General features: G+C 53.5%; 1 protein-coding gene across 1 annotated transcript; it reads left to right on the top strand.

Annotated features, from left to right (window-relative positions):
- The first annotated feature begins 6,660 nt into the window (after window positions 1-6,660).
- Window positions 6,661-52,559, top strand: GOLGA3 (golgin A3). The gene is given in 25 exon segments (XM_030336057.2): window positions 6,661-7,122; window positions 12,121-12,409; window positions 15,747-16,025; window positions 18,533-18,645; window positions 23,329-23,664; window positions 23,666-23,988; window positions 24,369-24,480; window positions 26,114-26,420; window positions 28,300-28,502; window positions 31,324-31,461; window positions 32,817-32,978; window positions 33,240-33,608; window positions 34,605-34,682; window positions 35,436-35,699; window positions 36,765-36,859; window positions 37,532-37,748; window positions 40,517-40,660; window positions 41,251-41,448; window positions 42,295-42,411; window positions 44,717-44,856; window positions 45,407-45,539; window positions 45,829-45,951; window positions 46,720-46,884; window positions 47,704-47,867; window positions 48,773-52,559. Coding segments are annotated over 24 exon segments (4,509 nt in total). The 5' UTR covers window positions 6,661-7,122; window positions 12,121-12,300; the 3' UTR covers window positions 48,993-52,559.
- The last annotated feature ends 2,054 nt before the right edge of the window (window positions 52,560-54,613 follow it).

Here is a 54,613-nt window from a genome sequence, read left to right as displayed (position 1 = left end):
CCTGGTGCCCCCGTCAGAAGAGGGGCCAGCTCTGCCCATATCCCCATCTGTGGTGCACCCTCCAAGGGGCAGCCTGTCCTGGCCTGCGGGTCCGAGTTGTGAGGGGAGGAGTTGGTCCTGTGGAGGCCTTACTGGGTGCAGCCAAGAGTCCAGCAGAGCTGACGGGGTCAGAGTCACGGGCCCAGATGTGACAGCAGCAGAGGGATGTCGGCAGATTGCACCCCGGGAAGCGACCAAACCAAAGAGGAGGTGGACAGGGTTGGCATGCAGCCCGCAGAGAGGAGGCCCCGAGAAGCCCAGCTCTGAACCCAGACGGCCGTGAGGGACACCAGCAGCAGGAAGCCAGCCTCCAGGCTGGAGGGAGAAAATGAATTGGGGGCTGACCGGATTTAGAAAGCCCAGCATAGATCTGGCTTCAGTGTGGCTGGATGCAGGAAACAGAACGCCACGCGGGAACCCTCGTCTCCCTCTGTTTATGGCAGCAGCTCAGACCTCAGCCTCCAGCAAGCAGAAGCGGGTGAACTTCCCCACTGGTTCAAATGGAAACCCACCCCTGACCTAATCACTGTGGGCCAGACCAGAGCCTCTCGCCCACCTGGCAGTCAGCACTCATAGGCAGGTGGGGTGGCCTCAGGCAAGAGGAAGGGGAGCATCGAGGCTTGTCACCAGGAAGGACTGGATGCTGGACAGCAGCTCTGGGGCTTAGACCCAGCAGGCCAGACCTCAGCCTGCCCAGGCCTGTCCCTAATGGGAATCGGGCTGGGTGGGTCTCAGTTACTCCCCCTGGAGATGCCAGCTTGTTGGCGGGGGGGGGGGGGGGGGGCACATGGAGGAGCCCAGGCACACTCGTGCTGATATTCACGGCTCCCTACAGAATTAATTCCAAGGTCCCTGATGCACTAGAGTCTAGCCCAGTCGGGCCTGTGTCGCTCTGTCCTCTCAGGGCGTTAGCAAAAGCACAGCACAGCTAAGCCATGTGCATTCCCTTCCTGCTGTCAGCCACTGTCCCAGCTATTGAGAGGAGGATGAGGGGGACTCCATTCTGAGGGGCGGCCAGCCACACCACGAGCCACAGTGACCTACAGAAGAGCTGCCTCGCCAGCTCCCAGGAGATAATTGTTCTGGCCTCAGCAGTGTCGTGAGCTAGTAACCTAAACACAGCCATTTAAAAATCATACAAGTTTGGAATTCATAAGATATGTTAGAAACAAAGGTAATGAGCACTCAGGACTCCCCCCTTCCCAGTGGATTTCCTCTGCCTGACCATCGTGTCTCTTGTGGGTGTTTGCATCGGTGTATCTGCATGGCGTAGGTTCTCTGCAATGGTGCACATCCCTGCCCGCCTGCCCATTTGTGGACCTCATTTTGGTAGCTGGAAATTTGCCCTGTTGGGAGAGGATTCACACCGTGGAAACTGGTAAATGCTACAAATCAAGGTCATGTCATTTTTGTTAGAACACCAGCACACCGCTGCACCCAACCAGTATAACTGTGAGAACTAATATAGTTGTTTAAAGCCACTATGTTTTGGGGTGGCTTGTTACATAGCAAAGAATAACAATCTCGTGGCCCAGGAAGGCCTGGCACTGGGTGGCCCCGCCCCACCCCCAGAAAATCTCCCCTTCTGTCCACCCCACCTACAGGGCCTTCCTATACCCGGACCCTCTAAGAGGGACCCTGGCTGCAGAGCACAGACGGTGACCTCTTCCCATCCCTCAGTTCAGACGCACTTCTCAGAGGGTGCTCCCTCTGGCCGGCCGTTCTGGTGTTAGCCTGCTGGGTGTCCTTCCTGGTGCCTGCATTACCGAAAAGTAAACGTTTGCTTACTGTCTGTCTCCCCCTCCGAGAGTCCAGGGCAGGGATCTTCCCGTCTTTTTCACTGTTGTATGCTTGGCCAAAACATGTGACGTGGGCAAGCATCTCATGGCTGCCGGCTGCCTGGTAGACCGGTGGTTGAGTGCACGGACAGAGACAAAGACGTCACTTTACTGGGCATCTTCCCTGCGGCACGGGGGACGCTCCTTACTGTCTCTCTGTTAAGCCTTGTGTGTGCACTTCTCATTTTTTCTCATGTGTTTGTCTTCTTCTGAAGACGGTGAGCTTGAAACCCACCAGTGTCTTCCCACTTCTCTGGCAGACCCTTTGCAGCTTGCTCCCTCAGCCCCATCACAGACCCCCTCCCACTCTGGATGCGCTGATTCCTCTCCGGGGAAAGCTCTTCTCCAGACCCTTCCATGCCTGCCTCCTTGTCATGCAAGTTCAGCTCAACTATGACTTCCTCAAAGAAACCTTGGAACATGCGGCTCTCCTTGCTGTTCCCTCGCCTGAAATACTTCCCACGGTGACCTGCGTGTCTCCTTACTTCATTCATGTGTTTGCTCAAACTCATCTGGGGGCCTTCCTAAACCATCCGTCTAGAAATAGCATGCCTCCACACTGTTCCTTCACCTTGCCCTTTTCTGAACTCCTCACTTCCTGTCTTGTATTTCTGTTGTCCGGTTCTCTGATAGGACGTAAGTGCCTGTGAGAGCGGGGATTGTGTACAGTGTCTAGAATAGCGCTTGGAATACAGTAGGCCACTTATTAAGTGAATGAATGAATGAATGACGTGATTAAATGGCAGCCCCTCCCACTGACACACACCGTTTCCTTTACAGGAATTATGCTCTGAAGGGCTGGTCCTCCCCACACAAATAAAGCTGGGCTGGAGCAGGGATCCTGTCTCTCCTCCCCAGCTAATCCCCACACTTAGAACATTGACCAGCACACCCAAGGCACTAGACTGTATCCATCGGCGGCTGGATAACAAAATATGGTATACCCAGACAGTCCAATAGTATTCATCCGTAAAAAGGAGCAAAGCTCTGATACATGCTGAAACATGAATGAACAAACCTTATGCTAAGTAAAAGAGAAGGCAGTCACAAAAGTCCCATATCGTGCGATTCTTTTTATCTCAAATGCTCAGAATAGGCCAATCCATAGAGACAGAAAGTAGTTAGTGGTTGTCAGGGAAAGGAGGATTGGGGGGGAGGGGACTGCATGTATATGGACTAGCGGGATCTTGTGGGGGTTATGGAAATGTTTTATAACTGCACTGCAGTAAATTCAGTTTTATTTAAAATTTAATAGGGGCACCGGGGTGGCTCAGTCGGTTGAGCGTGCAGCTTTGGCTCAGGTCATGATCTCATGGTTTGTGAGTTCGAGCCCTGCATCGGGCTCTGTGCTGACAGCTCAGAGCCTGGAGCCTGTTTCAGATTCCGTGTCTCCCTCTCTCTCTGCTCCTCCCCTGCTTGTGCGCTCTCTCTCTCTCTCTCTCTCTCTCTCTCTCTCTCAAAAATAAATAAACATTAAAATAAAATAAAATTTAGTAAATGTAACTGTAAACTTAAAAATTGAATTGTATACATAAAATGGGTAAATTACATTGTAAGTAAATAGTACCTTAATAAAACTTAAAATTTTTTACTTAGATTAGCATTTTTTTCCCCTGTGCAGATATGCCAGCTATATATAGGCTCATTTGTATTTACATTTCGTGTCGTTACATGTTACTTGCTGATTTGTTTCTCCAGTTTCCCCCATTGGCTGCACCTTGCATAGCTGTAGTATAATCTCAAAACCAGGAAACATGTTAGCCCAAAGTTTGTACGCCTCAGGATGCAGAACTGCTCTCACCACAAAGACCTCTCCCCTGCCTCGCTTTAGCTACCCCCACCCCCACCATTCCTTGGCAACCACTAATCTGCTTTCCATCTCTATAATCATTATCATTTCACAAATGTTATGGATGCGAAAGCATGTAATAAAGTATACTTATTTTGAGATTTTTTTTCCACTCAGCATGATGCCTTGGTGATTCATCTAAGTGGTTGCAATGTATCAGTCAGTAGTCCTTTTTTATTGAGGAAGAGGCCCCATGATTGGATGCACCACAGTTTAACCATTTATCCATTGTAGGATTGGTTGAATTTTGGTTGTTTCCAGTTTGAGCTTTGATTACAAATAAAACTGTGGTGAACAATAGTGTCCAGGTTTTTGTGTGGACTTAAGTTTCCTTTGTCTGAGCTAAATATCCAGGAGTGCAGTTGCTGGGTCACACAATTAAGTTATAAGGAAAATTGCCAAGCTGTATTACAGAGTGTCTGTACCATTTTATAGTCCCACCAGCAATGTATAGTGTATAGTGTGTAGTTTCTCCACATCATTGCCAGCATTTGGTACTGCTACTATTTGTTTTAGCCACTTTGATAGATGTGTGTAGTCTTGAGGCGGTCTTAATTTGCATTTTATAATGGCTAGTGATGTTGAACATCTTTCACAAGTTTATTTACCATCTATATATCCTTGTTGGTGAAATGCCGCTTCATATATTGGCCTACCTTCTAACTGCATTTTTTTTTAAGTTTTGGGAATTCTAATATATTCTAGGTATCAGTCCTTTATCAAATACATGGTTTGCAAATATTTTTAATTATCTGTAGTTTGTTTTTTCATCCTTTTAGTGGAATTTTTCTCAACACAAATGTTTTTAATTTGGGTGAAATTCAATTTATTCTTTTTGTTCTTTTGTGGATTGTGCTTTCATGGTATCATGTCTAAGAACTCTTCACCAAGCCCTTAGTCCTGAAGTTTTTCTTGTTTTCTTATAAAAGTTTTATAGTTTCACACATTTCTGCACGTAAGTCCATGATCATTTTGAGTTAAATTTTGCATTTGCAGATGACATGATGGTCTATGTAGAAGATTCCAAGGAATTTATAGAAAAAAAAAAAAAACAAAAACAAAACCTCCTAGAACTAAAAAGTGAGTTCAGCAAGTTCTCAGGATACAAGATCAACACACACAGAATTTAATCACATTCTATACACTAACAATGTGCATGTGGAAACTAAACTTTAAAGCAATACCATTTACAATTACTACAAAGAAAATTAAGCACTTCGGCATAAATTTAACAAAACACATACAGGAGCTGTATGCTGAAAATTACAAAATGTTGATGGAAGATATCAGAAAAGACCTAAAAAGACAGAGAGATATACCATGTTCATGGATTGAAAGCCTCAACATAGTTCCACAGCTGGGGAACCTGGCTGGCTCAGTGGGTAGAGTGTGTGACTCTTAATCTCAGGGTTGTGATTTCAAGCCCCACATTGGGTGTGAAGCCTACTTAAAGAAGAAACATAGCAAAGATGTCAATTCTCCCCAAATTGATCTATAATTTCAATGCATTTCCTATCAAAATCCCAAGATGGATTTTTATAGACATAGACAAGTTTATACTAAAATTTATGTGGAAGGGTATGATTTCCCAAGTACCTAGAACAAACCATGAAAAAGAGCAAATCAGGAGGATTCCCCTACCCAGTATCAGGGCTTGCTGTAAGACTACTGGTGGAGACCGTCATGTAGGCAGAGGGATCAACAGAGATCAACGGAAAAGAGCAGAGAACCCAGAAACACCCACAAAAGCAGCTAATTGATTTTTGACAAGTGTGCAAAAGCAAGTTTTTAAAAAAATATTTTTGAGAGAGAGACAGAGTGCAAGCAGTGGAGGGGCAGAGAGAGAGGGAGACACAGAATCTGAAACAGGCTCCAGGCTCTAAGCTGTCCCACAGAACTGGATGCAGGGCTCAAACCCATGAACCATGAGATCATGACCTGAGCGGAAGCCTGACACTTAACGGACTGAGCCACCCAGGCATCCCTGCAAAAGCAAGTTAATGGAAGAGAGAGATTTTTTTTTTTCTTCAACAAACGATGCTGAAACAAAGTTTTGGGTTTTTTTTTCAATAAACGGTGCTGAAACAATTTTCCCAGAGGCAAAATGAATGAATGAATGAATGAATGAATGAATGAATGAATAGGAGAAAACCTTCATTTATACACCAACGATGTTTGTTTTTGAACGGGTAAGACGTTGCTATGGCTCCAAAGCAGGAGTCACTTGCATTGGCACCTGAAAGACAAATGAGTACTTGCGCGTGGGAGGTGGGGGTTCGCCCTTCGTGGGCTCTGCGGAGAGCAGCCTCAGCGCCCACCCCTCCTGGCGGCTGGGCCCTTTGCTCCCTTGGGCCTCCTAGCCACGCCCCCAGCGGGGCCGGGGCGGGGTGAGGGTGACCACGCCCTCAGCCTGACAGATTGGGCGGGACAGGGCGGGGACCGGAGTCTTGGCCACGCCACTTCCGTCGGAAGTTCGTTTGTCTAGCTTCCGGTCGGAGGTTGTCTTGCAAATCCCGAACGTGTGTTTCCACAAGGGAGACAGCCCCAAACTCACTTTCTGAAACCTGCCTCGCGTCGGATGTGAGTGGGCTCGAGTCCGACACTGCGGTCGGGGCAGCCCGGCCCGAGGGCAGCTGTTGGCAAGTACGGGACGGTCTGTCTTCCGGAACGGAGGCGGCGCGCACAGGCTGTTTCCGGAGGGTCCTAGCCCGTCGCTGCGCCGCGCCCCGCCCCTCGCGCGGCCACGTCTCCGTCGGAGCAGTCCGGCCAGCGGCCGCCTAGGCTTCCGCAGCGCCGGGTGAGGGTCGCGGGGAGGCGCCCGGCCCGGGAGCCCGGCCCGGGAAGGGCGCAGGAGCGCCGGGGGGCCGCGGCACGGTCGGGCGGAGGCCAGGCGGCGGGCGAGGGGTGACGGGGCCTGGGCGGCCGCGGAGGGTGACCGTGGCTCCACCTGGAGCGGCTCCGCCCCGCGTGGGTCCTGCAACTCACCGTTGGTAGCCTCGGGGCCTGGAAGCCGGCCTGTGCAGCTGTTAGCGGTACTGGCTTCGGAGATGGGCGCACAGCAAGCCGTTCGGAAGCGCTGTCTGCGCGTAACGGGGCGTGATCTAGTGGAGCTACCCACAGCTGCCCAGCAGCTGCACCAGAGTGACAGCCTCTGGCCTTTTGCAGAAGTTCTGCCAGGATGACACACGTGACACGGGGTCGGGACATTCGTGCGGAGTTGGGTTTAGAGTCCGCGTAGCTGCTTGCCTCTTCTTCGGCCTCGATTCCATTTAGCTTCTGGGTGCCTAGAGGGGCTTCACCCTTGCAGTGATATTTCCTAGAAGAGCCGGGCCAGGCACGGTCACTAGTGTGGAGCAGGTGAACAGCTCGGCCTCATCCAACAGATAGTTGCTGAGTGTGAGTCGTGTGACAGGCACTGTTGATTGTGGGTCCTGGGACACGTGGGTGGAGTTGTGCGGGATCCCTGCCCTCCCTGAACTCACATTCTAGTGGAGCGATGGGGACAGTGAATGAAGAAGTAGTATGGGGTGTTGCTTGGCGTGGGTCTGTGGGAAGGCCCGTGGGGAGGCCAAGGCCTCTATGACCAGCAGCCAGTCATGGAAAACTGTGGGATGAGAGTGTTTCAGGCAGAGTGAGCAGCAGTGTGATGACCCTGAGGGACGACGAGTGACTTTGGTAAAGAAGTAGTGTGTCAAGGGCGTAACGAAAAAAGGAGGAAAGTGGCGGGGTGGAGGATGCAGTGTAGGGAGGAGCCAGATGGTATGCGGCTTCCTGGTTCAGGGTAAGAGGTTTGGGTTCTTGACAGTGTGATTGAAAACTACTGAGACCTAGTAAACCATGTACAGGTGACTCATGCATTTAATTTTTTTTTAATTGTTCCTTTATTGCCAGCATAACCCTTTCCTGGAGAAGTAGCTTTCAGTTAACATACCTCGAATGGCAAGAAAAGAAAAGAAAACTCATCTGACATTACTCAGATTCAAAAGTAGCTTTTTTTTTTCCTTTTCTTTCTTTCTTTTTTTTTTTTTTGCCAGTTGCCTTTAGCAGTGTGCATTCCTAAGTGAGAATATCTTCTAATTGACTTTACTATCAATTTTGACGAGCAACAACTGAAGGGAAAATAACACATAATTACAGCTACCATTTATTGAGGGCATGGGACAGACCCTGTGCCTTGTTGCATTTAATCCTGGCAAAACTTTGTATTCTGTTTCTCATCATGTTCCTGATGAGGAAACTGGCTAAGAGTGGTTATGAAACATGCCCATGACCTTACAGCCGGGGGTGGAGGAGTCAGGACTGATGCTGGAGCCTGCGCTTTACGTGGCATTGCTGTACAGGGACAGAGGCCTGCCGGCTTTTCACTTTGTGTGTCAGTCCCTGTTTACTTGTGTACTTGTGGTTACTAGCGTGGCCTCAACTAGGTGCTGTCTTCTTACGGAAATCCTGTTTTATCTTTGGCCTTGCCGTTTGTTTCCAATTGCCAGTAGAAAAAATAAGGGGGGGTAGATGGAGCTGTTCGCGTGTGTATCGAAATCATGGGAAGTTGAAGTCCTATATGTGCCTGAGACGATTTTCTTGGCATGAAGTCCTTTGATGCAGATGGCGTGAATTTAGAGTTATGAGCATTTTGTGAAGTTGTGATAACTGTCTCTTCCCTCCAGGAAACACGGCAGAATGCAGGTAGTCAAAAATGGTAATGTGATAAAACTGATATTAAAAAAATTTTTTTTAGTCACGAATTAGGGGGCACCTGGGTGGCTCAGTCGGTTAAGCATCCAGCTCTTAAAATGTATGTGTATGTATGTATATATATGTGAAAAAAATTTTTAATGTTTATTTTTTAATGCTTTTTTATTTATTTTTTGAAGGAGAGAGAGAGAGAGAGAGAGAGACAGAGCTTGAGCGGGGGAGGAGCAGAGAGAGAAGGAGACAGAATCCGAAGCAGACTCCAGGCTCTGAGCTGTCAGCACAGAGCCCGATGCGGGGCTCAAACTCAACGAACTGTGAGATTAGACCTGAGCCTAAGTCAGACGCTTAACCAACTGAGCCACCCAGGCACCCCCCTATATACGTATTTTAATGTTTGTTTATTTTTGAGAGGGAGACAGAGAGCAAGCAGGGAAGGGGCAGAGAGAGAGGGAGACACAGAATCCAAAGCAGACTCCAGGCTCCGAGCTGTCGGCACAGAGCCTGACGTGGGGCTCGAGGTCACCACCCTTGAGATAACGACCTGAGCTGAAGTAGCATCCGACTGCTGATCTCAGCTTAGGTCTTGACCCTGAGGTCATGCGTTTGATCCCCATGTTGGGCTCCACACTGGGCGTGAAGCCTACTTAAAAAAAAAAAATCACGAATTGGAATTCATGTTCCTAATAACCGCTTCCTTGGGATGTGCCCCTAGAAGTCTGACCCTTCTCTCTGCCCTGTTTTTGTGAGCACTGAGGTAGTGAGACCCTGACCGACTGAGTGCTGCTAAGTAAAGTATACTGGAGCCTGAGGACAGACACAGAATGCCAGCTTATTACCTACAGGGAGATGTCACTTCAGCGGAGGCTGCTCTGGGCCTTCAGTGAGTTGTGTTGTCCGGCTCCAGGAGGAGCTGCGTGTGCATGGGAGCCGTGTTTATGAGTCGCCAGAACGTGTCACAGTCCCAGGGTCTCATGCTGTGGAGGGCTGCATCGTCCACCTCTGGAGCGGCGTAGGACCTCTTGGGACTCAGCAGGGTTTTTTGTTTAGCAAGAAGTTCACATAAAGGGCATTAAGTGAGTGGAGTACGTGATGGCACTGGGCTCAGACAGCCTGGCGCGTTCGTCTCCGTGTTTGCTTCATCAGTGGAACGAGCATCTCAGCGGACCTCCTCTTGCCTGGGTCCGGCATCGTCACGGCCTCAGGCCATTCTCCTCAGCAGCTGCTTGGCTGCCCCTGTGCCTTCCCTGCTCTGCTGGGCCGTGTTATGTGTCCAGCAGATGAAGGAAGTCCGGCTAGCTGCCTGCTTGGGTTCTTACCCAGGGGACATTGCTTATCTGGGGTGTGGCCACTACCTGCTGCTCTCCCAGGGGCATTCTTTGTCTCATTGGAACGGTAGCTTCCGAGGGGTTTTAGTTGGAATAGTCAGAGTTGTTCTGTATTTGAAAAGGCAGTGTTGATGCTCAGGATGCAAACACTGTATTGTTCTGGAACCACTAGCTTGGTTGCTAAGGGGTGGAACTTGGTAGGGCCAAAGATTGAAGTTACTAGCCTGTGTCGAGAGCGTCACTCGGAGTGGGGGATGTTCGAGGGGGAAGGGCCGACTGGGAGCGGTCGTTTCTGCTTCCGGGCCTCTTGCTGCGTGGAGGAGAGGCACACACACCCTTCTGCAGTGAGCTTGCACACGGGGTGTCTTGGTGGCAGAAGGGAGTGGGCCGGGCACTTTACCTGAGGCCCCGCAGGACTTCGGAGCAATGTCTAATGGTGGATGTGGAAGGGCCCTTGGGGATTTGCCTGGTGGTCAAGGGGAAGGGGCCCCCACGGCAGAGGGACCAGCTTCTGCCTGAGCAGCACCCACCTGTCATTGTTGCCCTTGCAGGCACCATCGCCCCTGCCCCCACGGGGCGGGGGCAAAGACATCGCAAAGCAAAATGCAAACATTTTCTTCTGCTAAGGGACTTGCGAGGAGGGCCAGCACATACAGCGTGCCCTGCACAGTGACCTCTGATCCCACGTTCCACTGTATGTGTTGGTACCCATTCTTGAAGCGGCAAGCCTATGATGAAGGGGACGGTCTGGCTGGCCTTTTGCTGACGTGCCTCGCCTTGCTTTGTGGGCGTCTTACCTAAGGATCAGCTGTCTGCAGTAGCCAGGGGAAGGCCTGGTGGACAGTATTTGCCATGGAGCCAGGACCCTGTGGAACAGTGATTTTTGGAGGGGCCTGTAGGATGTGCAGGGACAGGTGTGGAGCCTCCAAGAGCTCGTGTGTCTATCCCCCCGCCCTGGGAAGTCTTTGAGGATGAAAGAGGGTACTGATTACTGTAGAGACAAAAACAGCATAGAGAACTCATTGCAGACAGGATCATCGGCCAGCCTCAGTAGCTCCCTTCATTTCTGTGATCCGGAATTTGGTTCAGTCTTCAAATATGTGCACAAACGAGCCACGGAGCCACACTGGCAGCCAGCGCTTTTCAGTTAGCTGGTTGGTATGCATTCTATCAGTGGTCCTTTCTAGTACAACCCTCGTGCTGGTTCTACGCGTGGCGCTAGACTGACCTTTTCATCTTCTACCGCACGATTACTCAGCCATAGCATCTTTGGCCTATAGGTGCCAGACAGCAGAGTGGAACGTGTGCATTCTTAGAGCTGCTAGCCAGACACTCGTGGGTTTACACGGGGGATGCTGCCGCCACTAGTCACTCGATGCCTGGGTGTGCCAGGCTATGTAGACCACCAGTGGGTGCTTCTTCCTGGGGGACGGCAGGAGAGGACTGTGGCAGGAGAGGCACACCTGCCTTCTGCTGTTGAGTCAGCACCAGCCCCTCCGTGTGTGGGCCACTGCTCAGGCTCTTGTCTGAGATGTCTGTGTGGGATTTGTAAGCCGCAGAGGAAAGTCATGTAACTTTTTGTCCTGAAGCTTGTGAGACACAGAACAGTATGTAGGATGACGTGAAACTTACCATATAGGGAGTAAATGCCAGCATCTCTGCAGAATGGATAGTGGCTCACACCTTCCCTGCTGACGAGGAACAGGTTATGAATATCCTCAGTACACTTCAAAAATGGTAACCAGTTGCCAAACCTGGGGCAAAGTTTTGCTCCCTTGAACTTAGCCTAGCAGGTTGGGCTAAAAGCTAATCCTGACAGAAATGAAGGACGAAACTGATCACCTGCCCCGAGATGCCTTCTCTGGACCCCGATTCCACGTCCTCGTCTCTCTGTGCTTCCCCTGACACAGCGTAGGGTTGTCATGTTCCGTGAACTTCGCCACCATGCCAGGCCTGGGAGGGGAGCTTGCCCTGTGAGTGCTCGGGCCCACGGGTCCAGGGCAGAAGTCACTGGCCACACGTGGCTATTTAACTCAGATTTCTTAAATTTAAACAAGTAGCTTAATTCCTCAGCCTCCCAAGGCCTGTCCCTGCGAGGGGCTACACGTGGGGCTCAGGTCCGGTTACAGAGTGGCTCTGCCCTGGCGGGCCGGCATTAGCCAGCTGGTTCCCTTCAGGAACGGGCCGCGGTGTGGTGGGTCAGCACTTTACCCTCAAACCTAGCATATTGTAGGTACTCAGGAGTTATCTGTTGAATGAATAAACCTGTTTATTACATGGATGTGAATCGGGAGCCAAATGTTAGTCTTGCAATTGTTACTTCAAATCTGACAAATGAGGTTTCATGATACCTTCTTTCTCTTTTCCCTCCTGTCAGGTATCATGATGTTATTGGGTTTGATTTCAAGCCACTTATGAGACTGGACGTCTTCCCAAAATGGACGGCCTAGTGCGGGTCTTCCCAGGAGCTCCGGGCTGCTGCTAATGGCCGAGACCGAACCCACCCGCAGCCCGCTTGCAGCCCCCGAGTATCGGTCCAGCCTGTGCCGTCCTGACCATGGACAGAGTGCCGGCCGGATCCAGCAGTGGCACCCCAGCTCGCCCCGAGGCCCTCCCAGAGCCCCCAGGGTCACTGGTGCCACCTGACCAGTGGGCTGACGCCCCGTGTAAGTCGCTGGTTACTCTGTGCTGCTGACACTTTGCCTTTAGACGGGAGGCGGCGGATCACCTTGCATTTTGGAACAAGGCTGTGGTGCTTCAGACCGTAATGAACTTTTCGTTCAGAGTTTGTTTTTACTAATCCTGTGAGCGCTTTTTCTTAGTTGATGCCAACTTTAAATCACGTGCCGGGCTTGTCAGACCGATAGCTGCCCCGCTCTCTGCTCCGGCAGACACGGCAGCACCGGTCTCCGTAAGGGTTCTGTGGTGTTACCTGCCTGGCATCTACCTTTCGGATACACAAATGGTCCGGGAGTGATCCAAGGTTATTGGATCACATTGACAGGTTAGCTCATGGGTTCTTCATTCATCAGAAGTACAGGGTGAATAATTTACTCGGTTGTGAGGCCCCTTCCTGTTTAGGGGGGTCAGTGCAATGTGTCAGTGCAAAGTTGTAGGTATTGGTGTACTCATTCGCTAGGAGAAATTGCATTTTCCTCTTGCAAAATGATGTTCGGGCACCCGCTCCTTCAATAGCAGGCAAGGCTGCTAACAGCAGGGGCCCAAGACCAAGGATCCAACGGTGGGACAGACAGGAAGCTGGCTCTTAGATCCGTCACTGAGACAGTGAACCCTCGAGCAGGGCCTTATTCGATCTCGTTTCACTTTCTTCTTGTGTAAGTGGAAGATTACTGGTGCCTGCACCCTTGGGTGGTCACGAGGGCTGAAAGAAATGGTACACAGGTCCTCAGACACAGTAGGAAGTGCTAGTGGCCCTTGTTTGTTATTGTTTCATCATCTTTGTTATTTATCTGCAGTTTGGCTTGTGTTTGGGAACAATGGTCTTTTTTTGGCCTTTTAGGTTTTTCTTTTTTTTTTTTTTATTTTTTTTATTTATTTATTTTTTTTATTTTTTTGGGACAGAGAGAGACAGAGCATGAACGGGGGAGGGGCAGAGAGAGAGGGAGACACAGAATCAGAAACAGGCTCCAGGCTCTGAGCCATCAGCCCAGAGCGTGACGCGGGGCTCGAACTCACGGACTGCGAGATCATGACCTGGCTGAAGTCGGACGCTTAACCGACTGCGCCACCCAGGCGCCCCTAGGTTTTTCTTTTTTAATGTTTGTTTATTTATTTTTTTTTTATTTTTTATTTTTTTAAATTTTTTTTTCAACGTTTATTTATTTTTGGGACAGAGAGAGACAGAGCATGAACGGTCGAGGGGCAGAGAGAGAGGGAGACACAGAATCGGAAACAGGCTCCAGGCTCTGAGCCATCAGCCCAGAGCCCGACGCGGGGCTCGAACTCACGGACCGCGAGATCGTGACCTGAGCTGAAGTCGGACGCTTAACCGACTGTGCCACCCAGGCGCCCCTAATGTTTGTTTATTTTTGAGAGAGAGAAAGAGAACATGGGAGAGGGGCAGAGAGGGGGCACGGAGGATCCAAAGTGGGCTCTGCACTGACAGCAGAGAGCCCAACAAGGGGCTTGAACTCACAAACCAAAAGATCGTGACCTGAGCTGAAGTCGGATGCTTAACCGACTGAACCCTCCAGGTGCCCGTCTGTTAGATTTTCTTAAAAGTGCAATATAGGGGCGCCTGGGTGGCTCGGTCGGTAGGTGTCCAACCGCATCTCCGGTCATGATCTCGCAGTTCGTGAGTTCGAGCCCCGCGTCGGGCTCTGTGCTGACAGCTCAGAGCCTGGAGCCTGCTTCAGATTCTGTCTCTCCCTTGCTCTCTGCCCCTCCCCTGCTCACACTCTGTCTCTCTCTCTCAAAAATAAACATTAAAAAAAATTAAAAAATAAATAAATAAAAGTGCAATATAATGCTTAAAAAACTATTTTGTCATATAAACAGGAAGATGTAGAGACTCTTCCAGGTCTGTAAGCCCCTCAGAATGATAATCTAGTATCTGAGATGCAGGCTCCCCTTCCCCCTCACCCAGCATGGAGCCAAAGGGTTGTTTGAGTAAGAATTGAGGTCAGGTCAGGATTGTGGTCCGGTCTCCTTACTGTTGCTTTGAGCCTGTGGTGCCCCACTTGTATTCTGTTTTTCCTCTTGGGGAGGCATGACAGTGAGTAGCTGTATTGGTTGGGCCTCACATTTCAAGTATCAGAAACCCATTTTGAATTTGCTTGGGTAAAGGGGAGTTCCCTGGATTCATACTGGGTACATTGTGGGATCCAAGTGATGTGGATCCCCATAGGAGGCTGGGGCCTTGCTGCACTTAGGTACCTTTGGAACCACACCCTGGGACCCCTGGATCCTCCTTCCCTCCCTCCAGGCGCCATCTTGGTTCTTGACTGCCGACCGGCTCCCCCACCAGGGTGAGGGGGCAAGGAAGGTAAAAATCATTTAATTGTAAGAAGCCTTTTTTTTTTTTTTCTTTTGACAAGGAAATAGATTTTAGTTAGTGTATGACAAATCCACATGTAATAATGTTAGCGGTGAAACTGAGCTTGCTATGTGTTTGTATGGTCATCACTGGTTAAACTTGGGTGTTTATCTAACAACTGTTGATCAAACAGTAGCACAGTCTCTTTGTCCTCAGATTCTGACTCTGTGCTCAGCTTTGCCATAAGTGTTCTGATCAGTTAATCTACGTCTTTACCTTAGATTTCTCGTTTTGGAGGATACACTTATGCTTTGAAATGACTTTGGAATTATTCCTTTGTAAATGTGAGGCGTGACTGATCAGCCCTGTGTCACCAGCATCTGTTAGAAACATTATCGGCTGTGTTTTCAGCATTTATTTTCCTTTGCTGTTTTTTAAAAGCAGACTTCCATAAGATTTCTTATTGGTCTTGTTTAAAAAAATTTTTTTCAAGTTTATTTATTTATTTGGAGAGAGAGAGAGAGAGAGAACGAGTGGGTAGGGGAGGGGCAGAGAAAGAGGGGGAGACACAGAATCCGAAGCAGGCTCCAGGCTCCAGGCTCCGAGCTGTCAGCACAGAGCCCGACACGGGGCTCAAACCCACAAACCGTGAGATCGTAACCTGAGCCAAAGTCGGATGGTTAACCGACTGAGCCCCCCAGGCGTCCCTCATTGTTTAAATGAGAAGGAAGATTACTACTTAAATTCCGCAAGCGCTGGGCGGAGGGTGAGGGTGGTCCACGGATGAGGGTGTCTGGCCCTGGCAGGCGAGCAGCTGTCCGATCCCCACACCCACGTGAGGAGAGCCCGGCCTGCTCTGCCGCCAGAGCGAACAGTCTCCTAGGACATTGGAGATGGCTCGTGCTCGCACGTCTAGAGTCTCTCCTGTCCTGTCTTCTCCGCACGTCTGAAATGCAGCCGCCTCTCGTGGTTGACACTGTGATGGCTCAGCACGCTCTCTCTTGCAGGTGCCAGTGTCGAGGCCCATAGAGCTGCAGACGGAGGGCGAGGCCTGGATGGACCTGGCAAGGGGGACACCTGTCAGAACGGGCCGACGCCACTCTTCCCAGACCCTGCATCGCCTCTTGGTCCCGCCACGAGCCCACTGGGTCCCGAGGCCTCTGCAGGTGTGGCTGATTTCCATGACAACCTAAGGAAGTCTCAGGGGACTGGTGCTGAGGGCAGTGTTAGAAAAGAAGCTTTGCAGTCCCTCAGACTCAGTCTTCCTATGCAAGAAACACAACTGTGTAAGCATCCGTTCCCGCCGGCTCCTCCCCGCCCTCCCCTGCCTCCTGCGGCGCCCCCATCGCTCCCCACCCTCCAGACACGCTCGCTGCTCGTCCCCCTGTCTTCACCGGTCTGTCGCTGTGGTGGGTTGTGCGTGTTGCGTGCAGCTCCACTTTGGAGAGAAGCAGCGTTCCCCCGTGGTCACGCTGAGGGTGCGGCTCGGGGTCTGGGCTCGAGGGACTGTGCGCGGCGTGTCTTGCGCTGGACGGTGAGCAGGCAGTCAGTGGGGAATTAAACTTCAAAATCTTTCTTCTAGGAATCATTTTAATGAGCACTTACCCCTGGGGACCCAGGGGCAAACGGGTCACAAACTGGCAGACTGTGAACCCTAGAAACGTCCAGGCCTCTTTCCAACGCGTTTTTCCTCCACGGACATACATAATTTTACATAAAGGGATCGTACCACACACGCTGTTTTTCCTCTCCTTGCCCTTCAGTACCTCGTTCCCTCCCCTCCAAGTAAGCCACATTCTCACATGACCCTCCACGGACGGGCCTCTAAACAGCCAGGTTTCGGGTGTTTTCGGTCATCGTTTTTTTACAAAGGGAGTCAATTGTAGCAAGCATCCTGTGTTTTCCGTAGTGCTATGTGGAGGTCGCCCCAGGTTGTCTGATGCAACTCCACGTTCTTGCTTTTGAGGCTGGTCGGGGCCCCGTGCGTGGCCGGGTGGGTGTCCACTTCTGTTCGTCGGCCGGAACCCCCGGCGCTGGCGAGAGCACCCTGGCGCCCGTGGGCACGGTGTCGCCGCTTTAGTGTCTGTAGGCTCTGTCCCAGGAGTGCAATTCCCGGTCAGAGGTGGGGGCGTCTTTACCTCCGTCATGCGGAGGCCCGTGGCCGCTGACGACCGTGAGATGACATGGCCCCCCCCCCTGCACGCACAGGCCCTACTGTCACTCTCGCCACCGGCTGGGCGGCTGTGCCCGGAGGCGCTGTGCTCCTTACGCTTCCCTGATCACTCGGGCACTCTTCACCTGCTGGCCATTCGGTCGTTTCTCTGAATTGTCTGCTGATTTGTTTGGCCCATTTTTCTTTTGGATTGTTTGCCCTTTTCTCCACAGGCGTTATTCTGCTAGGGCTGCGGCGTCTTTATAAAAATTCTGTACATTTAGGGCAGGCGCCTGGCTGACTCGGTCTGCAAAGTGTGCAGCTCTTGATCTTGGGGTTGTGAGTTCCAGCCCCACGTTGGGCATAGAGCTTACTTAAAATAAAATAAATTTTAACTGTCAGCACTAAAGTCCAGAGATGCCATATACAGTGTGCATTCTTGACCGTAGGGATTTGTGAGCCCTAATGCCAGGTGCTCACTTGGTGAGTGTGTACCCGACCCTCAGTCTGCTGACTTGGGGGCTCCCTGCTTGAGGCCATAGACACCTAGGGTTTTCCCACATGGACCCCTGAGCCTTGTGAAAACTACCAGATCTTTTCGGTGATAAGCACACACATTAGTGGTAACTCGATGAGTTCCTAGCGATGTTCTTGGCCTGTGCTCAGGTCTGAGGGATTATGTAAGACAACGGCTGCTGATCTCCTCAGGGTCCGCATCTGAAGATGATGCGGTCTATAAAGTGGTTAAATCGTGACATTTTCCTGCTCTCATCAGCGCGGCAGCCGACCCTGCCTGTGCGCGTGGCAGCGTGCTGTGTACACGTCTACACGTCTGCTGTGTGTGAAAGAACCCTGGGGCCGTTGTGCCTTTTGCTTGCTAGTCAGCCCTTTTATTACCCAAAATAAAAGATTGGGGTTTTGAGATATCTTAAAATCTGTTGTTGGCCCCAAAAGTTGTCATTTCCCCTTCTGTCCTCGAGCATGGCCCCTGCCCTGGAGCCGCCTCTGTCGGGAAACTGAGGTAACCAGCCCCAGGCCTCGCGGGGACACCTGCGTGGCCTTCACTTTCAGGTGAGTCCCGAATGCGTCCCTGTGACGCAATCTGTGGGTCAGATTGTGTCCCTAGATGTAACCATGTGAAGAAGGCACGTCTGGTGACCGTGGCCACATGCCAGGGTGGCTCATGTCCCCCGTCCCTGGGCCCCGCTCCATCGGCACTGCTCTCCGTGCGCGCCTATGTGAAGTCACAAGCGTGGTTGGAGCCAAGTGGGAGCTGAGGGTCCCTGAACCTCAGAACATAGGCTCTGGCACCGACTTCAGATTTACTTATCTTGTTACTACAAGTCCACGGGTGACCTGTGTCTTATTTTCCCAAGCTCGACGCCTCTAGGGAACTGTGAGCACAGACCCTGTGCTCGACCGGTGAGTCTTTGACCGGGCACGTCTGGTCTGTGGTCGGTGTCTGAAGCTCACAATTGTCTCCATCTGGAAATAGCTCTTTCAAACTGGACGGCTGTGTGTTGTTTGGAGCTAAATCATATTTAATTGGTAGTTGAATGGGAACAGCCAAGCCACTGTTCCGGTTTGTCCTCTGTGCCCTCATGCGTCACGAGTCACTAAGTGGTCATTCCTCCACGGCAGGTTCAACAGAGGCTTCCCTGCCCCTGGAGAAGGAGGAGCAGGTCCGACTTCAGGCTCGGAGACGGCTCGAAGAACAGCTCAAACAGTACAGGGTGAAGCGCCAGCAGGAAAGAGTGAGTCTCCTTGTGTGTGTGTGTGTGTGTGTGTGTGTGTGTGTGTGTGAGAGAGAGAGAGAGAGAGAGAGAGAGCGAGCGAGCATGAGCGGGGGAGGAGCAGAGGGAGACAGAGAATCCTAAGCAGGCTCTGTGCCCAGCACAGAGCCCGACGCGGGGCTCTATCCCACGACCCTGGGATCATGACCTGAGCTTAAATCCAGAGTCGGATGCCCAACTGACTGAGCCACCCAGGCGCCCCAAGTCTTCCCGTCTTGAACAAGCTCATGGAAAACTTCATGTGTGAAAAACAGTAATTAGATGTAGTTTCTAGGATCTGTCATTTATTTCTCTGTGCTGGGATGGCCTTCTGTGCTTCTCTGGAAAGATCATTTCTGTCTGCAGTTCCCACCCTTAGGGGAGACTGTGGCTCCTGCCACATATGGCCCTTCCTCCCTTGGAACAAGCATATTTTTTTCCTATATCTGCCATTTGAAAAGCAGAGACCGCAAGTACTCAAGTATAATTATTCTTTCTACTTGAGCAGCCAGTCCTAGGTTTCAGCTGTGTATTTGATGAGTGACGTAGTTTCTGCTGACCTTTGGTGTTAGAAGACGTGCTGTGTCATGCGTATTCGATAAGTACATCGTATGGTACACTAAGGTCGGTTTATTCACACGTAAGACTTGTTGGTGTGCTAATGAAAGCAGTCTTTTTAGTCCTATCAAGTGACTCCAGGCAGGTGGGTTTGAATGTTCATTTCATACTTTGTCCAACTTTTCTGTGGACTTGAGAGTTTCAAATGAAAGGAATTCAAAATTAAAATGAAACTAACTTTTGTAAATGCTTTAGGTGGATGGTTTAGTGGTGACACATCCCCCTCAGGCTGTTTTCCCATGAGGGAACTGTGACCTTGTGGGTGTCACTGCTCCAGAGCCAACGTGAATGGGTTAGAGGAGCCGGCACCAGACTCTTTTGCCTGGTCAGGGGCTTCCAGAGGTCCGTCCACACGGCCCACCACAAGTTAGCGGTAAGAGTGGTTAATAATCACTATCACTACATGCCCGGCAGTGTGTACTGTTCCCTACAGAAGAGGAGCCTGAGGCTTGGATAGTAAGGAGCCGGTCAGGGGTCACTCAGTGGTGAAGAGGAGAGTCCGGGTGTAGACCAGACAACATCTGTGGGCCAGGGCCCGTCTACACTCTCCCTCCCAGGACCCCTCCACACTGTCTCCCCGGGCTTGTCTGCACTCTCTCTCCTGGGACCCAGCCACACTCTTCCTCCTGGGACCATCCACACTCTCCCTCCCAGGACCCCTCCACACTGTCTCCCCGGGCTTGTCTGCACTCTCTCTCCTGGGACCCAGCCACACTCTTCCTCCTGGGACCATCCACACTCTCCCTCCTAGGACCCATCCACACTGTCTCCCAGAGCCCATCCACACTCCCCTTCTCAAGGTCCTGTCCACACTCTATCTTCTAGAGGCCTGTGTGGTTTCATGCAACATTAGGTGATTAATATGTCAGGAGTTCAGTGTAGGATTCTAAATGTGAAATTTAGCATCACTAAAATTACTTAAAAAATTACATAATATACACATAACACGGGTGGGTTTTTTTTTGTTTTTTTTTTTTTTTAAATGTTTATTTTATTTTTTGAGACAGAGAGAGACACAGCATGAGCAGGGAAGGGGCAGAGAGAGAGGGAGACACAGAATGTGAAGCAGGATCCAGGCTCTGAGCGGTCAGCACAGAGCCCGACATGGGGCTCGAACTCACGAACTATGAGATCGTGACCTGAGCCAAAGTCGGACGCTTAACCGACTGAGCCACCCGGGCGCCCCAACACGGGTGGTTTAAAAGTTTTTTTGTTTTTTTTTTTTTTTTGAGACACACACACACACACACACACACACACACACACACACACACACGAGTGAAGGGGGAGGGGCAGAGAGGGAGAGAGAGACTCCCAAGCAGGCTCCAGGCTCTCAGCTGTCAGCACAGAGCCCGACATGCGGTTTGAGCCACAAACTGTGAGATCATGACCTGAGCCGAAACCAAGGATCAGATGGGTGAACCGGCTGAGCCACCCAGGTGCCTCATAACTGGTGGTTTAAATGGAAGGATACTTTTGGGGGCTTCTGGCTGGCTCAGTCAGAAGAGCACGTGATTCTTGATCTCAGGGTCATGAGTTTGAGTCCCATGTTGGGTGTAGAGATTACTTAAATAAGTAATAACTTTACACGGAAGGATACTTTCTTAGCCCTCGGTAACATACCCGCTCTCAAAGTGATGGAAACAGGCATTGTGTCTGTCACGTGTTGGTCTGACCAAGTTATGATCCCTGCTTGCTCAGAAGCGAGGAAGGCAGGGTGGCTGCAAGATGCTGGGGCAGGGCCAGCTGGGGCAGAATGCAGCCTGGGGAGGCTCGGTCCGGTGTGAGGACCGGAGTCTCAGTCAGTCCCCACGGCCTGGCGCCACACGGCTGTCACCGAAGCTTGGAGCTGAATGTCTGGCCGCACTGGGGTCCGCGGCCGCCCGTGTGAGTGCAGAGGCCCGTGTGTGCGGCGTGTGACGTGCTCACGACCAGTCAGCACCACCTGTCTGCGTATCCATGACTGCAGGAGAGGTGTTTTGAGGTTGGTTCAGACTGGGAGAATCTGCCAGACCTCATCATGGGTTATGGGGGTAGGTCCACGTGAAGGGGCCTGGGATCACCTCAGTAGCTGCTGAAAAGGTGTTTGTGAAAAGTCAAAATACGCAAAACAAGTGAACAAAAACTCCTGAAGGAGAAACAGAAGGGTATTTCTTTAGGAATATTTCGTTTATGTGAGGAATGTAGTTCAGACGTCATCCTCACATGGCGTAGATGATGAGAAGTTCTCCATGCTGCCTTCCTCCCTGTGTCCTCAGTGCAGAGGGGGGACCGCCTCACCCTATGCTGTAGTCTACCCGCATTTCCTTAACCAAGCTCGTGGTCAGCATTCCGGTTGTTGCTACATTTTTGAAATTGCAAACAATGCCGCAGTGAACATTTTGCATCTTGGTATATTCTTGTGGGCAAATCGTTGACTTTCACATTATTGGGAAAAGGCTTTATGTATTTGTTAGTTGGATATCAGTGTGCTCTGGATAGGCTGGACTGGTTTATACCCCCGTTAGCAGGGATGAGACTGCGAGTGTTGGCCATCCTTGGCAACGTTAAAACAACAAACACTGAGCTTTTGTCCTCCGACAGGTGAAAACAACAGTACCTCCTGTCAGGGAGCACCTTTTACGTGTTAGTTGTTTGCGTGTCTGTGTCAGTCTTTGTTCATTTTTCTTTTTTTTTTTTTTTAAAGTTTATTTATTTTTGAGAGAGTGAGAAAGCATGGGTGGGGGAGGGGTAGAGAGAGAGAGGAGTGAGAGAGAATCCCAAGCAGGCTCCACGTTGCCAGCACAGAGCCCGACACGGGCTCGAGCCCGTGAGCTGTGAGATTAAGACCTGAGCTGAGGTTGTATGCTTCACCGACTGAGCCACCAGTCACCCCGTCTTTTTTTTAGCTATTTTTGCTCACTAGTTGGTATTCTTCTTGTCACATCCCAGGATCATTTTGAGATGGTTCCCTTTCTCCTCCTTGACCCCCTGCCCTGTTGGGATAGCACTGACTTTGTGGAGTAAACCTAGGATTGGCTATGTCTCTAAGAGAAAGTCATTTTGAAATAGCATCAAGGAACACTATCTTCTGTCATCCATTGTCTCATTTAAAGCCGTTAGGGAAGTTCTAGCTGATGTAATAATGTAAGAAAAAGAAATAAGAGATATAAATATTGAAAAAGAGGAGAAATGTTATTTGCAGGTATTGATAATGCCTTGGAAAACTCTAGAGAATCAAGTGAAAAAATTATAATATATTAAATATTATAAAATAAGGGCACCTGGGTGGCTCAGTAGGTTGAGCATCTGACTTCGGCTCAGGTCATGATCTCACAGTTGGTGAGTTCGAGCCCCGTGTCGGGATCTGTGCTGACAGCGTGAAGCCCCCTTCGGATCCTCTGTCCCCCCCATCTCTCTCTCTGCCTCTCCCCTGCTTGTGTGTGCGTGCTTTCTCTCTCTCTCTCTCTCTCTCTCTCTCCCTCTCCCTCTCCCTCTCCCTCCCTCCCTCCCTCTCTCTCTCTCTCTCTCAAAAATAAAATAAACCTTAAAATGTATTTTAAATTATTAAAATAATGAGGGTTCAGAAAATCGTCAGTTTAAAATACAAGTATAAAAAATCAATAGTTAGCCTAATATGGCTAGTTATAAAATTAGTGGGAAAAGAGAATATTTACGGCAACAGCATGATAAACTATCTAAGAATTACATTAAAATGGCAATGGTTTGGAATCTCAAGCAGTCCGGCGCGAGCAGGTGTGCATAACTGGGAGCACGGCTCCTTAGCCCCTGAGTGATCGTACATCTCAGGTGGCTGTGACCCAGCAGGGCCGCTCTGGATCTGGACGTGGTTGAGCCTGTCGAGAAGAGTGCGTGCGCAGGGCTGACGGGACAGCTTTGTAAGGCCCTGACTGCCGGATACGTGGGGATGCTGCGCGGTCCTGGTCATGCGGGGCGTGTGCCCGGGGCTGGCACAGGGAGGGTGGCCGGTGCAGCCTTTCGGGCCGCGAGGTTTGAACGCTGCTGTCACTCGTAGACGTGATTTCTGTACTTTGGTTTCCTCCCCAGTGCAGTCAGCCTGCGGCCAGAGCACGACTGTCCAGCACGCTCGACCCGGAGCTCATGCTGAACCCGGAGGCCCTGCCCCGTGCCAGCCCGGTGGCTCTGACAAAGGAGTACTCCTTCCTGCGCACCAGTGTCCCCCGAGGGCCGAAGGTGGGCAGCCTGGGGCTCCTGGCGCATCCCAAGGGGAAAAGAAGTTCCAAACCAAGCAAAATCCGGTCTCTGGCTGATTACAAAACTGAAGACTCCAGTGCCGGGAGCTGTGGTGGGAACGCTCCGGCCGCAGACGCTGCTGGGGGCGCCCTGAAGCAGAGCCGGAGCAGCGTGACATCAGTAGTGTCCCGAGGTCAGCCCGTGTCCTGAGGCCGAGGACCACCTGGAGAACGTGTCCCTGACGGGCGACAACACGTCCGAGGCTGACGGGAACGAGAGCGATAGTTCCTCCCTCAGCAGCGTGTCTACCCGTGGGACGCGCGGGCTTCTGGTGGACCCCGTGGGCACTCGCGACGCTTCCTATGTGGTCAACGGCCAGGAGATCGCCGCCGCTGCCCTGGGCCAGTTCCCCTCCATCACGGATGTCCTCCAGGCTGCGGCGGCCGAGCACCAGGACCAGGGACGGGAGGTCAACGGGGAGACGCGGAGCCGGACAGACAGCATCTGCAGCAGGTGGGTGCTCCCTCCACCGCCAGAGCCGACCGGCGGTGCTGGGTTTCTCCTCGTCACGTCCTGAGTGTGTAACGTTTCTGTCTACACAACTCTGTCGTTCTGTAAGACGTGGGAGCAGGTCAGGAACCGCGTCCAGTGTTAAGGGATGCTGTTTCCAGTATTTACGTAGACTCATGTCTAAAGCTGCATGGATACTCCCCTGGGCTGACCAGCTCCCCGGAGGGTTTCTTGGGAGCGTTTGTAAGAGCGTTAGTGGTCCACTGAAACCTTCTAACTGTATTTGTAACGTGGCGGGGACTGGAGCGGCGGTGTGGGGAGCCCAGAGACTCTGGATGCGTGAGGAGAGCTGGCGCCTGATGCTCTGTGCCTTTGTCCCCCAGCGTGTCCCTGGAAAGCTCCGCTGCGGAGACCCACGACGCAGTGCTGCAGGCCCTGAAAGACAAGATGAGACTCGAGGGTCAGCTGGAGGCGTTGTCTTTAGAGGCCAGTCAGGTAACGGACGCTGGAGGCCGGGAAGGCGCCACGGCTTCGGGGCGCGTGTGCGCGGCCTGCGGGCTGGGTGCTCAGTCCTCTGTGTCCTCACCCTTTGTCCGCCTGCGTGGCTCGGTGTCTCCCTGTATGTCGGTCCTGACTCTGGGATGCGGGCCCGACGGTCCCGTCGGCGGGTCTCACCGTAAAAGACACTGGTAAAAGTGTCATCTTTGCCCCTTTAACACTTTCTGCTGCGGGTTCTGCCTTTTCTGCTGTGAGCTTTGCTGTATCTGTTCAGTCTACTCCTGAAAACCATTTCTGCCCCTTAATTTTCAGTTTTCCTTGGCAAGTGGGGTAAATCTGTTGAGTTGAATTCAGCTGTGTCCATTTGGTGTGGGGAGCAGGGGACACACAGGCACAGAGGCAGTGTCGCGGCAGCATGGGTGTCCTTCAGGAGCGCGTCCCAGCACAGGGTGTGGGGCAGCGGCTCGTGGCGGGAATAGCTTCCTCTCGAGCCCGGTGTGGTTTGTTGAATGCGTGGTCCAGGGACGCAGACCGACCCCTCTGTGCACGTAAACCTGGCGGTGGTTGCTGCGATTTCAAGGTGAATTGTGGTGGCTCATGGTTGTCACTGTCCCTGTAGAACCTCATCCAGCGCATTTCTGCTTCATTTGCACCTCCGGCCCACGAGTGATGTAGGAACCTTTGCTTGTGTTTATTTTACTTTACCTTCTTTTCCTCCTAGGATACTGACTGGCTCTTGAGTTGTGTGGATTGTGGCGGGTGTGATCCTTTCTGGCCTCCCTGTTAAAATCCAAGTTGTTATTATTGCAAAATCTCGTTGTGTTTGCTCACCTAACTGGATTTTTGGGGTATTTGTCGTCCGGTTTGCTGAATTTGATGTTCTTCTTCCTCATGTTGGTTTTCCCCTCACGCGTGTTGATGTGCATCCGTCTGCCCGTCTTTGCGCTTTGGGATTCCCGTCCACACGCCTCACAGATGGATTTTTGGGTGGGCGGGAGATGCTGGTGGCAGACAGGGCACGTGCCTTCCCGCCGTCTCTCAGACGTTCTCTGCTGCCCGGAGGCCTCTGCTCGCGGAGGCCCCACCTCCCACTCACTCCCCCTTGGTCCTACCGACCGTGTCCCTGCGGTGCCGCCACCCAGCGCCGGGCCGGGCCTCGGGCTGCCCCATGCCCAGCGGCTCCGGCTGGAGCCCCTCAGAGCCCCTCGTGCGCAGTAGCAGGGGGCCTTTCCCGGGAGGCACGGTCCCAGATCTGAATCTGACGGCACTTGTTGTGGGGCTCCCTCGGCACGCCCGGTGTTCTTTCTTGGGGGGTGTGCGTGTGCGCAGTGCTGCACTCGTTTCTTTTTTGAACAAATGTGTTTTCCAACGTCCTCCTGGGTGAGCGGGTGCTCGCACAGCCCGGGCGCTGCTGCGCAGAGCGTGAGCGGCTCCGGTCACCCCTCCTGCCCCCCGGGCCTGCGTGGAGGACCTGCCTCCTCCCGGGAGAGCGGTTGGTGCGAGAGCAGCTGCGAGCCCAGGAGACACAGTGCTTCCCTCCGAGTCTCCCCGGCTCCTCTCGGTGGCGCTCTCAACGCACGGGCGGCAGTGGCTCGTCTGAGGGTCGCTTTCCGGTTGGGGGTCTGTCCAGGCACTTAAAGAGAAGGCGGAGCTCCAGGCGCAGCTGGCCGCCCTGAGCACGAGGCTGCAGGCGCAGGTGGAGCAGAGCCACAGCAGCCAGCAGAAGCAGGACTCGCTCAGCTCGGAGGTGGACACCTTGAAGCAGTCTTGCTGGGACCTGGAGCGAGCAATGACTGACCTGCAGAACATGCTGGAAGCCAAGAACGCCAGCCTGGCATCGTCCAACAGCGACCTGCAGCTGGCCGAGGAGCAGTACCGGCGACTGGTGGCCAAGGTGGAAGAGATGCAGAGGAGCATCCTCAGCAAGGACAACACAGGTGAGCGCGGCAGCTGGGGGGCGGAGTGGACTCAGGTCTTGGAAACGAACGCCAGACCCTCGCTAGCTGGTAGTAACGTTACCACCTTGCTCTGCCTTCGAAGCCTGTCGTGCGGGGGCTGGCGCTGCTCGCTTTTTCCTCAGAATGGCAGGTTGTGCTTAAAAGATTGAAAACGACGCTGTTGACGAGTAAACCTTTGTATTTCCTACTTTAAGTGCAGCTTTTGGCGGTGGCGGATCCCTGTGGGAGTCCCCTCTGGAGGGAGAGACAAGTGGGACGCTGGCGTCGGAGGGACGTGGCGGCAGGCTGTGCACAGAGAACCTGTCGTAGCCCTGTCCTCGCGCTGCCTTCTCGTCCTGGGGCGTGTGCTGCACGCGCCGCTGGGCGCCCAGCACCGCCCGCGTGCTCGCAGCACCTCCGTGCTGGCTGACGGGAGGAGGAGGGGCAGGGCAGGGGGCAGCGGAGAGCCACGGTTGGCCCAGACCTCACAGCCTCTGGTGCGGGCCAGGCAGACGGGGTTCCTCTCGCAGAACAGAGGGGTGGCTTGAGGGGCTGCTCTGGAGGGCCACAAGGCCGTGAGACGGGGCTTCAGGTGTGATGACAGAAAACAAAGAGTGACAGACTGCTGTGGCAGAGACTTTTCTGGCACCAGAAAGAAGAAACTGCTCGGCGGAGAAACACGCCGTAGACTGTTTTCGGTCTTCGGGCATTTCCCGATACGCAGTCCCTTAAGAAAATTATAAAATCCGGGAAGTTCTGAGCACCAAGGTAATTGTTAAGTCTGGGTTGCGAGGCCTGATGACCAAAGCCCGTCGGGCAGCAGCACTGACCGCGCTCACACAGGGCCGCAGTGCGGTGTGGACGCCCTCGTGGAGCTGACGGCGTGTCTCCTGTGGTTCTCGCTGGGGTCGCCTTTCTGAGGTGCTGGCAGTCTGAACTCTGAAACACATCAGGCCCCAAGAATTTCAGACAAGAGGTCGTGGATCCTCTTAAACTGAGATGGTTTTTTTGTTTGTTTTTTAATTTTTGGGAACTGCCTTTAGAATGGTAGGTGTTTTTCTTAATATTTGGCCGCTTTGGTTTGCACTGTGATTTAGGTCATCCGTGACTTCCTGCCCCCTTTCCTCCCACTCTGCCCTCATCAGTGGCAAGAGTTGACCACGTCAGTGAACCAGGTTTTGGTGCAATTAGCACGATACCAGGTGCCGCCTGGGCGCCCACAGTGGCTTTGCGGGCACGCACTTGGCCCTCGGTACCCACAGGTCTGTAGTTATGCGTTCACGGGCGCACTCAGATTTGTCGGTAACCCTGAAGCAGGACAGTCCCTCGCAGGCAGGTGCAGCGCTGAGCACGGCTGGTGCCGCTTGACATTCACGCTTCCCGCTGAGGGGATGAGGCGGTGCTCCGCTCTCCTGTGTGAGCAGGTGCCCTTGTCCGGTCTAGTGTCAGAGCCTCTGCGTCTTTGTGCTTTGTAGGGAGGTTTTGTATTTAAAGTGAAGTCCAAGCACTATCTTGTGCTCTTAAGTGTGAGACGTCTGTGACGTGTCTCACGGAGGAAGTTCCGTGTGTTCGGTGAGCTTCCTTCGGGCGTGAATTACGGTGCTGTTGGCTGTGAGTTCAGTATTGATGGGCCAAAAGTACAGATTGAGTAAAATGCCTTTGTACACAAGCTCACGAGACAAGGTTGTCTATTGATCCGTTCACTCCTGTATTTCTCTGGGAGCCACGGTTCAGCATCCACAACTGCAGTGTGACCTCTGCAGAGACACTGAGTCTGTGTGGGGCGTCCGCGTGGAGACACCGCGTCTGCGTGGGGCGTCGGTGCGGAGCTGCGGGCTCCTGAGGAGTGGGTGCCCTGAGCTGCTGTGCTTGCCTTCAGTGCACGACCTGCGACAGCAGATGACGGGCCTGCAGAGCCAGCTACAGCAGGTGCAGCTGGAGCGGACCACACTGAGCAGCAAGTTGAAGGCGTCCCAGGCCGAGATCGCGTCTCTGCAGCACGTGCGGCAGTGGTACCAGCAGCAGCTCGCCCTGGCGCAGGAGGCCCGGGTCCGACTGCAGGGCGAGATGGCCCACATCCAGGTACGGCCCCGGACGTGTCTCGTGTGGGACCCTGGCCTTTTCCCTAAATTAAGTCCTTCTGTTTTCAGGTCTCACGGTTGCCTTTAGGGAAAGTCTGCTCGCCGCTCATTTAGCTTCTTCTCCAGCCTGCGGAGCGGCCGCTGTCCATGACCTTCTGACACGAGGGGTCTTACAGCTTCTGCTGCATCGTTTTTCGTTCTGTGATGAGCCCCCCCCTGGGGGGCGCCTGTCGTGGTTTGAACCCAGCTCTCAGACCCATGTCTGCCCGGGTCTGGGGACTCTGGCACCAGCTCTGGGCCCTGGTCGCTGCCCTCCTGGGACGTGGTTTCTGACACACAAGGGGCACAGTGTGCATCCCCTTCCTGGTTGGAGCTGGTCTCTGCTCCAGCTCCTTGACCACCAGGTCTTCGCAGCGTGAGCTCTCCCACTGCCCTCCATTTTGTTGGGGTGCAGGCGTGTCAGCCTCGGATTCTGGGGGGTAGGGAGGGCAGGTGTCTGTCCAGGCTGCAGAGGAATGCTGGTCTCTGCACTTTCCCTCAAGGCCCCTTTCTCTGGGCTCATCGTGCTCCAGAGGCGGTCAGGATGACAGGAAAGTGGCTGAAAGGCACTTTGCTCCAAGTCTTGGGGCGTTGGACTAATTAGGTTGATTAGGAGGGTGCTGAGTGGTGCTTTGGTCAGCCTCTGTCTTCTTCTTGAATGCAGACATGGGTTTTGCTCTCTCTCCCTTTGGTTTTCTTTGTTCGGATGAAATATTATAGACTAACTAAAACTTTAATTCTCAGGTAGAAGATATAAAATACTGACTCCACTAAATGCTCTTTTAAAAAATAAAATCTAGGGGCGCTGGGTGGTTCAGTTGGTTGAGCGTCCGACTTTGGCTCAGGTCATGATCTCACGGTCCATGAGTTTGAGCCCCGTGTCAGGCTCTGTGCTGACAGCTCGGAGCCTGGAGCCTGCTTTGGATTCTGTGTCTTCCTCTCTCTCTGTCCCTCCCCTGCTTCGCTATCTCAAAACAAATAAATAAACATAAAAAACAAAATCTAGGGGCACCTGGGTGGCTCAGTGGTTGAGCGTACAACTTCAGCTCTGGTCATGATGTCATGGTCTTTGAGTTTGAGCCCTGCATCAGGCTCCACGCTGACCTGACCATGCAGAGCCTGCTTCGGATTCTCTCTCTCTCTCTCTCTCTCTCTCTCTCTCTCTTTCTTTCTGTCTGCCCCTCCCCAACTTGCACACTCTCTCTCCTTCTCAAAATGAGTAAATAAACTTAAAAAAATCTACGGGGGGCCACCTGGGTGGCTCAGTCATTTGAACGTCCGACTTCGGCTTAGGTCATGATCTCGTGGTTTGTGGGTTTGAGCCCCACGTTGGGCTTTGTGCTGACAGCTTGGAGTCTGGAGCCTGCTTTAGATTCTGTGTCTCCCTCTCTGCCCGCCCCCCCCCCACATTCTGTCTCTCTCCTTCAAAAATGAATAAACATTAAAAAAAATCTACAGTCTGCAAATATATGAAATAGAAATGTTCTTAAATTTGTTACGTATGTTTCAAGCTAAAGGACCCCGCAGGGTACATATTTGTTCTACTTCCAACATACTTGGAAATAAATCACCATGCACGTTAACGCAAGCTTGCAGTGATGGTGCCTTTACATGAGACACGAAACAGTTAAGGAAGCTACATTTGTGTGTCTCGCCCCGAGTCAGAAATGAAGTTGGAGGGCAGAGTGGAGGAGGGGCTCTGGGGAGGAGAGTCAGCTGTACCTGACTTTCTCAGGCACCTCCAGATTCCGGGATCCGCCTTCCTGATTAGGTGAGGACGTTTTCTCCCTCTTTCCCTGGTAACACAGAAGTATTGCCAGGCACATTCAGGAGGCAGCACAGAGCAGAGTGGCTTTTATTCTTTCATTGCCTTAAAACACAAGTCCCAGCAGGGGCACCCGACCAGCTCGGCTGGAAGAGCACGCGACTGTTGATTTTGGAGTTATGTGTTGAGCCCCACGTGTGGTGTAGGGATGCCTTGAAATAAGGAAACTTACAAAACAAAACAAAACACAGTCCCAGCAAATGGTACCTTCTCCTGTTCTGAGTAGCTTTCATTGAGACCCCAGAATTCACAACTTGTCACATGTGGCATCTCACAGTGTCGACGAGTGTTCACCTTGTATCTGGAAGTAACGTGCTCGAAGGTCCAGTCACAGAGCCGTGTCCCCTGGCTTCTCTTTACCGAGCCCCCTCTTGGGGCTGGCACGCTGTGCTGTAAAGCTGGGCACCTTCTCTGTATGAGGTGGTGGGTCAAAGGAGGTCTAATAGTCTGTGACAGCCAGTGTCTGACCCCAGGCTGGATTGCTTCCTGGGAATGGCCAGGGTCAGCCTGGCGAGTATCTCGGACAGTTAGGCACTGAGAGGTCAAGGCGTGAGATGTGGCCGGTCATAGTTGGACAGGTCATTTTTGGGGCAAATTCCAGCCGCTGCTGTCCCTGCCATCCAGGTGAGAGCCCTCACCTTGAGGGTCCTCAGATAATACCTTCAGCAGGAACTTTTGTGTAGGTTTTGCTACAAAGTGCGTATGTAGCCTAGGGGGTATTGACCACTGGCCTCCGGGCTGCCAGCCTGCCCCTCTTCGGCACACACAGACAGCCCCAGTGTCAGGATGGGTGACAGGCGGGTGGGCAGTGAGCCCTGTGTAGCAGGGTCCTGGGGAACAGTTTCCCCTGCGGTTGTCACTGGATGGGACCCTCACTTTCATGGCCTCTGGGGTGGGCCGGGCTGTGCTTGTGTCTGGAATCTAGCCACTTTCTACCTTGTGGAATTTTTCTCTGAAGGTTGGACAGATGACCCAGGCAGGCCTCCTGGAGCACCTGAAACTTGAGAACGTGTCCCTGTCCCACCAGCTGACGGAAACCCAGCACAGATCCATCAAGGAGAAGGAGCGCATTGCCATCCAGCTCCAGGGCATCGAGGTGAGGGCCAGGCAGCTCTGGGGCTTGCTCTTTTCACGCTGCGGCACTCGTCAAGGTTGAGAAAACTTAACAGATGTGTGTGTGCGTAAACACTAATACTCTATCCATTCAGATGTCTATTAAACTAACCTTTTGGACAAGTGACAGTGGTTCAGGGTTTGGCAGTTCTGTTCCTCACGTCACTGGAAACTCATCCGTCTGTCTGATCTGAGTTGCCGGCGGTGACTTATCTTCCACTAACTGTGTGGGCCTGGAGCCCTGCACTCGGCCCCGCGGTTGGAAAGGTGCTGGCTAGCAGGTGGGCAGGAGGAGGGTAGTGTGTGTGTCTCTGAGATGCCGTGTCTCTGACAGCCTCGCGGTGGTAAGCATTTCCTGTCTCTGAGCACTCAGCTTGTGTTTCTGTTGGCCCCCCAGCAAGCACACGAGCGACTTAGGATGTGGCCAGTTGCACCTGCAGATTGTTTCCAGGGCAGTGGGGGCAGTAGCTCTGACCTGTTCTCCTTAGCTGTGAGACCCTGTACCATTTCTTACCCTCTCTGAGCCTTGTTCCCTTGATTTATGAGATGAGGACGGTGACACCTGCTCAGTAGGCTTGTTGGGAAGAAGGAAGGAAGGTGCACAAGGTCTGGGCAGCGTGTGGCCTGGCGCTTCTGTGCTGAGGATATGGAAAGTCAGCGTCCCGTGACTGGCGCTCGCCCCTCTCCTGCTTCTCCGCGCGTGCCCCCGTGTCCTCATGGGTGAGGCGGGTGACAGAAGAGAATCGCGTCATGGCAGGGGCCTGGTGCCAAAGACCTGGAAACATTTAAGTTAGAAGCTGACATTTTTCCTCGGGAAACACACGTAGGTGTTGGATCTTATCTGCGTAAGCAAATTGTAAAGAACTCCATCCGTACTTGTCCCCCAGCCTCGGTCTGGTTTTACCAGCTCAGTGACAGTGCTCCCAGTGGCACATCCCCAAAGCAGGGACACCTTGCAGCCTGTCTTCACGGCAGAGGCAGCCATGGGGGTGTCGTTCAGCACTTTATCCCATTTCTTTTTCTCTTTTTTTTTTTTTTTAAAGCTCTAAGTCATCTCAACACCCAACCCAGGGCTCAAACACACAGCCCTGGGGTCAAGCGTCAGCCGGGCACCCCGGTTCGTCCCATTTCTTGAACCTGGGTTGCCTGCTGGCTTCTCCCTCAGCCGGTCCCAAGGGTCAGCAGAGTGGACTGGACGGCCGGAGGTCACCAGCCTTTGGCCCCTCTGGCCCCGGGCTCCTCTGCCTGCGGGTTGGGGACGTGATGGTGACAGAGAAGGGCCTCTCCCCAGGGTGGGGGTCTTCCTGCTCTTTAAACAGCACGGTTTCCTGTGCTCAGGCCGACATGTTGGACCAGGAGGCTGCCTTTGCGCAGATTCAAGAGGCCAAGACGATGGTGGAGGAGGATCTGCAGCGGAGGCTGGAGGAGTTCGAGGGCGAGAAGGAGCAGCTGCAGAAGGTGGCGGCCGCGGCCGCATCCCTCGAGCAGCAGCTGGAGCAGGCAAGCCCTCCGTGGCCTCGTGGGGACGCCCCGGTGCCACACACGGCCGTCCTCATGCGGCTGTCCTCGGGGTGCCTGTCTGTGCGGTGTGTCCTTTGGACTCGTTGTGATGTCACATCAGAGCGGCCGCCGTCGCCGTGCCGGCCGGGTGTCCCCCGCACGTACCAGCACTTTGTGTCCGTGCGCCGGGCGGCGGGGGGAGGGGGCCGGGTGGCGTTCTCATTCCGGGGCGGGACGCTGACCCTGGTTCCTGTCTTCCAGGCGAAGCTGGCGCTGCAGCAGCGAGACCAGCAGCTTGAGGCCCTGCAGCAGGAGCACCTCGACCTGCTGAAGCAGCTCACCCGTGCGCAGGAGGCGCTGCAGGCCCGGGAGCGCGCCCTGGGTGACGTGCAGGTGCGCTACGACGAGCTGCAGGCCCGGCTGGAGGAGCTGCAGGAGGAGGCCGCCTCCAGGGACGACGCGATCCGCTCCCTGCAGAACGAGAAGATTGTCTTGGAGGTGGCCCTGCAGGCGGCCCGGAGCGGCGGGGAGGGGCTGGACGGGGGAGCGCAGCGGCTGGCAGAGGGCGCCGAGGAGACGTCGCAGGTTCTGGAGCAGCTGAGACAGGAGTTGGCCGTCAAGTCCAGCCAGGTACTGCGCTCGCTGTCGTTTCGTTAGGAGCGGAGGCCACACGTGTGAGAACCAGGGCAGTTGTCCCGTCCCGTCTTTGATCGCCTGGTTGTGGAAACGCGGAAGAGCGCTTGCCGGGGAGGGACCCACGCCTGCAGGTCACGTGCTTCCCATCCCGTTGACTACGGGCAACGTAGATGCCCGGGGCTGGGAAAGCGAGTCACGTGTGGGGTGTGGACAGTAAGCTCCCAAGAAACCCCAGCGTCTGTTTGCAGGTGACGTCGAGCTCAGACGCGGGAAAAGTTATGTAGAACGTTTGGATCTTCCCTGCTGTATGCCTGCGGTGGGGCCTGCTGGACACGTGGTGGGACGGTCGTGTGTCAGTGGGTGAGGGCGGGAGACAGAGGGGCGTGTGTGGACACGAGCCGGCTCGCCGCTTTGGGGGCCATTGTGCTGACAGCGTGACGTTGTGACGTGACCCGACCCAGGCAGACGTTCGCACGCGGAACAGGAGGACTGTGGGGTGTAAAGCAATAGTTAGTGTCCGGGAACGGTTTGCCTTCAGACCACCACCCCCGAGCATCCGGCGCGAGGAAACTAGTGGAGGTTTTCCTCTGGGAAGTAGAGTGAAAGGAGCCCGTGTTTCCCCTGCGAACACTACCCTGGGCCGCTCACTTGTCAGGGACCTTCTGGGTGGGTCTGAATGTGGTTTTACTGTTGGCTCGGTAAGAGGGATGCCAGCGGACCCCGGAGGCACTCCGCGTCCCATTTGAGCTTTGCCTGTATTGTTGTGGGGTCTCTGGTGGCAACCCTGTGGACAGAGACACTGTCCTGAAAACAGGGAGGTGGGAGGTGGGTTGGTGGCTGGCCTCCCCGTCCCCCGGGAGGCTGTCTCTCCAGCCTTGGAGGTGGGTCTCCTGACACACGGACCCAGAGTCAAGCCAGCGTGGGGGACGGAGCCAGCGCGGGGGACGGAGCTCCCACAGCGTAACGTGCGGGCACGCGTGTCCTTTGTAGGTGGGGCACCTGCAGCAGGAAGCTGCCACTCTGAGAAAGCAGACGCAGAAAGTCAAGGAGCAGTTTCTTCAACAAAAGGTAAAAACGTGTTGTCGGTTTTCTTCGTGTGCAGTAAGTGTGGAGAAAGGTCCCGGGTGGTTCAATCACTTGTGTAGAACAAGACCGGTCAAGAAGAAGGCGACACCTAGGCCCCTGCCATGCTGTTTAAAGACGCTGATTCCAAGCGACAGCCTCACCTCTTGTATTTTAATGTCTCAGGTCGGGATGTGGCTTCAGAGTGGGGTCGGCATCTGTGACACGATCCCACTCTGCCGTCACGTCAGAGGGCGTGTGCTTTGCTGCAGCACAGACAGACTCTTCTGTTAACGTGTCTGTGAGAAAGTTCCGCCCTGATGTGGCGCCGAAGGGAGCCCTGGTTGGCGCAGAGGGTGGGGACGCACGTTCTGTGTCCACAAAGCTGATGGAGGCTGTCGGAGGATGAGTGTGAAGTGTGGCTGACACCAAGGGTTTGGGGAAGGGCGACCTCAGGGACAGTTAAAAGTGGTGCTGGATGTTGTGCCGAGATGCAGGTGGGGGGAGGGCCCGTCAGGAGCCTGGGGCCCGAGGAAGGTGAAGCCGCCAGGCGACACCTGCTGTTCACATCACCCAGATGTGTTTAGGCGCGTGACACGATGCTGTGCCTCAGTTGATGGTGTCCTGGACTTGGTGGGATGTGTTCTCCGTGGTCCAAGAGGCGTTATGCTGTGGACGAGTGGTGAGCACTTTGGTTGAAGCCGCGTGAGCCCCAAGAGCCTGCCTTGTCCCGGCTGCAGCTTCTGTCTCCTCGGGCAGGTGATGGTGGAGGCCTACCGGCGGGATGCCACCTCCAAGGACCAGCTCATTGGTGAGCTCAAGGCCACGAAGAAGAGGCTGGACTCAGAGCTGAAGGAGCTGAGGCAAGAGTTAATTAAAGTTCAAGGGGAGAAGAAGTCCGTGGATGTGGAGCATGTGCGCCTGCAGAAGGAAGTGTCCCACGTCCGTCAGCAGATGGCCGACCTCGAGGGGCATCTGCAGGCGGTGCAGAGGGAGCGCGACGAGATGGAGACGCACTTGCAGGTCCGGAAATTCAGCCAGATGTGCCCAGGGGTGTGTCGTGTCCGGGTAGAGGGCAGGACAGCCTGGAACCAGTCCCGCCTGGAGCCCCTGTCCTGGAGGGATAGATGGACAGAAGAAGGGACGGGCGAGGCCCGGCCTCTGGGAACTGGCATTGGGAGAGCCGAGGGAGAGTCTGAGGCGGGCAGGACGCCGGGAGCCCTGTGTGGGGGACACGACGTGGGAGGAGGCGCTGGGCTGGCTGGTGACGCCACAGCAGCTCTGTGAGCTCTAGGCTTTCGGGGGAGGGGGCTGGTGACATGTGAGGGGCCCTGTGGTCCGCGGGAGGTGAGTGTGGAGGCAAAGGGACCCCGGTCCAGACTCCTGTCCTGCAGATGAGTGTTTCCTGAGATGAGAGGGTGACAGAACAGCTGGGGGAGACCAAGGGCTCCGTCCCGTGGGATGTCTCCCAGGTCCCACTGGACGGCCAGGTGGGACCCAGGTGGGCAGACTGGGTGAGGCTGCAGGCTGGGCCTGGGAGGTGCAGATGGGAGAAGGGGGCACGAGAGGAGCCACCAGGAGCCGGGGACCTGGGGGGTAACACCTGCAGCACCAGGTCATGTGTTCCTTGAGGTGCTCGGGGCTGTGGGGGACCCAGCCTGTCCTGGGAGGCGGTTCTCACCGCACAGAAAGAAATGAGAAAGGGCAGCCAGTGAGGTGGGAGGCACCGTGAGGCTGGAGGCCATCATCCGTCTGTAGTTCAGTCCTGCGGGTGCTGGGGGGCCTAGAGGAGCCTGGGGGGCTCAGGCAGCAGTGGTCCTTGGGGACTGTGGGTGAGGGCTGCATCCCAGAGGGTTCCACCCCAGCCTTCGGTCCTTCCCAGGCACTCCCTCCAGCACCCTGGACCTTTCTAAAGCAGTCGTTTATACGAAGGGCAAACCTGTCTGTCAGGGTCCTCTTCGGGGCCCTTGTCCTTGAGGGTGGCCCTGAAACGGCACCATTTGCCCTCAAGGAGGCTGGTCCCGGGAGTCAGGCCGCCCAGGGAAGGTTTGGTCTCCTCACTTCGTCTTTTCCTCTCTTCTTCTGAAGTCTTTGCAGTTTGATAAAGAGCAGATGGTAGCTCTTACGGAGGCCAACGAGGTGCTCAAGAAGCAAATTGAGGAGCTCCAGCAAGAAGCCACCAAGTGAGTGGACTTTGAGGCATGTGCGGGCGGGAGGGGTGGGCGTGAGCGGCTTTGAGCGCTGCTGGGGCCTACCCACAGGCAGCCAAGGAAGTCAGACTCCAAAGTTACCGCTGGAGAGCAGATCGCACCACAGTTCCGTGGCTGCATAGTTTCGCGGTTAACATGCACTCCCCTTGTGTGTCTATTACATGCCAGTGGCGTGTGGCAACGCCTTTCCCCCTGCCGGGTCCCCAGGCAGGGCCAGTGTTTGCGTGTGTCCCTCTTGCCGTGTATACGCATGCCGGGTAGCCTTCAGGGGCCTGTAACCCTGCGGCATATCCCGTGTCCTGCCCTGCTCTGCCTTCGTCCCTTGGAGGTTGCTTGTAAGCAGGTTAAGATGTTTACTGCTATTTGAGAAGAGTTTGTTTGGGAGGACAGAAGCGTTCTCTGCCCTCACAAGAGCACCCCCTCCAGGAGGGGAGCAGGGCAGACGTGAGCGCTGTGCTGGTCTCTGTGGGGGCGGCCAACACAGGCCCCCCGCTACAGGATCGGGCCTGGCAGGTGCAGCCCCCAGCTGGGGTGGGGCTGGGGCGGGGCTGGGGTGGGGGGGGGGGAGATGCGAGAGCCTGTCCTCCGGAGGACTCGTGGGAAGTGAGTTCAGACTGCCTTCTCTGTGCGCCCGTCACGCCCTAGGGCCATCACGGAACAGAAGCAGAGGATGAAGCGGCTGGGCTCAGACCTGAGCAGCGCCCAGAAGGAGATGAAGACCAAGCACAAGGCTTATGAGAGCGCTGTGGGCATCCTGAGCCGCCGCCTGCAGGAGGCCCTCGCGGCCAAGGAGTCGGCAGAGGCGGAGCTGAGCCAGCTGAGAGCCCAGGGCGCTGGCGGCGGCAGCGACCTCGCTCTGCACGTGGGTAACCCGTCCGCTCCCGCCGGTCAGCCGGTCGTGCACTCGGTTCTGGGGACTTGATGTCTTAACAAACGTTTGCTTGGAACACCTTGAGAAAGAGTCTGGAGAGACGGGGCGGAGCTAGCGTGTAGGCGGCATTTCTGTGAAGTGTCGCATGCCAGCAGCGTGACTGCACAGATCAGCCCCCGGCGGACCTTCGAGGAGCACGCCGTTGCCTGCTCCCTCCGTGCGGGCCCTCGGTCTCCCCACCCCTGTCCTTTCCCGCACCCCTTCAGCGTCTGTGGAGGGATTTCCTGGGCGGGTAAAGTGCTGTGAGCGGCCTGAGTGCCAGTGTAGGGGGGTCGGGGAGTATTTGGAGAGTCCAGAGAAGCTTCTTGAAGGATGTAATATTTGAACTGGTCTTGAATAAACAGGAGGCATTAGAGTAGATGGGGGTGCATCTCTGCAGGGGAATGTTCCTGTGCAGGGTGTGCAGGAAGATCTGTGCTGTGCATCTAAGGGGTGCAGTGGGTCGGGCAGGGGTCCTGCTGCCGGGGTGTGGGTGTGTGCAGGTGGGCAGGCGTTGGCTCTGAGCTGGGACTGGCATGGGATGGAGGGCTGACCGGCGACTCGGGCAGGGTGAGATCTCACTCTTCTGTGGTGGGCATTGACGGGCGGTGGTCGAGGACAGCTGGGGTCAGGCGAGGCTGTAACAGGGAGGCCGCGTGGAGTCCTGCAGTAGCTGAGAGATGACAGGTCCAGACGAAGGTTGCGGAACAGCCAGAAGGAGGGGCCGCTGAAGCACGTTGCTCCCTTGGGAGGGAGAGCCCGTGTGTCGACGGCGCAGGCCAGGGGCTAGCGAGGGGGCGGCCCCCGGTGTCCGGGTTGCGGGCGGCTGTGAGTGGCTCTGCTGACAGGACAAGAGGGACCCTGGGGAGGGCACCTGCCTGCTCTTCCTGCTGGAAGGAAGGCAAAAGCCTTTTGCTCCGGATGGTTTTTTAGGGTAAATGGATGGAGGTTGTCCTGGAGGAGGACAGACGATGGGGCCAACAGGGCAGGGGCTCTGGGCTTGCGGGGCATTTTTTTCTAATTTTTTTTCTAATTTTTTTTTTTTAACGTTGTATTTATTTTTGAGACAGGGAGAGACAGAGCATGAACAGGGGAGGGTCAGAGAGAGGGAGACACAGAATCTGAAACAGGCTCCAGGCTCTGAGCTGTCAGCCCAGAGCCCGATGCGGGGCTCGAACTCACGGACCGCGAGATCATGACCTGAGCCGAAGTCGGCTGCCCAACCGACTGAGCCACCCAGGGGCCCCAATTTGTTGGGTTTTTTTTACATTTTATTTATTTTTTATTTATTTATTTATTTATTTTAAACGTTTATTTATTTTTGGGACAGAGAGAGACAGAGCATGAACGGGGGAGGGGCAGAGAGAGAGGGAGACACAGAATCGGAAACAGGCTCCAGGCTCCGAGCCATCAGCCCAGAGCCCGACGCGGGGCTCGAACTCACGGACCGCGAGATCGTGACCTGGCTGAAGTCGGACGCTCAACCGACTGCGCCACCCAGGCGCCCCTACATTTTATTTTTAAGAGAGAGAGACAGAGCACAAGTGGGGGAGGGGCAGAGAGAGAGGGAGACGCAGAATCCGAAACAGGCTCCAGGCTCCAGGCTCCGAGCTGTCAGCACAGAGCCCGACGCGGGGCTCGAACTCACAGAGTGTGAGATCACTACCTGAGCTGAAGTCGGACGCCTAACCGACTGAGCCACGTAGGCGCCCCTTGGGGGGCATTTTTATTCCTGTGATGCAGGCTGTCAGAGTTCCCCGAGCGTCCCCCGTGTCTGTGAGTCCGACGCGGTCTTGGGTGTCGCACACCCTGCCAGCTTCGGCCAGTGTGAAGTTTTACCTGACTAGTTGACGTGCCTCTGTTTGTTCCTATCCAACATCTGTTTAGGGATTGTTTCTTCTTCTTTTTTTTTTTTTTTTTAATTTTTTTTTTCAACGTTTATTTATTTTTGGGACAGAGAGAGACAGAGCATGAACGGGGGAGGGGCAGAGAGAGAGGGAGACACAGAATCGGAAACAGGCTCCAGGCTCCGAGCCATCAGCCCAGAGCCCGACGCGGGGCTCGAACTCACGGACCGCGAGATCGTGACCTGGCTGAAGTCGGACGCTTAACCGACTGCGCCACCCAGGCACCCCGGGATTGTTTCTTCTTAAATGAAGTTTGTTATGGTCTCCTCCCCACGGAAGAATTTGAGCGGGAAGACACTGTGTCACAGCACGCTGTTTTCTTACCAAACCAAGAATATCACATGCTGCTTTTACCTGTTTACTTTCTAAAATGGGAGGGGGAAATGTATTAAGTTGCAACTTTCCTTTAAGTTGAAAACCTTTCGCTGCCTGATTTTTAATTTTGGGACTTACACGTGTCGGGGGCAGGCCGTAAAGTGCCACACGGAGCCTGCCGTCCCCCACGCGCAGCGTCTGTGTTTATACTTGTCAGACGGGACCTTCGGCAGGTTACTCACCGTGGATTATCGGCATAGTGAGGCCGGAGCGAGATGGACAGTAGACCGTCCTTCAGTATAACGGCTAAGAAACACACATCATGTGTGGAGACGAGGGCGAGTGTGTGCAGTGCACCGGGTCGTAGTTCCGTTCTGCCTGGTGCAGCTTCCCTGCCACAGGTCGTAGGTCCCTCTCCTGCGGGGAGCGAGGGGGGGCGCCTGTCACACGCCATGTTGAAACCCGTGAGCAAATCCACCTTCCTGTCCTGGCTGTTAGGAGAGAATCCAGGCTCTGGAGGCAGAGCTGCAGGCCGTCGGCCACAGCAAGACGATGCTGGAGAAGGAGCTCCAGGAGATCATCTCACTGACCAGCCAGGAGTTGGAGGAGTACCGGGAGAAGGTGCTGGAGCTGGAGGATGAGGTAGGCCAGGTTTCATCCTCACACAGCCGGGCAGGCCCTGCTGCCCCCATGCAGCTCTGCTGCAGGCAGAGAGGTGCCTACAGAGGCAGGAGCCGGCCCGCGGCTCACATCCACACCGTGCTTCTGTGTGCCATCGGCCCGTTTGTCTGGGTCCCGGACGGACACACACACACACACACCTACCCACACACACACCTTACTGCTTGGACTCCCCACAGGCGTGGTCGCCCAGCATTCTCTCAGGCACCCCTCCAGCATAGGGATTGTCAGACCACGAGGGCTAAAATGTCCCCAGTTCGAATGCTCAGGTTGCAGGTAACGAGAAGATCTATTCTCGTAAAGAACTTCCCGTGACTCTCTGGCCCAGAGACGGCGTGGCTTTGGCTGATGCTGCACTTGGCAGCTGGTGATGTCACCAAGGGCTCTCCACAGCGTCCCGGGCTCCCAGGAGAAAGCTGGGCTGGCCGCGGTTCTTTGTGGCCGGGGGTGCCTGTCTAGCGCCGGGCACTCGGTTTCTGGTGTACAGGAACCTAGCTCATCAGCCAGAATGTGTGATTAGGTGACTTCCCAGCGCCTTCCGTCTGTTTCAGCTGCAAGAGTCCAGAGGCTTCAGGAGGAAGATAAAGCGCCTGGAGGAGTTGAATAAGAAGTTGGCCCTTGAGTTGGAGCACGAAAGAGGGAAGCTTACGGGCCTGGGGCAGTCCAACGCGGCCCTGCGGGAACACAACAGCATCTTAGAAACCGCGTTAGCCAAGAGGGAGGCCGACCTGGTCCAGCTGAACCTCCAGGTACTCAGACTCCTCTGTCGGAGGCAGGGCCTTGCCACAGGGCAGGGAGCTCTGTGTCCGGCGTGGCCTCACGCATGCGTCCCAGCCCCTGAAGCAGAACGCTGCCCCACCGCAGAGATGCGGAAACGGGCGAGGGGGTCTGGTGGAGTCAGAAACCCGCCTCGCGGCTCTGGGGTGTGGGGCAGAGCTGGGGGCTCCTGACGCCACCCCCCCCCCCCCACCGACTGAGGTGTGAATGCTGTGACCAGTCCGTTAGCTTCCCTGCTCGAGGGGGTCCCGCTGGTCATGAGGGGTCCTTCCCTCTGTGAGTCACAGATGGGACTTGAACCCTGGGGGGGGGGGGGGCTCCCTCTCCAGACTCTGTTCTCAGCCCCTCTGGCTCTGCAGCCTCTCTGAGACTGGCGAGAAGGCCTGGCGCTCCGGTGCCATCCTCACGGGGCCGTCAGCAGCCCGGTCCAGCTCCCGCCTCAAAGTACCCAGCGATCAGAGAGCTTGTCGACTTTTATTCGGCACCGGTTCCCACCCCTGCCATACCCGGTTGCCTCATGGTGACGGTATTTGCGTTTATAGCCCCTGACTCACAGGCACGCTTTGGGTTCCTCGCTGCGTGCTTGAGTGCGGCTCTACGGTTTTGCTGCGGTCTCAGGTTTCACGTTCTCCAGAGACGGAATTCTCCCGACTCTGCCGCCTTGTGCACTTGCTGGCAGCGCATCGTGACACTGCGTGTCACCACGCTGCCAGGTTCCCCGCGTGGCCCTGACACAGTGGCCCTGCTTCCTCCTGGGGCTCTGCTGGCCTCTGAAGTTTGAGTCCCTTCTCACGTGCCGCATCGGCAATGTGCTGTAGGTACAGGCGGTCTTGCAGCGGAAGGAGGAGGAGGACCGCCAGACGAAGCAGCTCATCCACGCCTTAGAAGCCGCGCTGGAGCAGGAGAAGGCCAAAGTGCACAGCCTCAAGGAACAGGTGTGTGAAGCTTCCCACTGGTTCCAAATTGTCACCTCAGAGCCGATTGGAATACGGTTTTTCAGTGTCTAAAAACTGAGCATGTGAACCCTTGACACCTCAGTTCCCTTTCAGGAATTTACAAGTGTCTTTGTACAAGTGTCTTTGATTTTACAAGTGTCTTTGATGTGTTCTGAGAGCAAAGCATCATCAGAGCATTGGTGACAGTGAGCGGCCGGGGGGAGCCCTGATGGCCATCCATGGAAGAGTAGCCTTGGATTAACCCAGAGGCAGCCGTATGGGCCTGAGATGCGCACACAGAGCCCCACAGAGGGTATTTGCTGGGGGAAAATGTCCCACGTGTACTGTTGAGTTAAAAAAAGCAAACTGCAGAACCGTATATGACTCCGTTAGTGTTCAGAGTGCAATTGAGGAAGGTGGTTGCGTAGACCCTTTGCCATTTCCTGGCTGCTCGTCTCCATGCTGAGGTGCCCGCCAGTGCGTCAGGTCAGTCTTCCTGCAGAGGGCCTGCCCCTCCCACCCCTGTGAGCTAGAGTCAACCTCAGTCCCCCGTGCTCCCCACCAGGTGCCGGTCTGTTATTCCTCATGAGAACGTAAGCGTCAGGGATGCCTGGCAGGGCCCGGTTGGTTAAGCAACTGACTCTTGATTTCAGCTCAGGTCATGATCTCACGGTTCACGAGACTGAGCTGCAGGCGGGCTCTACAGTGTCAGCGCGGAGCCTGCTTGGGGTTCTCTCTCTCCCTCTGTCTCTGCCCCTCCTTTGCTCACGTGCACACACACGCTCTCTCTCTCAAAAAAAAATTACAAATTCTTGAAAAAAGAAAAAAAAAAAGAACGTAAGCTTGATGGCTTCAGGGCCGTGACTCATTTACCCTCACGGCCCCTGTGCCTGGCACAGAATGTGTTTGCCGTGTGCACATGGGTGTGTGTGCGTGTGACCTGGGTGCATGTGACCTGGGTTTTGCCGCGTCCTTTAAAAATCTCTCCATGGTGATATAATAGAGATAGAAATAAGTAGTTCTTCATTTTTTCGGGTGAGACAGTAGAATATTCTTGTAAATAGGACAGCTTTAAGGTCTGTTAGGACTGTATTACCATGACCCCATTAGCCTCTCCTGCAGTCGGTCTTTGTCCCTTGCATGAAGGTGAATGGAGTCAGCCGTCCTGCCTACTTTCCTGCCCCCAGTTTCCATATTTTGCTCACTTACTAATTTTATTCTCCTTTTAATGAAGTTGAAACTAAGAAACTTGTGAATAAAAGTGCTAGGGAAAGTGATGGATATGCGACATTGGCTTAACTGTGAATGATTGTCAATTATTTCTCTAAATGCGTTTAGTCTAATTGTCCTGATTGTATGAACAGTACATGCTAGTAAAAAAGTTAAAAAAAAAAAAAATTGGTCTTAGAGATTGAAGCAGAGATCATCTTGAATTTGCTCCTAGTGATAAGCCACTGTTAACATTTTCTACTGGAGTTTTTTTTAGTTATTTATGTGAGTTAGATTTTGTATGTTCAACTGTCATATAGTGTAAGTATTTTTATTAAACTTTTAAAAAATGAAGTGCTGCTAGTACAATTAGACAAGAAAACTAAGTCATTAGAAGGAAAATGGGAGATTTTCTTACATTCTTAGAATTTGCTGGTCTCAGAAACCTTGGGAGGCTCATTGTTTACCGAGAAAAGGCTACTGTGTCATGAATGCGTAGTAATTAATGGCTCTACTGCAGTTACTTGGTATGGTGGAAAAATGTATTCCTCCCAGAAAACATGAACTATGACTGAATTTAACAAGAAATCTGGAGATATGCTTGAAGAGGACTGTCAAAACCATTTAGATCAAAGGGTGCCTGGGTGCTCAGTCGGTTGAGCGTCCAACTCTTGATTTCAGCTCAGGTCATGATCTCACGGTTCATGGGTTCAAGCCCCACGTCGGGTCCCATGCTGACAGCATGGAGCCTGCTTGGGATTCTCTCTTTCTCTCTCTCTCTCTCTCTCTCTCTGTCTCTGCCTCTGCCCCTCCCTCACTCGTACTCTCTCTCTCAAAATAAATAAATAAACTTAAAACAAAACAAAACCGCAGAAACTGTTTAGATGAAGACATCCTGGAACGTGTTTGTCACCCGGCAGAAACTGGCGGCCGCACGCTGCACACCAGGCGCGTGTGTGGTGCTTCAGTCCTTTGGGACCTTGAGAAGCTTTGGAAGAAGCGGGAGCGGGTGGGGCTGGCGGTAGTCCTCGCGGATGCCACATGGCCACATTCTGTGTGGTTCTTGCCCTTGGTAATGCTGGTGTTGTTCTGTTAGGTTGCTGCAGCCAAGGCGGAGGCAGGACATAACCGCCGCCACTTCAAGGCCGCCACCTTGGAGCTGAGTGAGGTGAAGAAGGAGCTTCAGGCCAAGGAGCACCTGGTGCAGAAGCTGCAGGCCGAGGCCGAAGGTCTTCAGTGAGTGCCGCGCGGCAGCGGGCTGGGCCACCGCCACACACACCCCGTTCGTGCGCTCAGCACGTGAAGGTCACCCGTGTTCCGGCACGTCTCGGGCACGGGAGGCCCATCTAAGAAGAACATACCAGATTCCTGTCTGAAGCCTGCAGCGCCACTTTGAGATGTCAGTGCTGACGTGGCTGTGCCCACCGTGTGCCTGCTGGTCCTCCACCGAGGACAGAGAGCGCTCCCTGTGTGTGGGGCACACATCCGAGGGCCGTCCCACCACCCGGGCCCGATGCAGCCTCCAGCAGGGCACACGCGGGGATCCGTGTCGAGCCCTTTTCTGCCACCATAATCTGTCACGTGGGCGCACAGAGTGCCCTCCCCAGGGGCTTTGTGAGGATTAGTCAGGGCAGAGCGCTGCCGAGCTCCCAGAGCAGCCCCCGGTGGGGCGAGCAGCGTGCGAGTTTCTGTTGTCATGATGGAAAACGTTCGACTGACAACATTTTGTGGCGGGGTAAGCAAGCATGCTGTAATTTCGTTCTTCCTTGTTTTTTTTTTCTGCCAGGATCCAAGAGGGGAAACACTCCCAGGAAATAGGACTGTTCCAGGCGGAGCTGGCGGAGGCCCGGACCCAGCTCCAGCTCCTGCAGAAGCAGCAGGACGAGCAGCTGAACAGACAGCCTGCGGGAAGCCAAGAGGTGACCTTCCGGGAGGCTTTGCTTCTCCAGGGGGCGGGGCCGACGGAGCCAGGGGGCGGGGCCGACGGAGCCAGGGGGCGGGGCCGACGGAGCCAGGGGCGGGGCCGACGGAGCTAGACTCTGCTGACGGACGGTTCACACGCTCATTCCTTGGTTCCCTGTGTGCTTGGAAAGGATATTTGTTGTTTATAAATATGATGTGAACACACAGATGTAGTTAGAGCGGTTTTATAGTGCAAGAAAGCCACTGTAAAATTCTCTTGGTCATGTGACTTTTTCCCTCCTCTAGATGGAAAATCTCAAATGGGAGGTGGATCAGAAAGAAAGAGAAATCCAGTCCTTGAAGCAGCAGCTGGACTTGACTGAACAGCAGAGTAAAAAGGAACTGGATGGAATACAGCACTTACTGCAGGTATCTGCTGTGTCAAGGTCCCGGGGCAGAAGGTCAGAGCCAGCAATCACTTCACGAGGCAGTTGATGATCATAGTACTAGTCCCAGGTACCGTGGCAGGCAGCACGCTAAGTGCACGAGTTATTGACGAACTCAGCGCTCCCACCAAGCCGTTTTGCAGACGTCACTTATTTTGGAGAGAAGTCCACACAGCCCAAGGAGGCCAGACCCCAGCGCTACGTACGGCCTGGGTGAGCTGTGTGGCATGTTCCCGGAATGGGATCTGGCAAAGCACAGTCAATGAGACGAAGCATGTGAAACGTTCACTCTGACAAACTTCTCCACAAAGAAATCTGCGTACAGTCTTGACACAGCAAAGGATCAGGAACGTAGCTCTTGCCGGGATTCCTGCTTGTGAGCGGAGGGCTTGAGTAACATTAGGCCTGATTTATATTCTTCTTTGGTAATGGTGAGGCTTATTCTAGTAGCTGACCTCAGAGTTTAAACAGGTGACTCGGGGTCCAGTGTAGATAGCAGGCACGGGAGTGTTGCTGGCTCCTCGGCAGAGGCTCTGAAATTTGGATAAAAACGTTGAGAACGTGAATGTGACAGGACACTGCTCGACCTAGACCCTGAGGAGGAAGCGTGCTCGCCACACCACGTACCTCATCACATAAAAATCAGTGTTACGTTTCTAGTCCCTTAGAATTGTGACGTACAAACTTAAGATCGTAGCAGCGTGTTTAAGCTTTTTTAGCTTTTAAAAACCTACGACTTCCCTTTCCTTAGAATATCAAAGCTGAGTTGGAGGCGGTGCGAGAAGATCTGTCCCTGACCCAGAAAGATAAATTTATGCTGCAAGCTAAGGTGTCAGAGCTGAAGAACAACATGAAGACTCTGCTCCAGCAAAACCAGCAGCTCAGGCTGGACCTGCGGCGTGGCGCGGCCAAGACGGTACTCGGGCTCTGCGCCCCTCGGTTCGCTGGGCCCACTGCAGGTCTGCTGGGCGGTGGCGGGCGCACCGTAGTTACTCAGACGTGAAGTTACATGTAATCAACCAGGAGCAGGTACCGTGTGAAGATAAATGGTGCCGGAGTATTGTGCTTAGAAATAGGCCAAACCCTTTTATTTTGGTGCCTTTTCCAAGAGCGTGAGTTCAGGTACCGTTTTGTTGTAATATACTTTATAAACCATACAAGGGCATCATTTGCTGTTGTTAACCAGAGCCCCGGGCCTGGTAGGCCAGCTAGCTGGGACACAGCAGCTGCCAGGATGGTCTTGGGGACTCAGGGACTCTGAAGCTGCCGTCGCAAGCCTGCTCAGATTCTCCACATGCCTGGCTTTTGTTTCTCTGCCCAGTCTATGTAAATATTGTCCAGGGGCAAAGAAATCACTCAGACTCAGGTTTATTTACCATTGTTTGCCTGTCTGTGAAAAAGTTTGAAGTCTTAGAAAGGGGAATTGTATGAGTTGAAAATTGACTTAATTTCTTAGGGATGTGCAGAGTCAAAGCCGTGGTCTTTCATGGAAAGCCCCCCGCGAGGAGGGGTGTTCTCATCCTCCTGGGGAGCCAGCACGTGCTTAGTCGCGTGTGTGAGGCAGAAGGTTCATTGAACCCCGTGGCTGCCTGCTACACTGCCCGGGAAGCAGGGGCCATGCCTTCCCGGGAGGCTCCTCTGGGATGACCTGTTGTGACCCCGGGCACTGATGAGAGGAACGTGTGGTGGGGTCCCCCTCTTAGTGACACCGCTAACCGTGTGCTTTCAAAAACAGAGAAAGGAACTGAAAGGCGAGGCCGGCTCTTCGGGCCCCGTGACGCCGGTGAAGATCCCCGACTGTCCCGTCCCGGCCTCCCTGCTGGAGGAGCTGCTGAGGCCCCCGCCTGCTGTGAGCAAGGAGCCCCTCAAGAACCTCAACAGCTGTCTCCAGCAGCTGAAGTACGAGCTGCGTTCTGTGTTCTGTGTCACTCGGTCTCGAGAGATAGACTGCAGGTTTAATTTGGAAGAATCTTTTCTGTTGGCAGGACCTCATGCCCAGCAGAGGCTGAGCAGGCCTGTGCCACGTGGGGTCACTTGGGCTGTCGGTCCCTGTCATCCGGGGAGGATGGCCTAGAACTAAGTGGCCCTGAGAAGCCCTTGAGGAGCCAGGACCTGAGCCCTTAGAAACCCCACAGTTGGATGTTCTGCTCCCGCCAGCCCGAGGCCAGTGTTTGCTGGCTGTGGCCATGTGGGGACATCTTTTGTTTTAATTAAAAAAAATTTTTGTTTACTCCTTTTTTTTTTTTTTGATGTTTATTTATTTTTGGAAGGGAGTGTGCAAGTGGGAAAGGGGCAGAGAAAGGGGGAGACACAGAATCCGAAGCAGACTCCAGGCTCTGAGCTGTCAGCACAGGGCCTGACGCGGGGCTCGAACCCACGAACCGTGAGATCGTGACCTGAACCCAAGTCAGACCCTTAACTGACTGAGCCACCCAGGCGCCCCGGGGGATGTCTTTTTTGACCCTATGAGTGGAAGCCATGTGGCAGGCCCTCAGTGCTACTGATGCACCTCCCTGAGTAGAAGGCCCCGTGTGCAGAGTTGCACGGCCTATTGGCCTCCTCTGCATGTGCAGAGAAAAATGCTGAGTCCCATAAGTCCTGTGGCCCTGTCAGTGTTGCTGGTCCCAAACAGACAGGTTCTGTCAGCCCCCTGAAGGTGCTGCGGTACCTGAGGGGACTGCTGTCCAGGTCAGGCTTCTTAGGATCCACGTTTGAGAGAGCTGGTTGTCTCCAGGGAAAGTTACTGCATCTCGTCTGGCTCTTCTTTGACTGGCCTCCCTTCCCCTGTCTCCCCCTCTCTCCAGGCAGGAGATGGACAGCCTTCAGCGCCAGATGGAAGCGCACACCGTTACCGTGCACGAGTCGCTGTCCTCGTGGACTCAGGGGGACCCCTCTGCCAGCCCAGCTCCCCTGGGAGATCACGCCAACCCCCGGGGAGACACGGAGCAACTCGGGCAGTGCAAGGTCTCCAGAGAGGAGCTTGGAACAGCGGCTGCCGAGCGTCCACAGTCCGAGTGCTTGTAACTACCCAAAGGAATATTCTTTTGTCAAGGTTATTTATTTGACTGTTTGCTCTGTTTTTCTAAGAGATGAGGTTTAAATTTTGCATTTGCCTTTACAAGGAGTAAAAGGACAGAACGAGAGCTGAGGATTAGAGAAATAGTCATTTGCAAATCACAACTAGCTTTTCCCACGAAATGACCAAATCTTAACAACATAACCTAGATCTCAGCAAGAAGGTTTTGGATGTGTCCGAAGGGAATCTCTCACGAGTGACCGTAGATGCTGCTGTCTGAGTAGACGCCAGCCGGCGGCCCCCACTGGCAGTGCTGCGTGACCGGGTCCCATTTCTCTCTTTCCTGCCCAATTCAGTAAGAGCTTTACCTCTCTACAGAAACGGAAGTTTATTTGCACCTTTGGTTTTTATTTTATTTTTAATGGCTATCTCACCATAGGATGTGTATATAAATACTGAAAATCAATCTAATCTTTAAAAAGTATGTCTGTATTATTTAAGAATGACCTGAATTGTCTTTTTGTTGATTGCCTTTTGAAAATGTGCTGTCAGGAATTAATGCACACGTAGGGTTTAGGGATGTCAGTCAGAAGATTATATTTTAAGAAATCATTATTTTATTTACTGTTCTAAAACCAAATATTCTTAGAAAAGGGTCTTTATTTTAGTTTCACTTTATTTTTGAGGGCCTTGTCGTAAGTGCACAACACCCCCTGCCATCCAACCCTTGGCCCGGCACGACCTCACTCACCTTAGCTGACCCCAGTCACTATGCGCTGGCCTGACGTGTGAGATGCTTGGGGAGAGGTTCCAGGAGAGGAGGGGAGGGGGCCAGGGCTCCAAACCCAGGCTTCCCCAGGCCACCACCCCCCCAACCCCACGCCTCCGCGAAAATGTCCAGCAGAGCCTGTGTGGTCATCAGAGGACACGCTGGACTCTTCAGAAGGTTTGGAAGGTCCTGCAGCCTCTCCGCTGGAGACACTGAGGTTTCTAGAAGGGGCAGGTCAGCTCCGTGGGGAGGCGGTGTCGGTGGCCTCCCCAGCTGTCCTGTAGGGGAGGAGCTGGATTTGGAGCTCCCTGAGTGTGGGAGGTTTCTCGTGGACATTTCTCCACCTGAAACACAGAAGCGCTGCAGAAACTGACTGGCCGTGACCCCTGACGTCTGTAACTTTGTCCCCTACTTGGCTGAGAAATCTAAACTAACCCTCACTGTTGTGAGTTAGAGCAGAGAGGCCTCTGGTGCGGATCTGCTGGTCTGGAGATGAACTTGGAGGGGTTACTGATGGGGCCGCATCCGCCTGTGTCGACTCACTACTTTTGTCTCTCTTGAGAAAACAGTTTGGTATTTGAAAGCTGTTTGTGTTCTCTCACAAGATGCTGTTAGAAGGTTCACCGATAAAGTAGCGTTAACCACAAAGATGTTTAGTGTTTAAAAAAATTCCCTAGCGACTCTTGGGACTTCTGAAACATGTATATCACTTGTACAGGGTTAATCTTAAAGTAATACTTGAAGACTTCATTATAAATATATCCTATTTTTCATCTTAAGTTGGAAACCGTTTTTGACAAAATTGTTTTTGTACCATTAGAGAAGAAAAAAATCATAATTTACATTCTTATTTATTTGGGGTGTATTATCCTCAGTTTTAATTTTAAAACCAGCACGTGACACTCAGCCTCCCGCCGTGGCTGCTTCCTCACTGCTGCGTGCCGGCGGCCCCCCGGGGACGGTCACTGCGTGTCTTCTCTTAGGAAAGGGTCAGCTGGTTGTGAGCAAGTCTCTGTTCCTCACCTCCTTTCCTTCATGTCTTACCCTCTGTGTGCCGTGTGCCTGCGTGTGCGCCTGCACTTGCACGTGTGTGTGGCTGTGCCTACGTGTGTATGTGCATGTGGGGGTGTGTGTGTGCCACTGTGTGCGCATGTGCACGTGTGAGTAGACCTGTGTGGGTATGCACATGTGCACGTGCGCGTGCCTATGTGTGTATGTGCATGTGTATCTGTGTGTGTGTGTCCGAGTGTGCGCATGTGCCAGTGTGTGCCTGTGTATGTGCGTGTGCCTACCTGTCATTGTGTGTGCGTGCCTGCCTGTGTGTGTGCATGTGTGCACGTGCTCGTGCCTGCGTGTGTGTGCTTGTGCGTGTGTGTGAGTGCCTGTGCGTGAGTGTGCGCCTGTGTATGTGTATGCCTGTGCTCATGCCTGTATGTGCCTGTGTGTGTGCATGTGAGTGTGCCTATGTGTGTGAGTATGCGCCTGTGTGTGCGTGAGTGCGCCTGTGTGTATACGTGTGTGCGTGTGTGTGCATGCATGTGCTCGTGCCTGCGTGTGTGTACGTGTGTACGTGTGCTCCTGTGGCGATGGCAGCAGCGCCTCCTGGTTTCCTGACGTCACCCTGTGCCTTTGTTGTCACCCTCTTCGGTTCCCGAACGCCCTGGCTGTCCCACCCGCCGTGCTGTTTCCCGTGTGGCCACAGCCCCGGATCTGGGGCCTTTCAGTCCAGCCTTTTGTTAGGCTTCCTTAACCAGCCACCTGAGAGAGAAAACTGGACTTGGAGGCCACCTGCTCCTGATCTGTTGAGGGTTTGTTGTTTTTAGCCTCCGAGGGCCTCGACTGCTACCTCCCAGAGCCAGAGTCTGCAGTGAGTATCATTTGAAACGTTCTCCTGTTGTGCAGAAGTGGGAATTTGGAATTTACTCCTGGAAAATAACAGTCCAGTCTGGAGTGCTTAGAAACCTAGGTTTGCTGTTACATTACGTTTGTGGATATTATTCATCCTGGGTCACGAATACTGTATGTCATGTCCTCACTGCAGAGGACACTGGTTTGGACACTTCATCGTGTCATTTATTTTTTTCTTACGTTCCAAAAAAAATGTTACTGCGGCGTGGTTATCACTGATCTTTCTGTGGAACACGGGATGGATGCCATTGGGTCTTATGGATTTATATGCTTTTGCTCTACTTTTTGGAAGGTCTAACAAGCAAAGTTCTGACAGGATGTGAAACTGGCTTTTACTGTGGCCTGGGGTCCGAGTAATGGGACAGGCCTGCTAAGAAGATTCTCACTAAACTCTTTCTCAGTTTACAGACTTTTTTTGGTGTAGATGCTGCCGAAGCCATGACATGTGTTCCTACTCCCATGAGTAACTTGTCACATAGAAATGACGTGTCCTGTGTAAAGATTTCTAGTAGCGAAAGGGACCAGTGTATCTGAAAGACACATGTCCTGGAGCCTTCCGCAAGGACCCCTGTGACATGTGAGACATTCTGAGCCTTATTCGAACAAGTTCACTGACACACGTTCCAGGCAAATCTGGTTGTGTGATGGTCTCAGGTTATAATAGGATCCTGGAGGGTAGCGTTTTAGAGGATCTGGAAAACTTGGTGGCTTTAAGTTACTCATTTCTGTTAAAAATTTCCTCACGAAAGGATGTCCTCAGGTTGGGGCTGTTCAGGGGAAAGGTGTCACCGTGCACAACGAATTGTAACTTTAAAAAGCATGTTGATTTTTTATAAATGTAAGCGTGCTGGGGAATTCCTTAAATTTTGTGCAATAAACTATTTTTTGTTAAAGATTTTCACATTTCATTGGGAGCCTTATTTAATCTACACATTTAGCCATATTTGGGAGGAAGTTTTATCTTGTGTTTTATAACCTGTGTTGAAATACTCGTCTTCAAAGAGCACCTCGCCGTCCTGGCTGTCCTGCCAAAGACTCACGTGGTGTGAGATCTCACTGGTGCCACTTCTGACTCCAGAGCAGCATGCGCCCTGCGCCCTGCCCCCGGCAGCCCACGCCGCGCGCACCTGCTGCCTCATGAGTACAGGGAGGGAGGCGGCTGCCCTCGGGGCCGCGGGCACATCCCCGCGCTTGTCCCTGCACTGACTGGGCACTGCTGTCATGACTGTCCGCAGCTGGACCACAAATAATTCTCTAAATCTCAGTGTCGTGGCTCCAGTCTCCCCTCTTCCGTTCGCCGTCTAATCGTGATCAATGAGAGTAAGCCAGACGCGGAAGTCTTTACTGACCAGCAGGAGAAAGTGTACAGAATGGAAGTGAACTGGTGCTCACAGAATGTGGGTTTGCTGTGGGAGTTACGCATTTCGCAGACCCCACTCTACCAGCTTCCGTAACCAAGAGTCAGGTAATATGTGTGCTACACAGAGCTTAGGGGAAGCCTCCCGCCCACCTGCTTCTGTGGCCCTAACTTCCTGAAGTAGTGAGGATGTCATGTCTTTTTCTCTACGGCAACCAGGAAAGGGCTGGTTCTGTGTCCCTGAACTTTTTTTCTTTTACCTACAAAGTTGCTAAACATTTGCAGGCACCGAACTGACACATCGATGGACTGACTTTTTAAGCACGCCGCGTCCTCTGTGGTCGTACAGCAGTGTCGAGGAGGGGCCTGGCTCGGCGGCGGTGGCAGGTGAGCAGGGCCGGGTGCTGAGTGTGGGACCCAGGACTTCCTGCCGATGGGAAGCCTGGTGTTCAGGAATCACCGGATTATTCAGAAATCTCTCATGCACATTATGTGGGAAATAGGATTATTTATGCCGCTACCGTCTAGTTTGATGGACAAATGCAAGAGCTCTTGGAAGAATCTCCAAGCCTTTCCTAGAGAAAGAATTCTCAGCAGTCAGCAACTTGTGAAACCAGAAGCATTTACCGGAATCCCTCTTGCCTTTATGCATGTGCTCAGTTGACAACAGACATCACAGATTCTGGTAAAAAGTATACTTCAGCAGTGCCTTTTCCTAGAAACAATGGGAGATACTAAAACTGTGTTGCTCTCCCCTTTTTCTTGCTGTCTGGTGTGGGGCAGGCCTTCTCACATCCCGGCCCCCCTCCCGAAGGGCTCAGGAGCAGCACGACGACATCCCTTGGGGACAGTGTACCTCCCCCGAGTTGAATGTGTGTGGACCAACCGCAGCACCGGGGCGGGAGGGCAGCAGCTCTGGGGAAGTACCGGGAGGTTCTCACCCACTCAGCCCTCCACGTGGCCTGGGAACTGCTGGAGGAAATGGTCTGCCGGCTTTGCACGTAGTCTGGGCCCGAACTCCACGGGGTGGGAGATAGAGGCTAGCTTGTTAAGTACCTCACAGGATGCTTCATTTTGACTGTGAGCTTTAAACGTGCGTGTTATATATGTATATAATATATATAATTTTTTTTAATGTTTATATATTATTGAGAGACAGAGCATGAGCATGGGAGGGGCAGAGAGGGAGACACAGAATCCGAAGCAGGCTCCAGGCTCTGAGCTTTCAGCACAGAGCCCGACACGGGGCTCGAACTCACGAACTGTGAGATCATGACCTGAGCTGAAGTCGGACGCTCAACCGTCTGAGCCACCCAAGCGCCCTCTACCTTTTTAAACGTATGCAAAATTTACACTAAAACACGGACAGATTTGGGCAACCATCCATCCGCCTGTGTGCACCTGTCATTATCCCCCCAAGCAAGATGTGGAACATTTCCTTCACAGTAAAGGTTCTTTCATGTCCCTTCCCGGTTAACCACCCCACCCAGAGGCAACCACTGCCCTGAGTGACCACAAGCTTTGCTTGTTCTTGAGACCCCTACAAATGGAATTGTACTGTGTGCGCTTTTGTGTGGGGTCTTTGTGCTTAGCAT

This window comes from Lynx canadensis, chromosome D3, assembly GCF_007474595.2.
Source record: "Lynx canadensis isolate LIC74 chromosome D3, mLynCan4.pri.v2, whole genome shotgun sequence".
Lineage (NCBI taxonomy): Eukaryota > Metazoa > Chordata > Mammalia > Carnivora > Felidae > Lynx > Lynx canadensis.
This window is presented reverse-complemented; position numbering and strand designations above follow the sequence as displayed.